Source organism: Nannobrachium achirus, assembly GCF_963921795.1.
Source record: "Nannobrachium achirus genome assembly, chromosome: 9".
Lineage (NCBI taxonomy): Eukaryota > Metazoa > Chordata > Actinopteri > Myctophiformes > Myctophidae > Nannobrachium > Nannobrachium achirus.
Window position 1 is genome coordinate 10,833,501 of NC_137818.1, and position 72,089 is coordinate 10,905,589.

At 40.8% G+C, this 72,089-nt stretch overlaps 2 protein-coding genes and 1 pseudogene across 3 annotated transcripts; all 3 read left to right on the top strand.

Moving 5' to 3' along the window:
- Positions 1-4,732: 4,732 nt before the first annotated feature.
- On the top strand, positions 4,733-6,882 carry LOC308291840 (nuclear factor 7, ovary-like; the record flags this gene model as incomplete). Its single annotated transcript, XM_080733971.1, has 2 exons — positions 4,733-6,142; positions 6,871-6,882. The coding sequence occupies 2 exons, from the start codon at positions 4,733-4,735 to the stop codon at positions 6,880-6,882; spliced, it is 1,422 nt and encodes a 473-aa protein (XP_080590097.1).
- Positions 6,883-17,495: 10,613 nt separating this feature from the next.
- LOC308291841 lies at positions 17,496-31,140 on the top strand (annotated as a pseudogene). The gene is made up of 5 exons: positions 17,496-18,903; positions 23,974-24,139; positions 26,010-26,027; positions 29,792-30,322; positions 30,410-31,140. The product of its transcript is annotated as an uncharacterized misc_RNA (transcript).
- Positions 31,141-40,420: 9,280 nt separating this feature from the next.
- Positions 40,421-57,734, top strand: LOC308291842 (nuclear factor 7, ovary-like; the record flags this gene model as incomplete). Its single annotated transcript, XM_080733972.1, has 2 exons — positions 40,421-41,830; positions 57,612-57,734. The coding sequence occupies 2 exons, from the start codon at positions 40,421-40,423 to the stop codon at positions 57,732-57,734; spliced, it is 1,533 nt and encodes a 510-aa protein (XP_080590098.1).
- Between the last annotated feature and the right edge of the window lie 14,355 nt (positions 57,735-72,089).

The following is a 72,089-nucleotide window of genomic DNA, read 5'->3' on the forward strand; positions in this document are numbered from 1 at the left end:
GGGTGAAGTACAACAATGTGCAGCATGATTAGTGAGCTGCTGTGATAGGAGAAGCATATCAAATGGAACACAATACATTATGCTTTGTAGTTAGTACCCAGAGTATTACAAAATATACACTAATATACACTGTTGTGTCCGTACACGGACAAAATGTGCCCGAGGCAAAGACTTGGCCTGGTCCGTGGCCAATGGTGGAAAAAATGCACTCACGTATTTTACTCAAGTAAAAGCATCAATACCTACTGCAGTATAACATACTTGTTATGTGTTAAAGTATGAAACTGTTGGCACCAAAATGTACTTAAAAGTACCAAAAGTAAAAGTACTAAATGTTTGAAAATAGCAGATCTACGAGCTCACAACCTAGGTATAAAGTCGTTGATGTATGTTTTGTGATATTATAATTTCTGCAAGTAGTAACCAAAGTGTTCAAATAAAAGTAGTGGAGTTAAAAGTACAAATACTTCAAAACTGTGGTAGGCCCACAGTACTTTCCGAGAGGCAGCATTTCTACCACTGTCCGTGGCAAATTTTTGTTTTTCTGTTTCACACACCATTATAATGTACACTAGTGGTGGACAAAACTGTTTATTTCAGTGAACGTCGTGTTCTCAGCAATGATCAGTTCAAATGATTCGTTCACATTCACCATACAGCACATCTCACACTGCCGCCGCAACCACCTGGCGATCCTTTAGCTGTCCATTGTCATCATTATTTCTTTCATAGATGACGGGGCGCTAAGTTCTCTAACTGGCCACCATTGCTGTCCATTGATTAGTGTGAAGGAGGCTGGACACGCGTGTCATGCATCTACTTTATTTATTTCATACTTAAATGTGGCGTGCTAACTCGTCACTACCTGTCTTTTGTCCTAGGAACAACAAACACAATCACATTAACACAACAATAGTTCTTTCTTTCAATTCAAATTGCAAATCACTCACTCTGACTGTCTGAGTGTGCCGTCCCGTGTACGGGGCCTCGAGGAGGCAGAGGTGAGGGGAGGAGTGAACTTCAACATAACAACATAACATTTCAAGGAAATGAACAAATCGGTCATGATTCTTTCTAGTGAACACATCACATCACTAATTTACACACTCAGAGTTACAAACCAGGGTCCACTTGGTTCCATTTGTACAGTCTCATTTGTACAGTCTCAAAGTTATTTGATTTGTATTTATTTATTATTATGTTTTTGGGCTTTTTGCCTTTATTTATTTTAATATAGTTTTTATTGGGGGTAAGTAGCAAAATACAAAACAGGTCAAAAAGTCAGTTTCCCCGTTTACATAGGAAGCACAAGAAAAAACAGACAAAAAGACAAAGACAGACCAAAACAAAAAGACAAAAAAGTCAGCCAAAGAAAGAACAATAAAAGTAAAAGTAGTTGTTGACAGCATCCAGGACGGAAAACCTTAGATAATAATATAAGCGGGATTCAGGGAAATAAAACCCAGACTGTTCTCAGGCATTTGAGGGGACACCCCGATCATGGGCTCTGTCACAGGAGACTGACCACCTATCCAGCAGAGGCTGCCATATTTTCATAAAGAGATCGTCCTTATTAATAATTGAGTACCGAATTCTCTCCATATGGAGCACGTTGCCGCTTTTTGCCTTTAATGATAGTTAACTATGAAAACCGGCAGATCTTGTCCACGTATTGGCGTATCTCTGTAGGTCACGCCTGACACTGCGGTTCCCCTGACACATCACTGATATCACATGTCTATGGGTTTGCTGTGATGTCAGGGGAACAACTCTTAACAGAGCGGGTTTGCCACTCTGACATCACGTTCTGGCTTCAGAATCCCTTAGGCTTTTATGGCCATATATGGAGTTCCCTGATGTCATCAATGTTAAGCCCATATCTAACAAGACTTCATATGTGAATGCCCATATATGGCCACATACCACACTAACAGAATCCATATATGGCCAAGACAGCCCATATCTACCACTCGTATGAACAAACTGCAATTATTGTTTATTGATCAAGAAAAGGTCAAACCATACAAGCACTTCATTTTTTTTAATTATTTCTATGTTATGCTCTGATCCCGATACTGACATAAACACCTTCGCACACACTTTCAATGACACATTCATTCACATGTATGGTGAATGTTGTCCAATAGCAATTTAAATGTAGCTAATCTACACACAACTAATTTACACTTTTTTAGGTGTGTGAGCCTCCACTACCGTGGACTGGAGTAGTGGTTCTACAACTGTGTGTGTGTGTGTGTGTGTGTGTGTGTGTGTGTGTGTGTGTGTGTGTGTGTGTGTGTGTGTGTGTGTGTGTGCGCGCGCGCGTGTGTGTAAAACACCAAATAATGCAGGCAGGGCAGAATTTGCAGGACGATACCCACTCATAATTTAAATACAAAAGAGAGAATACCTAAAAGAAAGTTACCCAGATGAACTCCATAACAAGAGACTCTCACACACTGATAACATCTAGACTAGAGAGATGCCCCCTCAGCCAGCTGGTCCAGGAACTCTGTAGTACTGTACACAAACACAAGCAGAGCCACCAGGAAGACATCTCTCTGGACTAAACCTAATTGTAAAACAAAAGCTACCTGACACAGTGGAACGAAGCAACCCAAAAGCAGAACAAACTAGAATGCTATTTGGCCACTAAACAGAGAACATAAAGTGGCAGAATACCTGAGCACGGTGACCAACCAAAAACAAAGAAAAACCCTTGACAAGGTACACACTCAGTGAGCATAGTCTTGCGAGAAAGGCTGTCATAGGCATACCTGGCTCCCTATAGGAAACAGCACAAAATGAAGTGGAAACTGAGCTACACTTCCTAACCACCTGCCCACTGTACCAAGACATGAGAGACACATACAACCCATAGATCATAACCCCCAGGAGAGTTTGAAAACATGATGAAAAAAAATCCCTTAACTGCTGTGTGAAGAAAAACAATGTGCAAAGTAAACAAACACAGCAGCAAGATTTGTGAGCTGCTGTGATAGAAGGATATCAAATGGAACACAACCACCCTAAAGACTACCATTGTTAATTATCACTGCACTCTGTCTGTATTGAGTAACCTCGATACAAAACTTTTTTACTCCCTTCAATTGTACACATTTTGTTATGATTGTATTGTATTGTATTATGTACACTTCTGCTTTGGCAAAGTAAACTTATGTTTTCTTATGCCTATAAAGCCCATTGAATTGTAATTTGAAAGTGTGTGTGTCTCTATATTGTAACAAAAGGCGAGGAGGTGTTAAAAATTACACTCTTCTACAGCAGGGTTACTCAAACTTTCAAATGTCAAGGTCTCCCCTTAACTCTGACCTTGGTTCCATTTTTACACTGTCCTACAGACTTGTAAGGGTCAATTTAGATCCCCAAAAAGGAACCCAAGGAGTCCCTGGAATCCACTTTGAGAACCACTGTTCTACAGAAACAAGGAGTCTGGTCTCAGCCCCATCAAGACGGTCTCTAAAGCCTGCTCATTATGCTTTGTACTTTGTCAATAGTACCCAGAGCACATCACTGCATTTCATGTTGTGTGATGATGGCCCGTCAATCAGGCTGGCTTTTGTTCTGTTCTGACCTTTCACATTGAAATGAGCCAATGACTGTTTTCTACTGGAGGAGGAGAGGTGTGAGGAGGTGTTTCTCCTCTCCAAGGACAAAGAGAACACTCTGCTGCTCAGACTCAGACCACTACAAATAGGAGTCAGGACACAACACACACACACTGCGACCAGACGCTCACAATGGAGTGACCACCACCGAGCAACTTTCATTTCAGTTCAACTATCAGATCGCTTTTTCAACCTTCTGTTGTGGGGAAACATTCAAGACAAAGTTACAGGTAAGGTTGCCTTTCCTTCTGCCTTCTTGCACAATTGTCATTTATCATACAATATAGTTGTTTGTTCCATTTTAACTTGACTTGATTTTGACTTTATTAGTCATAAATGTAAAACAGCATGTGATTCGGTAAGACGTTGAAGCTTTAAGCTTTATCACACAAAAAAAGGCCTGGGGACTTGTATCTAATCTATTCAACAGTTTCCATTTTTGTTTTGTTTGTTGAGAGAGGGTTGGATACAACAGTAATTTTATTTGTTTTCTTTAGTGTAAGCATTCTCAAGAATAAATGTTACATCATGGGAATTATTTCATCCCTCCTGACAACTAATTATGAATAATTTAAACTTCTTGTATATTTTAATTATGAGGAAGCTCAGGATTGGTTCGGTGGAAACAGATTTGATTCATCAAAGAGTATCCCATATTGATTCCCCTCAACAAATATTTAAATGTGGATACATCAATGACTCATGAGGACTTTGCAGATACTTGGCCAGTGTTGACTTCCACCTCAATAATATTGTTCTTGTCAAATACAGTATATGTAAATTAAGTATCTTAATCCTTTGTGTGCATTACAACAGGTCTGTAGTGGCGTGTCAAAGCTCCATCCCCTGCCAGACTCATCTGAGACGATAAGATTGACCTTCAGATCAAACACAGCTTCCAGTGAGGAGGACAGACGGTCTTTCTACAGCTACAGGAGGGAATACTGACCCAGACCACTGGAACCTGCTGCTGACTCTGGACTTTAACAACAACCACCATTCACAGTGAAAGCAAACTTCAGGGAACATTCTAGAGGAGGAAGTGTTGCCACCACTGACTGACTTCCTGTATTGAGTGTTTGCAGTTCAATCAAAGAGACTAAATGGCTTCCACGTTGTCTCTTCCAGAAGAGGATTACTCCTGTCTTGTGTGTTGTGACATCTTTAAAGATCCTGTTGTCCTGTCATGTAGCCACAGCTTCTGTAATGCTTGTCTGCATCAATGGTGGATTCAGGAGGGAATGAAGCAATGTCCAGTTTGTAAGGAAATACATTCTACAGAACATCTACCCCGTAACCTGGCTCTGAAGAAACTGTGTGAGGCCTTCATACGGGAGAGACAGAGAGCTCAAAAACGTAAGAGGATTTCATCAGGGTCTGAGGATCTCTGCAGTCTGCATGCCGAGAAACTTAAACTGTTCTGCCTGGAATGTCGACAGCCAGTGTGTCTTGTGTGTCGAGATTCTAAAAAACACAACAATCACAGCTTCAGACCCATCGATGAAGCTGCTCTGGATCACAAGGAGGAAGTCCAGAAATTACTGAAGCCTTTACAGGATAAACTGAAGGTCTTTACTGATGTTTTAGAGATTAGTGACAAAACAGCAAAACACATTAAGATCCAGGCTCAGAACACAGAGCTGCAGATCAAGGAACAGTTTAAGAAGATGCATCAGTTTCTACTAGAGGAAGAGGAGGCCAGCATCAGTGCACTGGAGGAGGAAGTGCGGGAGAAGAAGAAGAAGATGAAGAAGAAGATTAAGGGTCTGAACAGAGACATATCAACCCTTTCAGACAACATCAGAGCCATAGAGGAGGAGCTGAGAGCTGAACACCCGCAGAATTACAAGACCATAATGGCCCATGTCACACCGCAGGACCCACCGCTGGTTTCAGGAGCACTGATAGACGTGGCCAAACACCTGGGAAACCTGACTTTCAGGGTCTGGAACAAGATGAAGGACATTGTCTCCTACACTCCTGTCATTCTGGACCCCAACACTGCCATTCCAGAGCTCCACCTGTCTGATGATCTGACCAGTGTCACAGAAGGAAATTTTCAATGGTTATTTCCTGACAATCCAGAGAGGTTTGACGATGATGTCACTGTCCTTGGTTCGGAGGGTTTTAACTCGGGGACTGTGAGATGCTGGGATGTTGAGGTTGGAGACAATGCAGACTGGAGTGTGGGTTTGTTATCAGAGTCTTACCAGAGGAAGGGAGGACGTAGTGGTCAACATTGGGGTATACGATTTTTCGAAGGTAAATACTACGTAAGTGTGGTGTATACACCAGGGCCAACCAAAGTTCTCCGTTTGAAGCAGAAACCTCAGAGAATCCGAGTCAAGCTGGACTGGAATAAAGGAAGGTTGTCATTCTCTGATCCTGATACTAACAAACACATACACACCTTCACACACACTTTCACTGAAACACTCTTTCCATACGTTTCCTTGATGACGTTTCCTGATGATGATGATCTCCCTATGAAGATCTTACCTGGGAAGATCAGTGTAACAGTGGAACAATGCAGTTAGACATGATGATGATGATGATGATGATGCCGATAAGACGTTGAGAGTCTTTTTACTTTTGTAGAATATATACTGGTCAATGACAGTCACGTTAATAAGTGTTTCCTAAAGCAGTGGTTTTGAAGTACAGTTTCATGACAGTAAAGTTCACTGGTATGCGGTCAACTAAAATAACCCACACCTCAAAAAAGCTTTGGGCTTGTTAATTGGGGTTTTAAAATGGGGTTAAATGGGGTTTAATTCAGTGTCTCAAACCTTTTCATGTCAGAACCCCCAAATGGATATTTGGCTGCGGACCCCCACCTGAAAATATGTTGTGCCCCCTGAAGAAAACATATTTGTTCAAAAATCTGAAATAAATCTTGATGTGAACTTTTAATTATTGTCTGATTGTTTCTTTGTTGTACTGTCTGAGTCACTGGACGTTACATAAAGAGTTAACAAAACATATATTTCCAGGGTAGTAGGCCTAGCTGAGCAGCGCACAAGTGTGCATTTACAGCAACACTCTGCGCGCGCGCGCACACACACACACATACACATACACACGCACACACACACACACACACACACGTTACATGGTAAAATCACATTTGTATAAAACTAAGACATTTTTACTTTTTCCCTGCAGTGATTATACAGGAAATGTAACTTTTGATAAAAACATGTCACTGAAACACTCTTTCCATACATTACCAATACTCAAGCTCATCCTGTGAAGATGTTACCTGGGAAGATCAGTGTAACGGTGGAACAATGCAGTTAGATATGAGGATGATGACGACAACAAGACATTGAAAGTCTTTTTACTTTTGAGGAATATATACTGGTCAATGACAGTCACGTTAATAAGTGTTTCCTAAAGCAGTGGTTTTCATTGATTGATTGAAGACTTTATTAGATGTTTGCATAGGAAAGGGTACAGTTTCATGAAAGAACATTTCACTGGCATGCTTGTTCATATTGGGGTCCTTTTTTAACACAGACCCTTTCATGTCAGAACCCCAAAGCGATATTTAGCTGCCGACCCCTATCTGAAAATATTTTGGGCCCCTTGAAGATAAACATGTAAAAGCATATTTTTGTTTAAAAATCTGAACACAAATTTTGTGTGAACTTTTAATTCTTGCCTGATGGTTTCTTTGTTGTCCTGTCTGAGTATAAAGAGTTAACAACACATATGTTCACCATCCACCATATCCCATGTTTTGTTAATTCATAATTCCAGTATAGCATCTATTGTTCAGTCATGACTTATTCATTATCACATTTAGATCTGCCTAGTGACACACAAGAATTTGGTGTCAACTTGGCCACGGGCATAACTTAATAATTTCATCAGCCAAATTATTATGTTAATTATATCCAAATATAAGCCAGTTTAATAGAAATAATAACAACAACAATGATTTAACAACGTTCAAGGGCCAAGGGACTAAACCTTAGTGGTGTCAACACTAGCTGGGCCTTCTGACATATTATGTGAGTCGCGGTGCCATTGGCAACTCAAAAAATATGAATATATTTTAATCAAGAAAGCTTAAAAAAGTGAGGCTGTTGCGACCAGCCTGAAGCGAACGGACACTCCGGATGTAATGGGGACACCAAATCCGAGACCGGCTGGACTGGAATAAAGGAAGGCTGTCATTCTCTGATCTTGATACTAACACACACATACAAACCTTCAAACACACTTTCACAGAAACACTCTTTCCATACATTACCAATACTCAAGCTCATCCTGTGAAGATGTTACCTGGGAAGATCAGTGTAACGGTGGAATCATGCAGTTACATATGATGATGATGACGACAAGACATTGAAAGTCTTTTTACTTTTGAGGAATATATACTGGTCAATGACAGTCACGTTAATAAGTGTTTCCTAAAGCAGTGGTTTTCATTGATTCATTGAAGACTTTATTAGATGTTTGCATAGGAAAGGGTTTCATGAAAGAACATTTCACTGGCATGCTTGTTCATATTGTGGTCCTTTTTTAACTCAGACCTTTTCATGTCAGAACCCCAAAGCGATATTTAGCTGCGGACCCCCATCTGAAAATATTTTGGGCCCCTTGAAGATAAACATGTAAAAGCATATTTTTGTTTAAAAATCTGAATACAAATTTTGTGTGAACTTTTAATTCTTGCCTGATGGTTTCTTTGTTGTCCTGTCTGAGTATAAAGAGTTAACAACACATATGTTCACCATCCACCATAGCCCATGTTTTGTTAATTCATAATTCCAGTATAGCATCTATTGTTCAGTCATGACTTATTCATTATCACATTTTGATCTGCCTAGTGACACACAAGAATTTGGTGTCAACTTGGCCACGGGCATAACTTCATAATTTCATCAGCCAAATTATTATGTTAATTATATCCAAATATAAGCCAGTTTAATAGAAATAATAATAATAACAATGATTTAACAACGTTCAAGGGCCAAGAGACTAAACCTTAGTGGTGTCAACACTAACTGGGCCTTCTGACATATTATGTGAGTCGCGGTGCCATTGGCAACCCAAAAAATATGAATATATTTTAATCAAGAAAGCTTAAAAAAGTGAGGCTGTTGCGACCAGCCTGAAGTGAACGGACACTCCGGATGTAATGGGGACACCAAAAAAAGGCCATCATAGGCATACCTGGCTCCCTAGAGAAAACATATGCACCCACTGCGCATAAACTGAGCTACACTTCCTAACCACCTGCCCACTGTACCTGACAGTGGGCAGATCCACAGATCAAAACCACCCAAGGAGAGGGGCAGACCAAAGACCAGATGGAAGGATTACTGTATATCTCTGACAACCGTTAGCTGTCCATTGTCATCATTATTTCTTTCATAGATGATGGGGCCCTAAGTTCTCTAACTGGCCACCATTACTGTCCATTCACTCCATTGATTAGTGTGAAAGAGGCTGGACACACGTGTGGCACATCTACTTTATTTCTTTACATACTTAAATGAGGCGTGCTAACTCGTCACTACCTGTCTTTTGTCCAGGAACAACAATCACATTAACACAACAGAACAATAGTTCTTTCTTTCAATTCAAATTGCAAATGAATGCATGTCCACAGAGCTCACTGTCTGAGTGTGCCATCCTTTGTACAGGGACTTGAGGAGGCAGAGGTGAGGGGAGGAGTGAACATAAGCGCAAACATAACATTTCTTATGAACGAATCACTCATGAACGACAAATGTACACACTCAGAGTTACACACCTGTAATCTATTTGGTTCCATTTGTACACTCTCAAAGTTACTGAACCATTTGGACAATGTTTTTTAAATAATGTTTTGGACTTTTTGCCTTTATTGGTAGTACAGGTAGACAGGAAACAGGGAGAGAGAGATGCAGCATAGGCCGTCGGGATCGAGACTCAAACCCGCAACACGCTGCGAGGCATCAGGGCCTATGAGATAGGTGTCTGAACTGCTAGGGCCTAGACCTAGAGGTTCTAGAGTTTAGGGGCCCCTCACACTGTCACACCACGATACGACCAATGCTCCACCACTCGTTCTAACAAGCTGTCATTATTATTAATATTATTTACACAGGGTAGTAGGCCTAGCTGAGTAACGCTCTGCGCGCGCACGAGCACACACACACACACACACACATAATGTAAAATAAACATTTTTATAAACTAAGACTAGTGACAGACAAGAATTTGGTGTCAACCTGGCCACAGAAATAACTTCATAATTTCATCAGCCAAATTATTATATTAATATCCAAATATAAGCCAATTAAATAGAAATAATAACAACAACAATGATTTAACAACATTAACAAAGACCAAGGGACTAAACCTTTGTGGTGTCAACACTAACTGGGCCTTCTGACATATTATGTATAGTCGCTGTTTATTGGTCAAGGAAAGGTAAAACAATACAAGCACATTGTTTTTTTTTATGTTTTCTATGTCATTCTCTGATTCCGATACTAACACTGACATTTTTGTCACAACCTGGCTCTTAGGCCATGACAAATCGAGGAGGACACGGGGTAGTGGCTTTTAAAGTATAACAATGATTTATTAACAAATGGATTAAAATGATAATGTACAGGAGTTTGAGGTGTGTTAGTCAGTAATCAGTAGTGTCAGCAATGCATGGATGTGTGGTAAGTGTAGTGTGGGGTGTTGTAAGGTGTATAAACTAAGCATAAGGAGAACTAAACAATAGGTGCTGTCGTCATGAGAGGGAGAGAGAGAATAAGGGTGCCATGCAGGCTGTTAATAAATCATTGTTATACTTTAAAAGCCACTACCCCGTGTCCTCCTCGATTTGTCATGGCCTAAGAGCCAGGTTGTGACAAATTTGTCACGACCTGGCTCTTAGGCCATGACAAACTGAGGAGGACACACGGCAGTGGTATAGATACTAACAATAATTTATTAACATAAAGAATAAATAATATATACAAAGGTTATGAAGTGTGTAAGTCAGTCATCAGTAGTGTCAGCAATGCATGGATGTGTGGTAAGTGTAGTGTGGGGTGTTGTAAAGGGTGAGAACTCAAACAAAGGTGCTGTCGTCTGGAGAGAGAGAGAAAGACTGGCTTGGCACCCAGTCTTATATAGGGCTTCAGGGAGCACTGGCCAGGTGCTCCCAATGCACATAATCATGACACACATAGTCTCTGTGGAGAGAAGCACACATACAGGGAGAACTGCATGGACACCACAGGCCCTGAGGCCAGGCCAAAGGGGCCGTGACACCCTCCCCCTTCAAAATGAGGGACCATAAGGGACCGAGATAGTTTAAATAACTCAAACTTAAGTATACTATCAAATTCAAACTAATCAATACATATCAAATAATGAAGGATCTTGTAGCCTAAATTGTAGGTATGAAAGTGACATGTTTTTTTTTGTCCCTCTAGGCCTGTTCTGTCTGCTCCTGCCTCCTGATCTCCTCCTCAGATGCTCCAGGAATCCATGGTCAATCTTGGTTGCTGAGGAGGGGGCCAGGTGTGCTGGTTTTAGACGGACGGGTTGGACTGGAATTTATTGGGGGGCAAATGGTATTGATATAGTATTTAATGGTAATGGATAGTATTTGATGGTATTTAATGGCATTTATATTCACTAATTAACACATGCGTTTTTTCTTCATTATTCAATATATTATATTATGTTGTACATTAATTGGTTTTTTTTTCTTTAGTTTGAATTTGTTATTACGACTCTAAGGAGTCAGGTATAGTGTTTCGGGCCCTTACGGTCCCTCCTTTTGAAGGGGGAGGGCCAGGTCACGACCTGGCCCGTAGGCAATGACAAATCGAGGAGGACACGTGGTGGTGGTATAAAACATAACAATAATTTATTAACCAAAGAGATAACTAATATTTACAAGGGTATGAAGTGTGTAAGTCAGTCATCAGTAGTGTCTGCAATGCATGGATGTGTGTGGTAAGTGTAGTGTGGGGTGTTGTTAAGTGTGGGAACTCAAACAAAAGGTGCTGTCATCTGGAGAGAGGGAGAGAGAATGAGGGTGCCATGCAGGCTTTTATAGGGCTCCAGGGAGTACTGGCCAGGTGCTCCCAATGCCCCTAATCAGCCACCTCATTGGCCGACACCCACGGATGTTTTGTTAATTCATAATTCCAGTATAGCATCTATTGTTCAGTCATGACTTATTCATTATCACATTTTGATCTGCCTAGTGACACACAAGAATTTGGTGTCAACTTGGCCACGGGCATAACTTAATAATTTCATCAGCCAAATTATTATGTTAATTATATCCAAATATAAGCCAGTTTAATAGAAATAATAATAATAACAATGATTTAACAACGTTCAAGGGCCAAGAGACTAAACCTTAGTGGTGTCAACACTAACTGGGCCTTCTGACATATTATGTGAGTCGCGGTGCCATTGGCAACCCCAAAAATATGAATATATTTGTTTGACACCGAGGACAGCGAAAACGCTACGTCACGTCACCCACCCATATATGTTCCCCTTTTCAAAAAAAAATCAAACCTCGGTTCGAAGTGGAGCGGTGAATTTGAGCAGCTGTACCCTATGTGAGTGAGTGAGTGAGTGTAAACTGTGCCTGTGAGTGAGTGGTGAGTGTGCCTGGCCTGCACAAAACAGCGCCCCTCCTTTAACTAGTGTGTTGTGTGTGGCCACTCAAGGTATTGCCAGGCTACGGACACGGCCACCCAGCCAGCCACCCACCCACATACCCACGGACATACCTGTTCATTGGGAGCGCTTTCACCGCTCCAAAAATATTATATTTTGACACAGTTTACAGTTTACAGTTTAGGCATTTAGCAGACGCTTTTAATCCAAAGCGACTTACAATAAGCAGATAACATCACAATAATAAACAAGATAATATGTCCGTACATCATCAACAATATAACAAATGCAAATGGATATCTATCTAGAAAAAACACAGTATAATCAAAGTTCTAAAAAAACCTGAAAACAAAACACTTGCTTGACCAGCCCTAATTTGAAAGCACAATATTCTTTTAGGTTTTGTTTTTTGAAGGATAATCATTTCCACACCTAGCAGCAGATTGCCGTTGTATCTGACTGCCTTGGATCTGGACCTGCACTCTGTCTTTGGCTCCAGGGACAGGCTGCAGCACAGAGCTGGCCTGGACGCGGTGCCTCAGGGCAGAGGCCACCGCCACGGGGTCCAAACCGTACAGCTCCAGGTTCTTGATGAGGGTCACCTGCAGGAAGATAGATAGCAGAAAGGGGTCATCAATATGTCCGTACACGGACAAAATGTGCCCGAGGCAAAGACTTGGCCTGGTCCGTGGCCAATGGTGGAAAAAATGCACTCACGTATTTTACTCAAGTAAAAGCATCAATACCTACTGCAGTATAACATACTTGTTATGTGTTAAAGTATGAAACTGTTGGCACCAAAATGTACTTAAAAGTACCAAAAGTAAAAGTACTAAATGTTTGAAAATAGCAGATCTACGAGCTCACAACCTAGGTATAAAGTCGTTGATGTATGTTTTGTGATATTATAATTTCTGCAAGTAGTAACCAAAGTGTTCAAATAAAAGTAGTGGAGTTAAAAGTACAAATACTTCAAAACTGTGGTAGGCCCACAGTACTTTCCGAGAGGCAGCATTTCTACCACTGTCCGTGGCAAATTTTTGTTTTTCTGTTTCACACACCATTATAATGTACACTAGTGGTGGACAAAACTGTTTATTTCAGTGAACGTCGTGTTCTCAGCAATGATCAGTTCAAATGATTCGTTCACATTCACCATACAGCACATCTCACACTGCCGCCGCAACCACCTGGCGATCCTTTAGCTGTCCATTGTCATCATTATTTCTTTCATAGATGACGGGGTGCTAAGTTCTCTAACTGGCCACCATTACTGTCCATTGATTAGTGTGAAGGAGGCTGGACACGCGTGTCATGCATCTACTTTATTTCTTTCATACTTAAATGTGGCATGCTAACTCGTCACTACCTGTCTTTTGTCCTAGGAACAACAAACACAATCACATTAACACAACAATAGTTCTTTCTTTCAATTCAAATTGCAAATCACTCACTCTGACTGTCTGAGTGTGCCGTCCCGTGTACGGGGCCTCGAGGAGGCAGAGGTGAGGGGAGGAGTGAACTACAACATAACAACATAACATTTCAAGGAAATGAACAAATCGGTCATGATTCTTTCTAGTGAACACATCACATCACTAATTTACACACTCAGAGTTACAAACCAGGGTCCATTTGGTTCCATTTGTACAGTCTCATTTGTACAGTCTCAAAGTTATTTGATTTGTATTTATTTATTATTATGTTTTTGGGCTTTTTGCCTTTATTTATTTTAATATAGTTTTTATTGGGGGTAAGTAGCAAAATACAAAACAGGTCAAAAAGTCAGTTTCCCCGTTTACATAGGAAGCACAAGAAAAAACAGACAAAAAGACAAAGACAGACCAAAACAAAAAGACAAAAAAGTCAGCCAAAGAAAGAACAATAAAAGTAAAAGTAGTTGTTGACAGCATCCAGGACGGAAAACCTTAGATAATAATATAAGCGGGATTCAGGGAAATAAAACCCAGACTGTTCTCAGGCATTTGAGGGGACACCCCGATCATGGGCTCTGTCACAGGAGACTGACCACCTATCCAGCAGAGGCTGCCATATTTTCATAAAGAGATCGTCCTTATTAATAATTGAGTACCGAATTCTCTCCATATGGAGCACGTTGCCGCTTTTTGCCTTTAATGATAGTTAACTATGAAAACCGGCAGATCTTGTCCACGTATTGGCGTATCTCTGTAGGTCACGCCTGACACTGCGGTTCCCCTGACACATCACTGATATCACATGTCTATGGGTTTGCTGTGATGTCAGGGGAACAACTCTTAACAGAGCGGGTTTGCCACTCTGACATCACGTTCTGGCTTCAGAATCCCTTAGGCTTTTATGGCCATATATGGAGTTCCCTGATGTCATCAATGTTAAGCCCATATCTAACAAGACTTCATATGTGAATGCCCATATATGGCCACATACCACACTAACAGAATCCATATATGGCCAAGACAGCCCATATCTACCACTCGTATGAACAAACTGCAATTATTGTTTATTGATCAAGAAAAGGTCAAACCATACAAGCACTTCATTTTTTTTAATTATTTCTATGTTATGCTCTGATCCCGATACTGACATAAACACCTTCGCACACACTTTCAATGACACATTCATTCACATGTATGGTGAATGTTGTCCAATAGCAATTTAAATGTAGCTAATCTACACACAACTAATTTACACTTTTTTAGGTGTGTGAGCCTCCACTACCGTGGACTGGAGTAGTGGTTCTACAACTGTGTGTGTGTGTGTGTGTGTGTGTGTGTGTGTGTGTGTGTGTGTGTGTGTGCGCGCGCGCGCGTGTGTGTGTAAAACACCAAATAATGCAGGCAGGGCAGAATTTGCAGGACGATACCCACTCATCATTTAAATACAAAAGAGAGAATACCTAAAAGAAAGTTACCCAGATGAACTCCATAACAAGAGACTCTCACACACTGATAACATCTAGACTAGAGAGATGCCCCCTCAGCCAGCTGGTCCAGGAACTCTGTAGTACTGTACACAAACACAAGCAGAGCCACCAGGAAGACATCTCTCTGGACTAAACCTAATTGTAAAACAAAAGCTACCTGACACAGTGGAACGAAGCAACCCAAAAGCAGAACAAACTAGAATGCTATTTGGCCACTAAACAGAGAACATAAAGTGGCAGAATACCTGAGCACGGTGACCAACCAAAAACAAAGAAAAACCCTTGACAAGGTACACACTCAGTGAGCATAGTCTTGCGAGAAAGGCTGTCATAGGCATACCTGGCTCCCTATAGGAAACAGCACAAAATGAAGTGGAAACTGAGCTACACTTCCTAACCACCTGCCCACTGTACCAAGACATGAGAGACACATACAACCCATAGATCATAACCCCCAGGAGAGTTTGAAAACATGATGAAAAAAAATCCCTTAACTGCTGTGTGAAGAAAAACAATGTGCAAAGTAAACAAACACAGCAGCAAGATTTGTGAGCTGCTGTGATAGAAGGATATCAAATGGAACACAACCACCCTAAAGACTACCATTGTTAATTATCACTGCACTCTGTCTGTATTGAGTAACCTCGATACAAAACTTTTTTACTCCCTTCAATTGTACACATTTTGTTATGATTGTATTGTATTGTATTATGTACACTTCTGCTTTGGCAAAGTAAACTTATGTTTTCTTATGCCTATAAAGCCCATTGAATTGTAATTTGAAAGTGTGTGTGTCTCTATATTGTAACAAAAGGCGAGGAGGTGTTAAAAATTACACTCTTCTACAGCAGGGTTACTCAAACTTTCAAATGTCAAGGTCTCCCCTTAACTCTGACCTTGGTTCCATTTTTACACTGTCCTACAGACTTGTAAGGGTCAATTTAGACCCCCAAAAAGGAACCCAAGGAGTCCCTGGAATCCACTTTGAGAACCACTGTTCTACAGAAACAAGGAGTCTGGTCTCAGCCCCATCAAGACGGTCTCTAAAGCCTGCTCATTATGCTTTGTACTTTGTCAATAGTACCCAGAGCACATCACTGCATTTCATGTTGTGTGATGATGGCCCGTCAATCAGGCTGGCTTTTGTTCTGTTCTGACCTTTCACATTGAAATGAGCCAATGACTGTTTTCTACTGGAGGAGGAGAGGTGTGAGGAGGTGTTTCTCCTCTCCAAGGACAAAGAGAACACTCTGCTGCTCAGACTCAGACCACTACAAATAGGAGTCAGGACACAACACACACACACACACACTGCGACCAGACGCTCACAATGGAGTGACCACCACCGAGCAACTTTCATTTCAGTTCAACTATCAGATCGCTTTTTCAACCTTCTGTTGTGGGGAAACATTCAAGACAAAGTTACAGGTAAGGTTGCCTTTCCTTCTGCCTTCTTCACAATTGCCATTTCTCATACAATATAGTTGTTTGTTCCATTTTAACTTGACTTGATTTTGACTTTATTAGTCATAAATGTAAAACAGCATGTGATTCGGTAAGACGTTGAAGCTTTAAGCTTTATCACACAAAAAAAGGCCTGGGGACTTGTATCTAATCTATTCAACAGTTTCCATTTTTGTTTTGTTTGTTGAGAGAGGGTTGGATACAACAGTAATTTTATTTGTTTTATTTAGTGTAAGCATTCTCAAGAATAAATGTTACATCATGGGAATTATTTCATCCCTCCTGACAACTAATTATGAATAATTTAAACTTCTTGTATATTTTAATTATGAGGAAGCTCAGGATTGGTTCGGTGGAAACAGATTTGATTCATCAAAGAGTATCCCATAGTGATTCCCCTCAACAAATATTTAAATGTAGATACATCAATGACTCATGAGGACTTTGCAGATACTTGGCCAGTGTTGACTTCCACCTCAATAATATTGTTCTTGTCAAATACAGTATATGTAAATTAAGTATCTTAATCCTTTGTGTGCATTACAACAGGTCTGTAGTGGCGTGTCAAAGCTCCATCCCCTGCCAGACTCATCTGAGACGATAAGATTGACCTTCAGATCAAACACAGCTTCCAGTGAGGAGGACAGACGGTCTTTCTACAGCTACAGGAGGGAATACTGACCCAGACCACTGGAACCTGCTGCTGACTCTGGACTTTAACAACAACCACCATTCACAGTGAAAGCAAACTTCAGGGAACATTCTAGAGGAGGAAGTGTTGCCACCACTGACTGACTTCCTGTATTGAGTGTTTGCAGTTCAATCAAAGAGACTAAATGGCTTCCACGTCGTCTCTTCCAGAAGAGGATTACTCCTGTCTTGTGTGTTGACATCTTTAAAGATCCTGTTGTCCTGTCATGTAGCCACAGCTTCTGTAATGCTTGTCTGCATCAATGGTGGATTCAGGAGGGAATGAAGCAATGTCCAGTTTGTAAGGAAATACATTCTACAGAACATCTACCCCGTAACCTGGCTCTGAAGAAACTGTGTGAGGCCTTCATACGGGAGAGACAGAGAGCTCAAAAACGTAAGAGGATTTCATCAGGGTCTGAGGATCTCTGCAGTCTGCATGCCGAGAAACTTAAACTGTTCTGCCTGGAATGTCGACAGCCAGTGTGTCTTGTGTGTCGAGATTCTAAAAAACACAACAATCACAGCTTCAGACCCATCGATGAAGCTGCTCTGGATCACAAGGAGGAAGTCCAGAAATTACTGAAGCCTTTACAGGATAAACTGAAGGTCTTTACTGATGTTTTAGAGATTAGTGACAAAACAGCAAAACACATTAAGATCCAGGCTCAGAACACAGAGCTGCAGATCAAGGAACAGTTTAAGAAGATGCATCAGTTTCTACTAGAGGAAGAGGAGGCCAGCATCAGTGCACTGGAGGAGGAAGTGCGGGAGAAGAAGAAGAAGATGAAGAAGAAGATTAAGGGTCTGAACAGAGACATATCAACCCTTTCAGACAACATCAGAGCCATAGAGGAGGAGCTGAGAGCTGAACACCCGCAGAATTACAAGACCATAATGGCCCATGTCACACCGCAGGACCCACCGCTGGTTTCAGGAGCACTGATAGACGTGGCCAAACACCTGGGAAACCTGACCTTCAGGGTCTGGAACAAGATGAAGGACATTGTCTCCTACACTCCTGTCATTCTGGACCCCAACACTGCCATTCCAGAGCTCCACCTGTCTGATGATCTGACCAGTGTGAGAGAAGGAAATTTTCAATGGTTATTTCCTGACAATCCAGAGAGGTTTGACGATGATGTCACTGTCCTTGGTTCGGAGGGTTTTAACTCGGGGACTGTGAGATGCTGGGATGTTGAGGTTGGAGACAATGCAGACTGGAGTGTGGGTTTGTTATCAGAGTCTTACCAGAGGAAGGGAGGACGTAGTGGTCAACATTGGGGTATAAGATTTTTCGAAGGTAAATACTACGTAAGTGTGGTGTATACACCAGGGCCAACCAAAGTTCTCCGTTTGAAGCAGAAACCTCAGAGAATCCGAGTCAAGCTGGACTGGAATAAAGGAAGGTTGTCATTCTCTGATCCTGATACTAACAAACACATACACACCTTCACACACACTTTCACTGAAACACTCTTTCCATACGTTTCCTTGATGACGTTTCCTGATGATGATGATCTCCCTATGAAGATCTTACCTGGGAAGATCAGTGTAACAGTGGAACAATGCAGTTAGACATGATGATGATGATGATGCCGATAAGACGTTGAGAGTCTTTTTACTTTTGTAGAATATATACTGGTCAATGACAGTCACGTTAATAAGTGTTTCCTAAAGCAGTGGTTTTGAAGTACAGTTTCATGACAGTAAAGTTCACTGGTATGCGGTCAACTAAAATAACCCACACCTCAAAAAAGCTTTGGGCTTGTTAATTGGGGTTTTAAAATGGGGTTAAATGGGGTTTAATTCAGTGTCTCAAACCTTTTCATGTCAGAACCCCCAAATGGATATTTGGCTGCGGACCCCCACCTGAAAATATGTTGTGCCCCCTGAAGAAAACATATTTGTTCAAAAATCTGAAATAAATCTTGATGTGAACTTTTAATTATTGTCTGATTGTTTCTTTGTTGTACTGTCTGAGTCACTGGACGTTACATAAAGAGTTAACAAAACATATATTTCCAGGGTAGTAGGCCTAGCTGAGCAGCGCACAAGTGTGCATTTACAGCAACACTCTGCGCGCGCGCGCGCACACACACACACACACATACACATACACACGCACACACACACACACACACGTTACATGGTAAAATCACATTTGTATAAAACTAAGACATTTTTACTTTTTCCCTGCAGTGATTATACAGGAAATGTAACTTTTGATAAAAACATGTCACTGAAACACTCTTTCCATACATTACCAATACTCAAGCTCATCCTGTGAAGATGTTACCTGGGAAGATCAGTGTAACGGTGGAACAATGCAGTTAGATATGAGGATGATGACGACAACAAGACATTGAAAGTCTTTTTACTTTTGAGGAATATATACTGGTCAATGACAGTCACGTTAATAAGTGTTTCCTAAAGCAGTGGTTTTCATTGATTGATTGAAGACTTTATTAGATGTTTGCATAGGAAAGGGTACAGTTTCATGAAAGAACATTTCACTGGCATGCTTGTTCATATTGGGGTCCTTTTTTAACACAGACCCTTTCATGTCAGAACCCCAAAGCGATATTTAGCTGCCGACCCCTATCTGAAAATATTTTGGGCCCCTTGAAGATAAACATGTAAAAGCATATTTTTGTTTAAAAATCTGAATACAAATTTTGTGTGAACTTTTAATTCTTGCCTGATGGTTTCTTTGTTGTCCTGTCTGAGTATAAAGAGTTAACAACACATATGTTCACCATCCACCATAGCCCATGTTTTGTTAATTCATAATTCCAGTATAGCATCTATTGTTCAGTCATGACTTATTCATTATCACATTTAGATCTGCCATAGTGACACACAAGAATTTGGTGTCAACTTGGCCACGGGCATAACTTAATAATTTCATCAGCCAAATTATTATGTTAATTATATGCAAATATAAGCCAGTTTAATAGAAATAATAACAACAACAATGATTTAACAACGTTCAAGGGCCAAGGGACTAAACCTTAGTGGTGTCAACACTAACTGGGCCTTCTGACATATTATGTGAGTCGCGGTGCCATTGGCAACCCAAAAAATATGAATATATTTTAATCAAGAAAGCTTAAAAAAGTGAGGCTGTTGCGACCAGCCTGAAGCGAACGGACACTCCGGATGTAATGGGGACACCAAAAAAAGGCCATCATAGGCATACCTGGCTCCCTAGAGAAAACATATGCACCCACTGCGCATACACTGAGCTACACTTCCTAACCACCTGCCCACTGTACCTGACAGTGGGCAGATCCACAGATCAAAACCACCCAAGGAGAGGGGCAGACCAAAGACCAGATGGAAGGATTACTGTATATCTCTGACAACCGTTAGCTGTCCATTGTCATCATTATTTCTTTCATAGATGATGGGGCCCTAAGTTCTCTAACTGGCCACCATTACTGTCCATTCACTCCATTGATTAGTGTGAAAGAGGCTGGACACACGTGTGGCACATCTACTTTATTTCTTTACATACTTAAATGAGGCGTGCTAACTCGTCACTACCTGTCTTTTGTCCAGGAACAACAATCACATTAACACAACAGAACAATAGTTCTTTCTTTCAATTCAAATTGCAAATGAATGCATGTCCACAGAGCTCACTGTCTGAGTGTGCCATCCTTTGTACGGGGACTCGAGGAGGCAGAGGTGAGGGGAGGAGTGAACATAAGCGCAAACATAACATTTCTTATGAACGAATCACTCATGAACGACAAATGTACACACTCAGAGTTACACACCTGTAATCTATTTGGTTCCATGTGTACACTCTCAAAGTTACTGAACCATTTGGACAATGTTTTTTAAATAATGTTTTGGACTTTTTGCCTTTATTGGTAGTACAGGTAGACAGGAAACAGGGAGAGAGAGATGCAGCATAGGCCGTCGGGATCGAGACTCAAACCCGCAACACGCTGCGAGGCATCAGGGCCTATGAGATAGGTGTCTGAACGGCTAGGGCCTAGACCTAGAGGTTCTAGAGTTTAGGGGCCCCTCACACTGTCACACCACGATACGACCAATGCTCCACCACTCGTTCTAACAAGCTGTCATTATTATTAATATTATTTACACAGGGTAGTAGGCCTAGCTGAGTAATGCTCTGCGCGCGCACGAGCACACACACACACACATAATGTAAAATAAACATTTTTATAAACTAAGACTAGTGACAGACAAGAATTTGGTGTCAACCTGGCCACAGAAATAACTTCATAATTTCATCAGCCAAATTATTATATTAATATCCAAATATAAGCCAATTAAATAGAAATAATAACAACAACAATGATTTAACAACATTAACAAAGACCAAGGGACTAAACCTTCGTGGTGTCAACACTAACTGGGCCTTCTGACATATTATGTATAGTCGCTGTTTATTGGTCAAGGAAAGGTAAAACAATACAAGCACATTGTTTTTTTTTATGTTTTCTATGTCATTCTCTGATTCCGATACTAACACTGACATTTTTGTCACAACCTGGCTCTTAGGCCATGACAAATCGAGGAGGACACGGGGTAGTGGCTTTTAAAGTATAACAATGATTTATTAACAAATGGATTAAAATGATAATGTACAGGAGTTTGAGGTGTGTTAGTCAGTAATCAGTAGTGTCAGCAATGCATGGATGTGTGGTAAGTGTAGTGTGGGGTGTTGTAAGGTGTATAAACTAAGCATAAGGAGAACTAAACAATAGGTGCTGTCGTCATGAGAGGGAGAGAGAGAATGAGGGTGCCATGCAGGCTGTTAATAAATCATTGTTATACTTTAAAAGCCACTACCCCGTGTCCTCCTCGATTTGTCATGGCCTAAGAGCCAGGTTGTGACAAATTTGTCACGACCTGGCTCTTAGGCCATGACAAACTGAGGAGGACACACGGCAGTGGTATAGATACTAACAATAATTTATTAACATAAAGAATAAATAATATATACAAAGGTTATGAAGTGTGTAAGTCAGTCATCAGTAGTGTCAGCAATGCATGGATGTGTGGTAAGTGTAGTGTGGGGTGTTGTAAAGGGTGAGAACTCAAACAAAGGTGCTGTCGTCTGGAGAGAGAGAGAAAGACTGGCTTGGCACCCAGTCTTATATAGGGCTTCAGGGAGCACTGGCCAGGTGCTCCCAATGCACATAATCATGGGCCGACACACATAGTCTCTGTGGAGAGAAGCACACATACAGGGAGAACTGCATGGACACCACAGGCCGTGACACCCTCCCCCTTCAAAATGAGGGACCATAAGGGACCGAGATAGTTTAAATAACTCAAACTTAAGTATACTATCAAATTCAAACTAATCAATACATATCAAATAATGAAGGATCTTGTAGCCTAAATTGTAGGTATGAAAGTGACATGTTTTTTTTTGTCCCTCTAGGCCTGTTCTGTCTGCTCCTGCCTCCTGATCTCCTCCTCAGATGCTCCAGGAATCCATGGTCAATCTTGGTTGCTGAGGAGGGGGCCGGGTGTGCTGGTTTTAGACGGACGGGTTGGACTGGAATTTATTGGGGGGGCAAATGGTATTGATATAGTATTTAATGGTAATGGATAGTATTTGATGGTATTTAATGGCATTTATATTCACTAATTAACACATGCGTTTTTTCTTCATTATTCAATATATTATATTATGCAGTACATTAATTGTTTTTTTTTTCTTTAGTTTGAATTTGTTATTACGACTCTAAGGAGTCAGGTATAGTGTTTCGGGCCCTTACGGTCCCTCCTTTTGAAGGGGGAGGGCCAGGTCACGACCTGGCCCGTAGGCAATGACAAATCGAGGAGGACACGTGGTGGTGGTATAAAACATAACAATAATTTATTAACCAAAGAGATAACTAATATTTACAAGGGTATGAAGTGTGTAAGTCAGTCATCAGTAGTGTCTGCAATGCATGGATGTGTGTGGTAAGTGTAGTGTGGGGTGTTGTTAAGTGTGGGAACTCAAACGAAAGGTGCTGTCATCTGGAGAGAGGGAGAGAGAATGAGGGTGCCATGCAGGCTTTTATAGGGCTCCAGGGAGTACTGGCCAGGTGCTCCCAATGCCCCTAATCAGCCACCTCATTGGCCGACACCCATGGCTCTGTGGGGAGAAGCACAAGCACAGGATCCACCATACACATGCTACACAGACCCTACCGGCAAGGCCAAGGGGCCGTGACACCCTCCCCCTTCAAAATGAGGGACCATAAGGGACCGAGACAGTCTAGTCTAAATAACTAACATAAATAACATTACCACATTCAAACTAATCAGTCAACAATAATATATGTTCCCCTTTTCAAAAAAAAATATTATATTTTGACACAGTTTACAGTTTAGGCATTTAGCAGACGCTTTTAATCCAAAGCGACTTACAATAAGCAGATAACATCACAATAATAAACAAGATAATATGTCCGTACATCATCAACAATATAACAAATGCAAATGGATATCTATCTAGAAAAAACACAGTATAATCAAAGTTCTAAAAAAACCTGAAAACAAAACACTTGCTTGACCAGCCCTAATTTGAAAGCACAATATTCTTTTAGGTTTTGTTTTTTGAAGGATAATCATTTCCACACCTAGCAGCAGATTGCCGACTTGTTGTATCTGACTGCCTTGGATGTTGACCTGCACTCTATCCTTGGCTCCAGGGACAGGCTGCAGCTCAGAGCTGGCCTGGACGCGGTGCCTCAGGGCAGAGGCCACCGCCACAGGGTCCAAACCGTACAGCTCCAGGTTCTTGATGAGGGTCACCTGCAGGAAGATAGATAGCAGAAAGGGGTCATCAATATGTCCGTACACAGACAAAATGTGCCCGAGGCAAAGACTTGGTCTGGTCCGTGGCCAATGGTGGAAAAAATGCACTCACGTATTTTACTCAAGTAAAAGCATCAATACCTACTGCAGTATAACATACTTGTTATGTGTTAAAGTATGAAACTGTTGGCACCAAAATGTACTTAAAAGTACCAAAAGTAAAAGTACTAAATGTTTGAAAATAGCAGATCTACGAGCTCACAACCTAGGTATAAAGTCGTTGATGTATGTTTTGTGATATTATAATTTCTGCAAGTAGTAACCAAAGTGTTCAAATAAAAGTAGTGGAGTTAAAAGTACAAATACTTCAAAACTGTGGTAGGCCCACAGTACTTTCCGAGAGGCAGCATTTCTACCACTGTCCGTGGCAAATTTTTGTTTTTCTGTTTCACACACCATTATAATGTACACTAGTGGTGGACAAAACTGTTTATTTCAGTGAACGTCGTGTTCTCAGCAATGATCAGTTCAAATGATTCGTTCACATTCACCATACAGCACATCTCACACTGCCGCCGCAACCACCTGGCGATCCTTTAGCTGTCCATTGTCATCATTATTTCTTTCACGGTGGGACTACACCAAGCCGTTTCGCGCGCGTCAGTGCGTATGCGTGCGTATGCGGGGCGCGCGCGCGTATGTGCGTTTTGGATAGATCCAATGTATATCAATTCAGCCGGCTACACCAGGCGTACGGATAGCGCGAACCACGGATACGCATTCCCTAAAAATAGGATCGGTTCTATTTTTTAAGCACGCCTATGCGTTTTGTACATAGACTATCTGGTCTTCCTCACATATACTCCCTCCTTGGTGTAGCCTGGAGCGTTTACGCATACGCGAGCCTCTTCACGGACAGTACGCGCGTATGTGCACATTTCTTGGTGTAGTCCCACCGTCATAGATGACGGGGCGCTAAGTTCTCTAACTGGCCACCATTCGGTCGGACTACACCAGAAAACGCGCGCGGATGCGTGCGCTGTCTGTGCGTGCGCTGTCTGTGCGTGCGCTGTGCGTGTGCGAAAAGCCCCTGGCTACACCAAGGAGGGGGTATATGTGCGGGAGACCAGATAGTCTGTATACAAAACGCATAGGCGTCCTACGGTTCTATTTTTTAAGCACTCCTATGCGTTTTGTACACAGACTATCTGGTCTTCCTCACATAAACTCCCTCCTTGGTGTAGCCTGGAGCGTTTACGCATACGCGAGCGTCTTCACGGACAGTACGCGCGTATGTGCGCGTTTTCTGGTGTAGTCCGGCCGTACTGTCCATTGATTAGTGTGAAGGAGGCTGGACACGCGTGTCATGCATCTACTTTATTTATTTCATACTTAACGGTGGGACTACACCAAAAAATGTGCACATACGCGCGTACTGTCCGTGAAGAGGCTTGCGTATGCGTAAACGCTCCAGGCTACACCAAGGAGGGAGTATATGTGAGGAAGACCAGATAGTCTGTGTACAAAACGCATAGGCGTGCTTAAAAAATAGAACCGATCCTATTTTTAGGGAATGCGTATCCGTGGTTCGCGCTATCCGTACGCCTGGTGTAGCCAGCTGAATTGATATATATTGGATCTATCCAAAACGCGCATACGCGCGCGCGCCCCGCATACGCACTGACGCGCGCGAAACGGCTTGGTGTAGTCCCACCGTTAATGTGGCGTGCTAACTCGTCACTACCTGTCTTTTGTCCTAGGAACAACAAACACAATCACATTAACACAACAATAGTTCTTTCTTTCAATTCAAATTGCAAATCACTCACTCTGACTGTCTGAGTGTGCCGTCCCGTGTACAGGGCCTCGAGGAGGCAGAGGTGAGGGGAGGAGTGAACTACAACATAACAACATAACATTTCAAGGAAATGAACAAATCGGTCATGATTCTTTCTAGTGAACACATCACATCACTAATTTACACACTCAGAGTTACAAACCAGGGTCCATTTGGTTCCATTTGTACAGTCTCATTTGTACAGTCTCAAAGTTATTTGATTTGTATTTATTTATTATTATGTTTTTGGGCTTTTTGCCTTTATTTATTTTAATATAGTTTTTATTGGGGGTAAGTAGCAAAATACAAAACAGGTCAAAAAGTCAGTTTCCCCGTTTACATAGGAAGCACAAGAAAAAACAGACAAAAAGACAAAGACAGACCAAAACAAAAAGACAAAAAAGTCAGCCAAAGAAAGAACAATAAAAGTAAAAGTAGTTGTTGACAGCATCCAGGACGGAAAACCTTAGATAATAATATAAGCGGGATTCAGGGATATAAAACCCAGACTGTTCTCAGGCATTTGAGGGGACACCCCGATCATGGGCTCTGTCACAGGAGACTGACCACCTATCCAGCAGAGGCTGCCATATTTTCATAAAGAGATCGTCCTTCTTAATAATTGAGTACCGAATTCTCTCCATATGGAGCACGTTGCCGCTTTTTGCCTTTAATGATAGTTAACTATGAAAACCGGCAGATCTTGTCCACGTATTGGCGTATCTCTGTAGGTCACGCCTGACACTGCGGTTCCCCTGACACATCACTGATATCACATGTCTATGGGTTTGCTGTGATGTCAGGGGAACAACTCTTAACAGAGCGGGTTTGCCACTCTGACATCACGTTCTGGCTTCAGAATCCCTTAGGCTTTTATGGCCATATATGGAGTTCCCTGATGTCATCAATGTTAAGCCCATATCTAACAAGACTTCATATGTGAATGCCCATATATGGCCACATACCACACTAACAGAATCCATATATGGCCAAGACAGCCCATATCTACCACTCGTATGAACAAACTGCAATTATTGTTTATTGATCAAGAAAAGGTCAAACCATACAAGCACTTCATTTTTTTTAATTATTTCTATGTTATGCTCTGATCCCGATACTGACATAAACACCTTCGCACACACTTTCAATGACACATTCATTCACATGTATGGTGAATGTTGTCCAATAGCAATTTAAATGTAGCTAATCTACACACAACTAATTTACACTTTTTTAGGTGTGTGAGCCTCCACTACCGTGGACTGGAGTAGTGGTTCTACAACTGTGTGTGTGTGTGTGTGTGTGTGTGTGTGTGTGTGTGTGTGTGTGTGTGTGTGTGTGTGTGTGTGTGTGTGTGTGCGCGCGCGCGTGTGTGTGTAAAACACCAAATAATGCAGGCAGGGCAGAATTTGCAGGACGATACCCACTCATAATTTAAATACAAAAGAGAGAATACCTAAAAGAAAGTTACCCAGATGAACTCCATAACAAGAGACTCTCACACACTGATAACATCTAGACTAGAGAGATGCCCCCTCAGCCAGCTGGTCCAGGAACTCTGTAGTACTGTACACAAACACAAGCAGAGCCACCAGGAAGACATCTCTCTGGACTAAACCTAATTGTAAAACAAAAGCTACCTGACACAGTGGAACGAAGCAACCCAAAAGCAGAACAAACTAGAATGCTATTTGGCCACTAAACAGAGAACATAAAGTGGCAGAATACCTGAGCACGGTGACCAACCAAAAACAAAGAAAAACCCTTGACAAGGTACACACTCAGTGAGCATAGTCTTGCGAGAAAGGCTGTCATAGGCATACCTGGCTCCCTATAGGAAACAGCACAAAATGAAGTGGAAACTGAGCTACACTTCCTAACCACCTGCCCACTGTACCAAGACATGAGAGACACATACAACCCATAGATCATAACCCCCAGGAGAGTTTGAAAACATGATCCCTTAACTGCTGTGTGAAGAAAAACAATGTGCAAAGTAAACAAACACAGCAGCAAGATTTGTGAGCTGCTGTGATAGAAGGATATCAAATGGAACACAACCACCCTAAAGACTACCATTGTTAATTATCACTGCACTCTGTCTGTATTGAGTAACCTCGATACAAAACTTTTTTACTCCCTTCAATTGTACACATTTTGTTATGATTGTATTGTATTGTATTATGTACACTTCTGCTTTGGCAAAGTAAACTTATGTTTTCTTATGCCTATAAAGCCCATTGAATTGTAATTTGAAAGTGTGTGTGTCTCTATATTGTAACAAAAGGCGAGGAGGTGTTAAAAATTACACTCTTCTACAGCAGTGTTTCTCAAACTTTCAAATGTCAAGGTCTCCCCTTAACTCTGACCTTGGTTCCATTTTTACACTGTCCTACAGACTTGTAAGGGTCAATTTAGACCCCCAAAAAGGAACCCAAGGAGTCCCTGGAATCCACTTTGAGAACCACTGTTCTACAGAAACAAGGAGTCTGGTCTCAGCCCCATCAAGACGGTCTCTAAAGCCTGCTCATTATGCTTTGTACTTTGTCAATAGTACCCAGAGCACATCACTGCATTTCATGTTGTGTGATGATGGCCCGTCAATCAGGCTGGCTTTTGTTCTGTTCTGACCTTTCACATTGAAATGAGCCAATGACTGGAGGAGGAGAGGTGTGAGGAGGTGTTTCTCCTCTCCAAGGACAAAGAGAACACTCTGCTGCTCAGACTCAGACCACTACAAATAGGAGTCAGGACACAACACACACACACTGCGACCAGACACTCACCATGGAGTGACCACCACCGAGCAACTATCATTTCAGTTCAACTATCAGATCGCTTTTTCAACCTTCTGTTGTGGGGAAACATTCAAGACAAAGTTACAGGTAAGGTTGCCTTTCCTTCTGCCTTCTTACACAATTACCATTTCTCATACAATATATTTGTTTGTTCCATTTTAACTTGACTTGATTTTGACTTAAATGTAAAACAGCATGTGATTCGGTAAGACGTTGAAGCTTTAAGGATATCACACAAAAAAAGTCCTGGGGACTTGTATCTAATCTATTCAACAGTTTCCATTTTTGTTTTGTTTGTTGAGAGTGGGTTGGATAAAACAAATTGTATTTGTTTTCTTTAGTGTAAGCATTCTCAAGAATAAATGTTACATCATGGGAATTATTGCATCCCTCCTGACCGCTAATTATGAATAATTTAAACTTCCTGTAGATTTTAATTATGAGGAATTACAGGATTGGTTCTGATTTGTCAAAGAGTATCCCATAGTGATTCCCCTCAAAAAAATATTTCCTTTAAATGTAGATACATGACTGATGAGGACTTTGCAGATACTTGGCCAGTGTTGACTTCCACCTCAATAATATTGTTCTAGTCAAATACAGTATATGTAAATGAAGTATCTTAATTGCCTGTGTGTGTACTTTGCATTACAACAGGTCTGTAGTGGCGTGTCAAAGCTCCATCCCCTGCCAGACTCATCTGAGACGATAAGATTGACCTTCAGATCAAACACAGCTTCCAGTGAGGAGGACAGACAGTCTTTCTACAGCTACAGGAGGGAATACTGACCCAGACCACTGGAACCTGCTGCTGACTCTGGACTTTAACAACAACCACCATTCACAGTGAAAGCAAACCTCAGGGAACATTCTAGAGGAGGTGTTACTACCACTGACTAACTTCTGTATTGAGTTTTTTGTAGCTTCACTCAAAGAGACTAAATGGCTTCCACGTCGTCTCTTCCAGAAGAGGATTACTCCTGTCTTGTGTGTTGTGACATCTTTAAAGATCCTGTTATCCTGTCGTGTAGCCACAGCTTCTGTAATGCTTGTCTGCAGCAATGGTGGAGACAGAAGGGAATGAAGCAATGTCCAGTTTGTAAGGAAATACATTCTACAGATCATCTACCCCGTAACCTGGCTCTGAAGAACCTATGTGAGGCCTTCGTACGGGAGAGACAGAGAGCTCCAAAACGTAAGAGAACTTTATCAGGGTCTGAGGATCTCTGCAGTCTGCATGCCAAGAAACTTAAACTGTTCTGCGTGGACTGTCGACAGCTGGCGTGTCTTGTGTGTCGAGATTCTATAAAACACACCGACCACAGTTTCAGACGCAGAGATGCTCTGGATCACAAGGAGGAAGTCTTTACATTACTGAAGCCTTTAAAGGAGAAACTAAAGGTATTTACTGATGTTTTAAAGATTAGTGACCAAACAGCGAAACACAATGAGATCCAGGCACAGAACACAGATATGCAGATCAAGGAACAGTTTAAGAAGCTTCGTCAGTTTCTACTAGAGGAAGAGGAGGCCAGCATCAGTGCACTGGAGGAGGAAGTGCGGAAGAAGAAGAAGAAGATGAAGAAGAAGATTAAGGGTCTGAACAGAGACATATCAACCCTTTCAGACAACATCAGAGACATAGAGGAGGAGCTGAGAGCTGAACACCCGCAGAAATACAAGACCATAATGGAAGGAGCCCAGGTCACACTGCAGGACCCATCACTGGTCTCAGGAGCACTGATAGACGTGGCCAAACACCTGGGAAACCTGACCTTCAGGGTCTGGAACAAGATGAAGGACATTGTCTCCTACACTCCTGTCATTCTGGACCCCAACACTGCCTGTCCATATCTCATCCTGTCTGATGATCTGACCAGTGTGAGAGAAGCAGAGAGAAGGCAGCAGCTTCCTGACAACCCAGAGAGGTTTGACCATCGTGTCAATGTCCTTGGTTCTGAGGGTTTTAACTCAGGGACTGTGGGATGCTGGGATGTTGAGGTTGGAGACAATGCACACTGGGATGTGGGTTTGTTAGCAGAGTCTTACCCGAGGAAGGGTATATTTGCGTTTGTTCAACGCTGGAGTATGTCACTTTTTAAAGGTGAATACAGAGCATTCACAACAGGGAAAGTCAACACTGTTCTCTCATTGAAGCAGAAACCTCAGAGGATCCGAGTCCAGTTGGACTGGAATGAAGGAAGGCTGTCATTCTCTGATCCTGATACTAACACACACATACACACCTTTACAGACACTTTCACTGACACACTCTTTCCATACGTTTCCTCTGATGATGATCTCCCTCTGAAGATGTTACCTGGGAAGATCAGCGTAATGGTGGAACAATGCTGTTAGATATGATGATGATAAAACATTGAGAGTATTTAAGGGGAAATATTATAGAATATATACTGGTGAATGACGGTCATGTTAATAGGGGTTTCCTAAAGCAGTGGTTTTGATTGATTGAAGACTTTATTAGACGTTTGCATAGGAAAGGGTACAGTTTCATGACAGTACATTTCACTGGTACACTTTTTTTCATTGGGATCCTTTCTTAACTCATGGTTTTTGTGGGTCCTGACCTTTTTCATGTCAGGACCCACAAATGGATATTTGGCTGCGGACCCCCATTTGAAAATATCTTGTGCCCTTTAAAGAGAACATTAAACATGTTAAAACATTTTTGTTCAAAAATCTGAAATAAATCTTGATGTGAACTTTTAATTCTTGCCTGATTGTTTCTTTGTTGTCCTGTCTGAGTCACTGAATGTTACATAAAGAGTTAACAACACATATATCCAGGGTAGTAGGCCTAGCTGAGCAGTGCACAAGTGTGCATTTACAGCAACACTGCACACACACACACACACACACACACACACACACACACACACACACACAAAACATACAATTAGTATCACTGGACTAAACCTAATTGTATGTTTTGTTAATTCATAATTCCAGTACAGCTATTGTTCAGCTATGACTTATTCACATATTCATTCTCTCGTTCTGATCAGCCTATAGTGACAGACAAGAATTTGGTTCATCAGCCAAATTATTACATGAATTATAGCCAAGTATTAGCCATTTAAATAGAATTAATAACAACGATTTAACAACATTCAGTCAAGGGCCAAGGGACTAAACCTTAGTGGTGTCAACACTAACTGGGCCTTCTGACATTATGTGAGTCTCGTGTGGTTGAGTATATCTGACAGCTTGACCTATGAGCATGCCGACTCCGTCCGTCTGGACGTGTACACTTTTTTCCCCCGCTCTGACACCATGCTCTGACATCATGCTCTGACATTACTGTGATGTCAGGGGAACCACTTTTAACAGAATGGGTTTGCCTAGTGACAAAACAAGAATTTGGTATCAACTTGGCCACTGGCATAACTTCATAATTTCATTAGCCAAATTATTGTATTAATTGTAGCCAAATGTTAGCGAATTAAATAGAAATAATAACAATAACAATTATTTAATCAACATTCAGTCAAGGGCCAGGAGACCTTAGTGGTGTCAACACTAACTGGGCCTTCTGACACATGTGAGTCTCATGTGGTCTATAACATAATACATCTATGATGAATAAAACCTAGCCCGAGGTTGCTTTTCACCCTTAAGGTGTCTTACTGGTAATACTGTATATAATATTATATAGGATATAATTCTAAATAAAATATGTTGTTCAGTATATCTGACTGCTTGTATTGACCTATGAAACGTGCCATTTTGTGCAGTAATATTGATGCCATCATAGGCATACCTTGCTCCCTAGAGAAAACATATGCAACCACTGCGCATGAAATGAAGTGGAAACTGAGCTACACTTCCTAACCGCCTGTCCAGTGTCCACTGTACAAAGACATGAGAGATCCACAGATCAAAACCACCCATATATGCACACTCACACAGTCATGTTTATCAACAGCTGCAGAAGAGCCTAGAGTAAAAGCCAATGCTTTTGGCTTAGTCAACAGTGCCACCTAGGGGTCAAAAATGATAATCTGTCAAGGTACATCAATGGCCTTGTGGGCTTACATAAGAAACCTGTCAAGATATGTCCATTGTCCATGGCAAAACTTTTATGACAACAGCGTTGTCATAACAGCAACAATTATAACATTATCCGTCTGTAATCATGAGGATCTCTTGTCAGCTATCTGCTCCTCTCTCGAATAGTATGTGCGTTCAGCAGGTTCATTAGGCAGGAAAGCACCTGAACGCACAGAGGCATAAAGCGGTTATTATTTTGTACAGTATACCTGGCTGGCATGCAGGCGAGTAGGCCTACAGGCGATGGCCCCATGTACTGTAGGCAAAGCCATACATTTGCATTTCTGCACTTCCACTTCAGTGAATGGACTTGGTGGTGAACTGATGATGGCTGTGTGACGCCAATGGCTCGCGGCGTGGTAGCCTAAGTATCTATTGTTCTCAGGGGAGGGAGGGTGTTGCTTTCAGGTGGTTTCAGGTGGCCATTTCTATCTGCATACTAAAGTGCCGGGGAACACTGGTTGATGTAGACTGATGCCAGGTCATTTGTAGACATACTGTAGGCCTATAGTGTGTATAGTTTCAATGTGCAGACTGATTTTTGTTTGATACGGTTAGACGGTTAGACTGATGATAGAATTTTGGTTTACCTACTGTATGAGCCTACAGTAGATTACTATGAATTTCATGTATTACCATGTGTTTTCTTTGCTAGTCGCTCTGGATTAACTCATTCTGTGCCAGATGCCAAAATGCCTCCAAGGTAGCTGTGCCACGGTTTTGTATGTTTTTCTTTACTATGCAATGAAAAAAAATGATTTTTTTTTTAATAATTTTTTTTCCCCACGAATTTTGTCAATCGGACAAATGGTTCCAGAGATAGAGCTGTTTGAATGAAAAAAAGTGTCCATCCACTAGAATGGACACACATGAACACACATTTTCTCAATCAGCTAAACAAGGGAGCGAACACACAAACAGAGAAAAGCATTTTTTTCTATGTAAAAAACACAAAAACACAGGCACAGAATGAGAGCATCTGCTAAATGTCTAAATTGTAAATAAGACACATACTGCAGCTTACCTGCAGTGAAACAGAGACTGGCTATAGTGAGGTTACTGCTTACCTAACTGACTGAACTGGGGAGGTGCCTGCCTGGCCTGTCTGTCTGAACGAATGCACACAGCAACTTCACACTGAAGAGAATAAAGAACAGAAAAAGCCACAGCCGTTTTTAACAGTAACTCACTCAGCTCACACAAGATTCAAGTTGAAATAGACTTTATTGTGAATGATATAGCGTCATGTTTCACATACAGTGGCTCTACAGAGCGGATATAGGTACACTACATGGCTGTGTTATTTCTTCTTGCCACCCTTGGGAGGTTTGTCCAGGCCCTGGATGAACTTGCGAGGGATTTTGTAGTGATCTGTTGAAGAAACGAAACAACGTCAGTGGTGAGAAAAGTACTTGCCCCCCCCCTCCTCCAAGTATCAATACTGCAATGTAGAAACACTGTTAAGGCCCATTATATCACAGATAAAAGAAATATCTGTGACAGATATTGTTTCTGTATCTACCATCCACTTCAATGGAAAAATATCTGGAGAAAGGGATTTTTTTTATCTGTTATCTGGCCCAGTGGGAATGGGCCTTTACAAGTACAAGTCCGGAATTCAAAATGTACTTCGAGTACAGACAGTAGAAATAACTCATTATAACTCATTACTTTTTGACCCAAAGCAAAAGATTGCTGCTATTTGTTTGAAAAAAGCTTTATACCCTGTATAATATAACATGTATATAACGACCAAATGTGACATAGCTCTGTTTACCCAATGCTGCACCCCCTCCAACTGTATATATTATGTTCCCCTTTTCAAAACATTTTATTATATTTTGACACTTGCTTGACCAGCCCTATTTGAGTTTTTTTAGGTTTTGTTTTTGAAGGATAATCATTTCCACACCTAGCAGCAGATTGCCGACGTGTTGTATCTGACTGCCTTGGGTCTGGACCTGCATTCTGTCCTTGGCTCCAGGGACAGGCTGCAGCACAGAGCTGGCCTGGACGCGGTGCCTCAGGGCAGAGGCCACCGCCACGGGGTCCAAACCGTACAGCTCCAGGTTCTTGATGAGGGTCACCTGCAGGAAGATAGATAGCAAAAAGGGGTCATCAATATGTCCGTACACGGACAAAATGTGCCCGAGGCAAAGACTTGGCCTGGTCCGTGGCTCACATATTTTACTCAAGTAAAAGTTTCAATAGCCTACTGCAGTATAAAATACTTGTTATGTACTTGCGTTAAAGTATCAAAGTGTTGGCACCAAAATGTACTTAAAGTACCAAAAGTAAATGTACTAAATGTTTGAAAATAGCATATCTACAAGTTCACAACCTAGGTATAAACTAGACCAGGTCAACCTGGTTGTGCCAGACCCCCTGTCTGTCATCATCATTTATGACATCATGCCTTTTGTAGGCATGTCATCATCATGTCATCATCATATATACCCTTTATATAGAAAACCCGGACAGACCGACATTTGCTTATGTAGGCCTACCCATTTCATGGGTCTGGCAAATAGGTATAAAGTCGTTGATGTATGTTCTGTGGTGTTATAATTTATAGCTGCAAGTAGGCCTAGTAACCAAAGTGTTCAAATAAATGCAGTGGAGTAAAAGTACAATATTTGGATCCCAGATATAGTGGAGTAAAGTACAAATACTTCAAAACTGTACAGTACTTAGGCTAGTTACTTTCCGAGAGGCAGCATTTCTACTACTGTCCGTGGCAAATTCTGGATTTTCTGTTTCACACACCATTATAATGTACACTAGTGGTGGACAAAACCGTTTATTTCAGTGAACGTCGTGTTCTCAGCAATGATCAGTTCAAATGATTCGTTCACGTTCACCATACAGCACATCTCACACTGCCGCCGCAACCACCTGGCGATCCTTTAGCTGTCCATTGTCATCATTATTTCTTTCATAGATGACGGGGCGCTAAGTTCTCTAACTGGCCACCATTACTGTCCATTGATTAGTGTGAAGGAGGCTGGACACGTGTGTCATGCATCTACTTTATTTATTTCATACTTAAATGTGGCGTGCTAACTCGTCACTACCTGTCTTTTGTCCTAGGAACAACAAACACAATCACATTAACACAACAATAGTTCTTTCTTTCAATTCAAATTGCAAATCACTCACTCTGACTGTCTGAGTGTGCCGTCCCGTGTACGGGGCCTCGAGGAGGCAGAGGTGAGGGGAGGAGTGAACTACAACATAACCAGTAAGACTCCCTAATCGGGAGATAAGCGACCGTTGGTCGCTTATCTCCACAAATAGGCCAAAAGTTTGTTTTACCAATTATTACACTCTATGTGAACATTTACATCAACAAATCCCAAGTACAGGGCATCATCTGGGATACAATCCCTTTTATGCCCATATATGGAGATCCCTAACATAATCCCTTTCATGCCCATATATGGAGATCCCTAACAGAATCCCTTTTATGCCCATATATGGAGATCCCTAACAGCATCCCTTTTATGCCCATATATGGAGATCACTAACAGCTAACAGAATCCCTTTTATGCCCATATATGGAGATCCCTAACAGAATCCCTTTTATGCCCATATATGGAGATCCCTAACAGAATCCCTTTATGCCCATATATGGAGATCCCTAACAGAATCCCTTTTATGCCCAGTTGGTTGCTAGGGTAAAAAAACATGGTTGCTATGGTAAACAGTTGGTTGCTAGGGTAAACAGTTGGTTGCTAGGGTAAAACCATGGTTGCTAAGGTGGTTGCTAACGTACACTAACAGACCAGCAACAACAGACTGTTGCCACAGCAACGTACACAAAGGTTTGTGTACACATGTGGTGTGATGTCATACTGAAGATATATGACATCACACCGTACACAAACAAAGGTGTGACGTGTGACGTGTGACGGACGGACGGACGGACGGACGGCCGGTGGAGGTTTTCATAGTAAACTGCTCCCTGATGGTCGCAACAACATAACATTTCAAGGAAATGAACAAATCGGTCATGATTCTTTCTAGTGAACACGTCACATCACTAATGTACACACTCAGAGTTACAAACCAGGGTCCATTTGGTTCCATTTGTACAGTATTTATTTATTTTAATACAGTTTTTATTGGGGGTAAGTAGCAAAATACAAAACAGGTCAAAAAGTCAGTTTCCCCTTTTACATAGGAAGCACAAGAAAAAACAGACAAAAAGACAAAGACAGACCAAAACAAAAAGACAAAAAAGTCAGCCAAAGAAAGAACAATAAAAGTAAAAGTAGTTGTTGACAGCATCCAGGACGGAAAACCTTAGATAATAATATAAGCGGGATTCAGGGAAATAAAACCCAGACTGTTCTCAGGCATTTGAGGGGACACCCCGATCACGGGCTCTGTCACAGGAGACTGACCACCTATCCAGCAGAGGCTGCCATATTTTCATAAAGAGATCGTCCTTCTTAATAATTGAGTACCGAATTCTCTCCATATGGAGCACGTTGCCGCTTTTTGCCTTCAATGATAGTTAACTATGAAAACCGGCAGATCTTGTCCACGTATTCGCATATCTCTGTAGGTCACGCCTGCCACTGCGGTTCCCCTGACACATCACTGATATCACATGTCTATGGGTTTGCTGTGATGTCAGGGGAACAACTCTTAACAGAGCGGGTTCTCTGACATCACGTTCTGGCTTCAGAATCCCTTAGGCTTTTATGGCCATATATGGAGTTCCCTGATGTCATCAATGTTAAGCCCATATCTAACAAGACTTCATATGTGAATGCCCATATATGGCCACATACCACACTAACAGAATCCATATATGGCCAAGACAGCCCATATCTACCACTTGTATGAACAAACTGCAATTATTGTTTATTAATCAAGAAAAGGTCAAACCATACAAGCACTTAAACACCAAACACCATACTGACATAAACACCTTCGCACACACTTTCAATGACACATTCATTCACATGTATGGTGAATGTTGTCTAATAGCAATTTAAATGTAGCTAATCTACACACAACTAATTTACACTTTTTTAGGTGTGTGAGCCTCCACCACCGTGGACTGGAGTAGTGGTTCTACAACTGTGTGTGTGTGTGTGTGTGTGTGTGTGTGTGTGTGTGTGTGTGTGTGTGTGTGTGTGTGTGTGTGTGCGCGCGCGCGCGTGTGTGTAAAACACCAAATAATGCATGCAGGGCAGAACTTGCAGGACGATACCCACTCATAATTTAATTACAAAAGAGAGCATTCGAATCTTATAACCACCTAAAAGAAAGTTACCCAGATGAACTCCATAACAAGAGACTCTCACACACTGATAACATCTAGACTAGAGAGATGCCCCCTCAGCCAGCTGGTCCAGGAACTCTGTAGTACTGTACACAAACACAAGCAGAGCCACCAGGAAGACATCTCTCTGGACTAAACCTAATTGTAAAACAAAAGCTACCTGACACAGTGGAACGAAGCAACCCAAAAGCAGAACAAACTAGAATGCTATTTGGCCACTAAACAGAGAACATAAAGTGGCAGAATACCTGAGCACGGTGACCAACCAAAAACAAAGAAAAACCCTTGACAAGGTACACACTCAGTGAGCATAGTCTTGCGAGAAAGGCTGTCATAGGCATACCTGGCTCCCTATAGGAAACAGACTGCGCACAAAATGAAGTGGAAACTGAGCTACACTTCCTAACCACCTGCTCACTGTACCAAGACATGAGAGACACATACAACCCATAGATCATAACCCCCAAGGAGAGTTTGAAAACATGATAAAAAACTCCATTAACTGCTGTGTGAAGAAAAACAATGTGCAAAGTAAACAAACACAGCAGCAAGATTTGTGAGCTGCTGTGATAGAAGGATATCAAATGGAACACAACCACCCTAAAGACTACCATTGTTAATTATCACTGCACTCTGTCTGTATTGAGTAACCTCGATACAAAACTTTTTTACTCCCTTCAATTGTACACATTTTGTTATGATTGTATTGTATTGTATTATGTACACTTCTGCTTTGGCAAAGTAAACTTATGTTTTCTTATGCCTATAAAGCCCATTGAATTGTAATTTGAAAGTGTGTGTGTCTCTATATTGTAACAAAAGGCGAGGAGGTGTTAAAAATTACACTCTTCTACAGCAGTGTTTCTCAAACTTTCAAATGTCAAGGTCTCCCCTTAACTCTGACCTTGGTTCCATTTTTACACTGTCCTACAGACTTGTAAGGGTCAATTTAGACCCCCAAAAAGGAACCCAAGGAGTCCCTGGAATCCACTTTGAGAACCACTGTTCTACAGAAACAAGGAGTCTGGTCTCAGCCCCATCAAGACGGTCTCTAAAGCCTGCTCATTATGCTTTGTACTTTGTCAATAGTACCCAGAGCACATCACTGCATTTCATGTTGTGTGATGATGGCCCGTCAATCAGGCTGGCTTTTGTTCTGTTCTGACCTTTCACATTGAAATGAGCCAATGACTGGAGGAGGAGAGGTGTGAGGAGGTGTTTCTCCTCTCCAAGGACAAAGAGAACACTCTGCTGCTCAGACTCAGACCACTACAAATAGGAGTCAGGACACAACACACACACACTGCGACCAGACACTCACCATGGAGTGACCAACACCGAGCAACTATCATATCACTTTTTCAACCTTCTGTTGTGGGGAAACATTCAAGACAAAGTTACAGGTAAGGTTGCCTTTCCTTCTGCCTTCTTACACAATTACCATTTCTCATACAATATATTTGTTTGTTCCATTTTAACTTGACTTGATTTTGACTTAAATGTAAAACAGCATGTGATTCGGTAAGACGTTGAAGCTTTAAGCTTTATCACACAAAAAAAGGCCTGGGGACTTGTATCTAATCTATTCAACAGTTTCCATTTTTGTTTTGTTTGTTGAGAGAGGGTTGGATACAACAGTAATTTTATTTGTTTTCTTTAGTGTAAGCATTCTCAAGAATAAATGTTACATCATGGGAATTATTTCATCCCTCCTGACAACTAATTATGAATAATTTAAACTTCTTGTATATTTTAATTATGAGGAAGCTCAGGATTGGTTCTGTGGAAACAGATTTGATTCATCAAAGAGTATCCCATATTGATTCCCCTCAACAAATATTTAAATGTGGATACATCAATGACTCATGAGGACTTTGCAGATACTTGGCCAGTGTTGACTTCCATCTCAATAATATTGTTCTTGTCAAATACAGTATATGTAAACAACCATTCAAGTATCTTAATCCTTTGTGTGCATTACAACAGGTCTGTAGTGGCGTGTCAAAGCTCCATCCCCTGCCAGACTCATCTGAGACGATAAGATTGACCTTCAGATCAAACACAGCTTCCAGTGAGGAGGACAGACGGTCTTTCTACAGCTACAGGAGGGAATACAGACCCAGACCACTGGAACCTGCTGCTGACTGTGGAACAACAACAACCACCATTCACAGTGAAAGCAAACTTCAGGGAACATTCTAGAGGAGGAAGTGTTGCCACCACTGACTGACTTCCTGTATTGAGTGTTTGCAGTTCAATCAAAGAGACTAAATGGCTTCCACGTCGTCTCTTCCAGAAGAGGATTACTCCTGTCTTGTGTGTTGTGACATCTTTAAAGATCCTGTTGTCCTGTCATGTAGCCACAGCTTCTGTAATGCTTGTCTGCATCAATGGTGGATTCAGGAGGGAATGAAGCAATGTCCAGTTTGTAAGGAAATACATTCTACAGAACATCTACCCCGTAACCTGGCTCTGAAGAAACTGTGTGAGGCCTTCATACGGGAGAGACAGAGAGCTCAAAAACGTAAGAGGATTTCATCAGGGTCTGAGGATCTCTGCAGTCTGCATGCCGAGAAACGTAAACTGTTCTGCCTGGAATGTCGACAGCCAGTGTGTCTTGTGTGTCGAGATTCTAAAAAACACAACAATCACAGCTTCAGACCCATCGATGAAGCTGCTCTGGATCACAAGGAGGAAGTCCAGAAATTACTGAAGCCTTTACAGGATAAACTGAAGGTCTTTACTGATGTTTTAGAGATTAGTGACAAAACAGCAAAACACATTAAGATCCAGGCTCAGAACACAGAGCTGCAGATCAAGGAACAGTTTAAGAAGATGCATCAGTTTCTACTAGAGGAAGAGGAGGCCAGCATCAGTGCACTGGAGGAGGAAGTGCGGGAGAAGAAGAAGAAGATGAAGAAGAAGATTAAGGGTCTGAACAGAGACATATCAACCCTTTCAGACAACATCAGAGCCATAGAGGAGGAGCTGAGAGCTGAACACCCGCAGAATTACAAGACCATAATGGCCCATGTCACACCGCAGGACCCACCGCTGGTTTCAGGAGCACTGATAGACGTGGCCAAACACCTGGGAAACCTGACCTTCAGGGTCTGGAACAAGATGAAGGACATTGTCTCCTACACTCCTGTCATTCTGGACCCCAACACTGCCATTCCAGAGCTCCACCTGTCTGATGATCTGACCAGTGTGAGAGAAGGAAATTTTCAATGGTTATTTCCTGACAATCCAGAGAGGTTTGACGATGATGTCACTGTCCTTGGTTCGGAGGGTTTTAACTCGGGGACTGTGAGATGCTGGGATGTTGAGGTTGGAGACAATGCAGACTGGAGTGTGGGTTTGTTATCAGAGTCTTACCAGAGGAAGGGAGGACGTAGTGGTCAACACTGGGGTATAAGATTTTTCGAAGGTAAATACTACGTAAGTGTGGTGTATACACCAGGGCCAACCAAAGTTCTCCGTTTGAAGCAGAAACCTCAGAGAATCCGAGTCAAGCTGGACTGGAATAAAGGAAGGTTGTCATTCTCTGATCCTGATACTAACAAACACATACACACCTTCACACACACTTTCACTGAAACACTCTTTCCATACGTTTCCTTGATGACGTTTCCTGATGATGATGATCTCCCTATGAAGATCTTACCTGGGAAGATCAGTGTAACAGTGGAACAATGCAGTTAGACATGATGATGATGATGCCAATAAGACGTTGAGAGTCTTTTTACTTTTGTAGAGTATATACTGGTCAATGACAGTCACGTTAATAAGTGTTTCCTAAAGCAGTGGTTTTGAAGTACAGTTTCATGACAGTAAAGTTCACTGGTATGCGGTCAACTAAAATAACCCACACCTCAAAAAAGCTTTGGGCTTGTTAATTGGGGTTTTAAAATGGGGTTAAATGGGGTTTAATTCAGTGTCTCAAACCTTTTCATGTCAGAACCCCCAAATGGATATTTGGCTGTGGACCCCCACCTGAAAATATGTTGTGCCCCCTGAAGAAAACATATTTGTTCAAAAATCTGAAATAAATCTTGATGTGAACTTTTAATTATTGTCTGATTGTTTCTTTGTTGTACTGTCTGAGTCACTGGACGTTACATAAAGAGTTAACAAAACATATATTTCCAGGGTAGAAGGCCTAGCTGAGCAGCGCACAAGTGTGCATTTACAGCAACACTCTGCGCGCGTGCGCACACACACACACACACACACATACACACACACACACACACACGTTACATGGTAAAATCACATTTGTATAAAACTAAGACATTTTTACTTTTTCCCTGCAGTGATTATACAGGAAATGTAACTTTTGATAAAAACATGTCACTGAAACACTCTTTCCATACATTACCAATACTCAAGCTCATCCTGTGAAGATGTTACCTGGGAAGATCAGTGTAACGGTGGAACAATGCAGTTAGATATGAGGATGATGACGACAACAAGACATTGAAAGTCTTTTTACTTTTGAGGAATATATACTGGTCAATGACAGTCACGTTAATAAGTGTTTCCTAAAGCAGTGGTTTTCATTGATTGATTGAAGACTTTATTAGGTGTTTGCATAGGAAAGGGTACAGTTTCATGAAAGAACATTTCACTGGCATGCTTGTTCATATTGGGGTCCTTTTTTAACACAGACCCTTTCATGTCAGAACCCCAAAGCGATATTTAGCTGCCGACCCCTATCTGAAAATATTTTGGGCCCCTTGAAGATAAACATGTAAAAGCATATTTTTGTTTAAAAATCTGAATAAAAATTTTGTGTGAACTTTTAATTCTTGCCTGATGGTTTCTTTGTTGTCCTGTCTGAGTATAAAGAGTTAACAACACATATGTTCACCATCCACCATAGCCCATGTTTTGTTAATTCATAATTCCAGTATAGCATCTATTGTTCAGTCATGACTTATTCATTATCACATTTTGATCTGCCTAGTGACAGACAAGAATTTGGTGTCAACTTGGCCACGGGCATAACTTCATAATTATTATGTTAATTATATCCAAATATAAGCCAGTTAAATAGAAATAATAACAACAACAATGATTTAACAACGTTCAAGGGCCAAGGGACTAAACCGTAGTGGTGTCAACACTAACTGGGCCTTCTGACATATTATGTGAGTCGCGGTGCCATTGGCAACCCAAAAAATATTAATATATTTGAATCAAGAAAGCTTAAAAAAGTGAGGCTGTTGCGACCAGCCTGAAGCGAACGGACACTCCGGGTGTGATGGGGACACCAAAAAAAGGCCATCATAGGCATACCTGGCTCCCTAGAGAAAACTGTGCATAAAATAAAGTGGAAACTGAGCTACACTTCCTAACCACCTGCCCACTGTACAAAAACCTGACAGATCCAAAGATCAAAACCACCCAAGGAGAGTGGCAGACCAAAGACCAGATGGAAGGATTATATCTCTGACAACCCATAGCTGTCCATTGTCATCATTATTTCTTTCATAGATGATGGGGAGCTAAGTTCTTTAACTGGCCACCATTACTGTCCATTCACTCCATTGATTAGTGTGAAAGAGGCTGGACACACGTTTGGCACATCTTCATTTCTTTCATACTTAAATGAGGCGTGCTAACTCGTCACTACCTGTCTTTTGTCCAGGAACAACAATCACATTAACACAACAGAACAATAGTTTTTTCTTTCAATTCAAATGGAAAATGAATGCATGTCCGCAGAGCTCACTGTCTGAGTGTGCCTTCATGTGTACTGGGACTCGAGGAGGCAGAGGGGAGGAGAGGAGTGAACATAAGCGCGAACATAACATTTATTAGGAACAAATCCCTCATGAACGACAAATTTACACACTCAGAGTTACAAAACCTGTTTTTTCACATTAGAAAATATTAAAACACTAACTATATTTTCTAACAAAATGTACTTTTGATCGGACCATATCAAGGAAAAAAAACAAGTGGGAACAAATTAATAGGTCCCCACAAGCTGTGCAGGGGTTAGGTTAAGGGTTAGGGTTAAAAATGAATGGAATGTAGACTATGTGTAATGTCCCCACAAAGTAGCAATTGCAAACCTGTGTGTGTGTGTGTGTGTTGACTCTAAAGTCTGCACATTATGCTTTGTACTTAGTCAATAGTAGCCAGAGCATTACAATACAGTTAGGCTACTATACTGTTAAAAATGACTATAATAATGTGTATATGTTCCATTATGCTTCTGTTTCAGACATTTGAACAATAAAAAGGGTGGCATGGGAGGTCAGTGTATTGTCAAAGTCCAACAAACACATCTGTTTAAATAAACACTTTGTCAAAGTCCAACAAACACATCTGTTTAAATAAACACTTTAGTTTGTATTCACACCATTACATGTTTCATGTTGTTTAAATAAGAAGCTTTAGTCTTTATTTTATGATGTGACACTTGCGTAACATTTACTGTTCTCTTGACACTATATTTTGGGGGGGTTTTTTACGCTTACGAATGCATTGTATTGTATTGTTTTTTTGTTTGTTTTTAGTTTTACTTTTTTTCCCGCTGCACACAACAGTACTTCTTAGTAACTTTGTAAACTTAACTGCTCTGCTGCCTCTGGGCGACTGATTTTCCCTTTTGGGATAATAAAGGTATCTATCTATCTTTATTCACATACCACCACATGATTCAAGTTGTTTGAATGAAAAGTAAAGTTTTATTCAAACCACTACATTTCATGTTGTGTGATGATGGCCCGTCAATAAGGCTGGCTTTTGTTCTGGGCCTTCAGGCCTTTCACATGGAAATGGACAAATGTTTTCTAAACTGGATGAGGAGAGGTGGGAGGAGGTGGGAGGAGGTGTTTCTCCTCTCGAAGGACAAAGAGAACACACTGCTGAGTCAGACTACCACTAGACAGTAAACTCACTGGATTAAACCAAATTATAAAACAGCAAAAAGAAAGCTACCTGACACATTGGAAAGAACCAACCCAAAAGCAGAGCAAACCAGAATGCTATTTAGTCACTAAAGAGAGAATACGTGGCCGAATTTCTGAACAAGGTGACCGACCGAAAAAAAAAAGCTACATGCTTAGTGAGCAGTCTTGTGATAGAAAAAGAACGTCATAGGGCATACCTGTCTCCCAAGAGAAAACAGACTATGCACCCATTGCACACGAACTGAGCTTTACTTCCTAACCACCTGTCCACTGTACTAAGACATCAGGAACACATACTACCCATAGATCATAACCCCCAAGGAGTTTGAAAACACGATAAAAAAAAACATATCTGCTGTGTGAAGAACAACAATGAGCAAACAAACTACAGCAGCAAGATTTGTGAGCTGAAGGATATGTCATATGCATTTGTTTAAACCATTTCACTATGGGTGAAATGGCAATGAAATGGTAATTTATGTGACTTAAGATGTCACGAGATCACCATGAAATATAAAAACAGAACAGTGCTCCTACCAATAGGGCACATGTGCTTTTTATTATGCTTTAATCTACACTGTATGTTCTTTAGGATTGCATACTCCTGCTTTGGATTGCTACTGACTGCTGTTTTTTATATTGACATGTGCTTCTATATTACTCAGATACTCATTGTTTAATCCTGTTGACACTGTACATTTATTTACGTTACCTTTTAGTTTAACTTTATGCCCATGATAGATTGAGATATGATATTATTACAGAATAAGAATTCTTCAAATATAGATTATTTTATTATCACTTTATTTGTTGAAGGTTGCATGGAGCATGTCTGGGGGGAGAAGGGAGGGCGGAACACAGTGTGTTAGATCGTGATTGGTGGAGAGATGGTCCTATTGTTCTCTTTGGCCAATCATTCAAAGCAGTTTGTGGCTCCACCCCAAGCTCTCTAGTATAAGAAGAGTTGGTCTGTGTCAATTATCCACAAGTCTTCCAGGATATCAATCATTTCTGATCAGATCTGACTGTTGACTCCAGACTTCAGGTGAAGATGAACTCTCTCGACCCCACCAGGGACATTTCTGCTGAACAGGAGGAACCCAAAGACCATGGTATGTTACTTAACTCTACTTCCTTGCTTTATTTCCTCAACATTCTCAAGATCATCTCTATTCTTAAACTTATGTGTTTCATTGTAATTTGTAGTTTTACTATCCATTCGAGGACATCAATTATTTTGTGCACCACAGTTCACCAATAGAATAGTCACTAAAAGTTATTTTAGTATAAACTATTAAGACGCCTCATGGCGACATGCCATCTGGCCAGTGATGTATATCGGACCAGTTACCCATGGAGACCCCTGGTACCCATATGGAGACCCCTGGTACCCATATAAGGAGACCCCTTGTACCCATATATGGAGATCCATGTACTGCATATGGAGAGCCCAAACATGCTTACTCAGTTATTTGTTATGGGAAGGTCCCCAGATGTCTATGACATCTGACATCATACCTTTGTATGCCTATACGGCTGTAGTTAAACCCAACCTTGACCCGTCCGTGCTGGATAATTATCGACCCATCTCTAATTTGCCTTTTCTGGGCAAGGTCCTAGAAAAAATTATCTTTCATCAATTGGATGTGTTTCTGCAGAACAATAAGGTGCACAACAAATTCCAATCCGGCTTCAGGAAAGGACACAGCACAGAAACTGCACTTTTAAAAGTTATTAATGATCTTAGGGTGGCTGCTGATAACAAAGATGTGTCCGTTCTCCTACTGCTGGACCAATCGGCGGCTTTTGACACAATTGACCATACAATTCTAATACAACGTCTCGAACACTGGGTAGGACTGTCAGGTACAGCTCTGTCCTGGTTTTGCTCTTATCTGACAGGCAGAAGCTACTCTGTTAATCTAGCTGACTTCGAGTCAAACAAACACAACATCTGCTCTGGTATTCCACAGGGCTCGATTCTTGGTCCTTTATTATTCTCCCTCTATATACTGCCGCTGGGAGAACTTATTTCCGCTCACGGTGTGAATTTCCATTTCTATGCTGATGACACCCAGTTGTACCTTTCGGTGGCTACGGACGACCCCTGTGCTCTAGACCCATTGCTGACGTGCGTGTCCAGCATAAAATGCTGGATGAGTGAGAACTTTCTCAAGCTAAATGAGGACAAGACAGAAGTTCTCATAATAGGTTCTACTGCCCAGAGAGAATCAATAATAAATAGACTTGGTAACCTGGCTAAAGAAAATAACACCTCTGTTAAGAACCTGGGGGTGATCATTGATGCTGAATTAAATTTTAATACACACATTAATCATGTCACGAAGATTGCCTTCTTTCACCTTAGAAATATTGCGCGAATTAGAGCCTATCTGTCGCTGAACGATGCAAAAACGCTGATCCACGCTTTTGTTTTCTCTCGGCTTGATTACTGCAACGCACTTCTCTCTGGTCTGCCAAAGAAAACAACTGACAGATTACAACTTGTTCAAAATGCAGCAGCCAGAGTTTTAACAAAAACTAAGATAAGAGAACATATTACTCCAGTTTTAGCGTCGCTACACTGGCTCCCGGTTGTTTTTAGGATTGATTTTAAAATTCTTTTACTTGTTTATAAAGCTCTAAATGGTCTGGCACCTTCGTACCTCTATAACTGCCTGCATAGATATGTTCCAACCCGCCCACTCAGGTCCTCTAGTGCAGACCTACTTGAGGTGCCAACAATGACATATAAAAAATATGGTGAAGCAGCTTTCTGCTTCTATGGACCGACAGCTTGGAATAAACTACCACTACACCTAAGACAGGCAGCCTCGGTGGATAGCTTTAAAGCACAGCTCAAGACCTATTTCTTTACTCTTGCTTTTAGCTAAATTTTTTAATCCCTATGCTGCTATTGACGTCCGCACGGCTCTGAAATTGTTCTTCAATGTTCTATGCTTTTATTTTTTCTTGCTTTATTGTAATCATTTTACTTATCTCTTTTTTATGTATTTTTTATTTCTATTTTACTTTTTCTCTGTTAAGCACGTGTGCTTCATTTTATGCTCTGTAAAGCACTTTGAGCTGCATTTCATGTCATGAAAGGTGCTATACAAATAAAGTTTTATTATTATTATTATTACATGGAGAACCCTGTCTGTAGAAACAGCCACACAGATATGGGCTTTGCCATATATGGTTTCTGTTAGTGTGGTATGTGGCTTCGCAATTAAGTCTTAATTTGCCACCTAATAACTATGTTTTCATAGACTAAATGTTTGATGATTTGTGATTATATTTATTCATACAATGCACACCAAAGTTAACATTCCATTAAGTAGTGTCTTACTCAACAATCTATCCCCTTTCTTTGTTTCCATTCCAGTGTTGCATCATCAGTCTGGCTTCCCGGTCCTACCAGAGGTGAATGAAGAAAGACAGTTGGCTAAGCAAAAACAACACTGCTGTGATCAGTGTGGAAAACACTTCCCTGGCATCTCCAAACTTAAACGACACCAGAGAATTCACACTGGAGAGAAACCCTATGGATGTGATCAGTGTGGAAAACACTTTTCTGAAAAGTCCAGTCTTAAAAAACACCAAAGGATTCACTCTGGAGAGATATCATTTGGATGTGATCAGTGTGGCAAACACTTCTCTCAAATGTCCAGCCTAAAAGTTCACCAGAGAATTCACACAGGAGAGAAACCCTATGGATGTCATCATTGTGGACAACACTTTTCTCAAATGTCCAGTCTTAAAAAACACCAAAGGATTCACACTGGAGAGAAATCATTTGGATGTGATCAGTGTGGCCAACACTTCTCTCAAATGTCCAGCCTAAAAGTTCACCAGAAAATTCACACAGGAGAGAAACCCTATGGATGTGATCATTGTGGACAACACTTTTCGGAAATGTCCAGCCTAAAAACACACCAGAGAATTCACACTGGAGAGAAACCCTATGGATGTCATCATTGTGGACAACACTTTTCTCAAATGTCCAGTCTTAAAAAACACCAAAGGATTCACACTGGAGAGAAACCCTATGGATGTGATCAGTGTGGACAACACTTTTCTCTAATACACCATCTTAAAAGGCACCAGAGAATTCACACTGGAGAGAAACCCTATGGATGTGATCAATGTGGACAATACTTCTCTCAAATGTCCAAACTAAAAGTTCACCAGAGAATTCACACAGGAGAGAAACCCTATGGATGTGATCATTGTGGACAACACTTTTCTGAAAAGTCCATCCTAAAAAACACCAGAGAATTCACACTGGAGAGAAACCCTATGGATGTGATCATTGTGGACAACACTTTTCTGAAATGTCCATCCTAAAAAAACACCAGAGAATTCACACTGGAGAGAAACCCTATGGATGTGACCAGTGTGGACAACACTTTTCTCGAGTGGACAATCTTGAAAGCCACCAGAGAATTCACACTGGAGAGAAACCCTATGGATGTGTTCAGTGTGGCCAACAATTCTCTCAAAAGTCCAACCTAAAAGTTCACCAGAGAATTCACACGGGAGAGAAACCCTATGGATGTGATCATTGTGGACAACACTTTTCTGAAATGTCCATCCTAAAAAAACACCAGAGAATTCATACTGGAGACAAACCCTATGGATGTGATCAATGTGGACAATACTTCTCTCAAATGTCCAACCTAAAAGTTCACCAGAGAATTCACACGGGAGAGAAACCCTATGGATGTGATCAGTGTGGACAACACTTCTCTCAAATGTCCAGCCTTAAAAGACACCAGAGAATTCACACTAGGGACAACATTTAATTGTGATGTGTGTTGAGAAGCTTTCAGACAATTAATACACACTGGATTTAATTTTATACTGTTTCCTGTGGTCAGTGTGGAAACTACAAGTAGCTGAAAATGCCATGAGCGTACATATGAAAGATGCATCAGAATATTGTGAATAGTATGAAAGTAGAGGACGAGAAACATCAGTGTGACTTATTCATTATCACATTTTGATCTGCCTAGTGACAGACGAAAATTTGGCCACGGACATAACTTAATAATTTCGCTTGTTTTCATTGGGGTCCTTTCTTAACTCATGGTTCTCAAACCTTTTTCATGTCAGGACCCACAAATGGATATTTGGCTGCGGACACCCATTTGAAAATATCTTGTGCCCCTTGAAGAGAAAATTAAACATGTAAAAACATTTTTGTTCAAAAATCAGAAATAAATCTTGATGTGAACTTTTAATTCTTGCCTGATTGTTTCTTTGTTGTCCTGTCTGAGTCACTGGACGTTACATGAAGAGTTAACAACACATATATTTCCAGGGTAGTAGGCCTAGCTGAGCAGTGCACAAGTGTGCATTTACAGCAACACTGCACAAGCACACACACACACACACACACACACACACACACACACACACACACACACACACACACACACGCACGCACACACACACACACACACACACACACACGTAACATCACATTTTTATAAAACTAAGACATTTCTACTCATTTCCCTGCAGTGATTATACAGGAAATGTAACTTTTGATAAATACATGTTTTGTTAATTCACAATTCCAGTATATCTATTGTTCAGCTATGACTTATTCACGTATTCATTATCACGTTCTGATCAGCCTATAGTGACAGACAAGAATTTGGTTCATCAGCCAAATTGTTACATGAATTATAGCCAGCCAATTATTAGCCATTTAAATAGAATTAATAACAATGATTTAACAACATTCAGTCAAGGGCCAAGGGACTAAACCTTAGTGGTGTCAACACTAACTGGGCCTTCTGACAACATGTGAGTCTCATGTGGTTGAGTATATCTGACTGCTTGTATTGACCTATGAAACATGTGCCATTTTGTGCAGTAATATTGATGCCATCATATAGGCATACCTTGCTCCCTAGAGAAAACATATGCAACCACTGTTTATAAAATGAAGTGGAAACTGAGCTACACTTCCTAACCGCCTGTCCAGTGTCCACTGTACAAAGACATGAGGGATCCACAGATCAAAACCACCCATATATGCTGGATGAAGTAAAACAATGTGCAAACACAGCAGCATGATTAGTGAGCTGCTGTGATAGGAGAAGCATATCAAATGGAACACAATACATTATGCTTTGTACTTAGTACCCAGAGTATTACAAAATATACTGTATATGTCGATACAGTTAGGCTACTATACACTAATATACACTCTTGGGAAGAAATTAAGAGTTAAGCCAGAAGGCAAAGCTCTCTGTCTACCGAGAAATCTTCGTTCCTACTCTCACCTATGGTCATGAAGTGTGGGTCTAAACCGTCTAAACCGATCTTTTATTTTGGTATCGGTTCGATACTGATAATGCATTTTTATGGACGATATTGCAGATACCGATATGATGGTCCGATTAATCGTTCATCCCTAATTCAAATGTTAAAACCACCTAAAAGAAAGCGACCCAGAGGCACTCCATAACAAGACACTCACACACTGATAAACTCTAGAGAGATGCCCCCTCAGCCAGCTGGTCTGGGAACTCTATGTTGAGGTTGAGCCAAATTATTATATTAATTATATCCAAATATTAGCCAATTAAATAGAAATAATAATAATAACAATGATTTAACAACGTTCAAGGGCCAAGGGACTAAACCTTGGTGGTGTCAACACTAACTGGGCCTTCTGACATTATGTGAGTCTACTATGGGTCCAGACCCAAAGTGGGGTCGTGTTAAGGTGCCATTGGCAACCAAAAAATTATAAATATATTTAACGCTTGAAAAAAAAGTGTGGTTGTTGCGACCAGCCTGAAGCGAACGGACACTCTGGATGTGATGTGGACGCCAAAAAAAGGCCATCATAGGCATACCTGGATCGCTAGAGAAAACATATGCACCCACACTACACTTCCTAACCGCCTGCCCACTGTACAAAGACCTGACAAATCCACAGATCAAAACCACCCAAGGAGAGTGGCAGACCAAAGACCAGATGGAAGGATTATATCTCTGATAACCCTTAGCTGTCCATTGTCATCATTATTTATTTCATAGATGATGGGGCGCTAAGTTCTCTAACTGGCCACCATTACTGTCCATTCACTCCATTGATTAGTGTGAAAGAGGCTGGACACATGTGTGGCACATCTACTTTATTTCTTTCATACTTAAATGAGGCGTGCTAACTCGTCACTACCTGTTTTTTGTCCAGGAACAACAATCACATTAACACAACAGAACAATAGTTCTTTCTTTCAATTCAAATGGAAAATGAATGCATGTCCGCAGAGCTCACTGTCTTAGTGTGCATCATGTGTACGGGGACTCGAGGAGGCAGAGGGGAGGAGAGGAGTGAACATAAGCACGAACATAACATTTATTAGGAACAAGTCACTCATGAACGACAAATTTACACACTCAGAGTTACAAAACCTGTTTTTTCACATTAGAAAATATTAAAACACTAACTATATTTTCTAACAAAATGTACTTTTGATCGGACCATATCAAGGAACAAATTAATAGGTCCCCACAAGCTGTGCAGGGGTTAGGTTAAGGGTTAGGGTTAAAAATGAATGGAATGTAGACTATGTGTAATGTCCCCACAAAGTAGCAATTGCAAACCTGTGTGTGTGTCTGTGTGTTGACTCTAAAGTCTGCACATGCTTAGTACTTTGTCAATAGTAGCCAGAGCATTACAATAGCCTTAAAAGACACCAGAGAATTCACACTAGGGACAGCATTTAATTGTGATGTGTGTTGAGAAGTTTTTAGACAATTAATACACACTGGATTTAAACTGTTTCCTGTGGTCAGTGTGGGAAATATATGCATGTCACATGCATGTGAACTGAATATGTGGATTCTAGAACAATAAGATGGGGATGCATTTAATGTTAATTTGTTGATTCATTGCAGGTAAAATTAGCCCTCTCTTTATTACCTTATTTCTGGATCACGGATCACAGCTGACATTTTTATTATTACATTAATATAATTTTTATACTGTAATGTCCCACCTACATTTTATTGTAGATGGAGATACACACGTCTCAATATTCCCTTTCTGTGAGTTTTTTTTCTCATAAATGTTATATAGAATACAATGTTAGTGTTATTCAATGACCTAAACGACCTATATATTTAGTCATACAATGTATATTGAAAATTGTCATTATGATTGTTTTCCTTGTCCAAAAGGGACTTTTCTTATCATAATAGAAAATGAAACGTGATCTACGTGGTGACACATTGAGTGTATCACATTGTTACATGTAAATAATGGTTCAGGGCCTATATCTCACATATCTCGCCTGAACTGCTAGGGCCTAGACCTAGAGGTTCTAGAGTTTCTGGGCCACTATGCGCCCCTACACTTGTCGCACCACCGACCAATGCTCCACCACTCGTACTAACAAGCTGTGATTATTGTTTATTGGTCAAGGAAAGGTAAAACAACACAAGCACTTTATTTATTTTTTTAATGTTTTCTATGTCATTCTCTGATCTCAATACTAACACACATGCACATACACACCTTCACACACACTTTCAATGACACACTGTTTATAACTTTATATTCATTCACATGTATGTTGATTTTTGTCAAATTTGCATTTTAAATCTAACTAGTCTACACATTTCTGTGATTTGATTGTTCCCCAGTCAGCTGCCAAAGAGACTCTACACATCACACAATAATAATATTGTGTGATGTCATCAAGTTGTACTTTACAATACAAACCCCAAAATCAATCCTCCAGTTCTAGGCAACACAGAAGGGGGGGAACTTTTTTCTATTTCCACACAACTCCTCTAAGGTATATTAATGACATATTTCAATATTGAAAATGGGTGGTCTTCCCCTTTAAACATAGGGCACATATATTATGCTTTAATCTTGTATGTTCTTTAGGATTGCATACTCCTGTTTTATATTGATATGTGCTTCTATATTACTCTTATTATTATTATTATTCACATATAGATTATTTTATTATCACTTTATTTGTTGAAGGTTGCATGGAGCATGTCTGGGGGGAGAAGGGAGGGCGGAACACATTGTGTTAGATCGTGATTGGTGGAGAGATGGTCCTATTGTTCTCTTTGGCCAATCATTCAAAGCAGTTTGTGGCTCCACCCCAAGCTCTCTAGTATAAGAAGAGTTGGTCTGTGTCATTTCTCCACAAGTCTTCCAGGATATCAATCATTTCTGATCACATCTGACTGTTGACTCCAGACTTCAGGTGAAGATGAACTCTCTCGACCCCACCAGGGACATTTCTGCTGAACAGGAGGAACCCAAAGACCATGGTATGTTACTTAACTCTACTTCCCTGCTTTATTTCCTCAACATTCTCAAGATCATCTCTATTTATTAAACTTAAAATGTGTTTCATTGTAATTTGGAGTTTTGCTATCCATTCGATGGACATCATTTATTTTGTGCACCACAGTTATTTTAGTATTAACCAGTTACCCATATATGGAGACCCCTGGTACCCATATATGGAGACCCCTGGTACCCATATATGGAGATGCATGTACTGCATATGGAGATATGCTGTGAGAGCCCAAACATGCTTACTCAGTTATTTGTTATGTGAAGGTCCCCAGATGTCTATGACATCTGACATCATACCGTTGTATGCCTATACATGGAGAACCCTGTCTGTAGAAACAGCCACACAGATATGGGCTGTCTTTGCCATATATGGTTTCTGTTAGTGTGGTAATTAGCCTTGCATATTAAGTCTTAATTTGCCACCTAATAACTATGTTTTCATAGACGAAATGTTTGATGATTTGTAATTATATTTATTCATACAATGCACAACAAAGTTAACATTCCATTAAGTATTGTCATACTCAACAATCTATCCCCTTTCTTTGTTTCCATTCCAGTGTTGCATCATCAGTCTGGCTTCCTGGTCCTACCAGAGGTGAATGAAGAAAGACAGTTGGCTAAGCAAAAACAACACTGCTGTGACCAGTGTGGAAAACACTTCTCTTGCATCTCTAAACTTAAACTACACAAGAGAATTCACACAGGAGAGAAACCCTATGGATGTGATCAGTGTGGCCAACACTTCTCTCAAATGTCCAGCCTTAAAAAACACCAGAGGATTCACACTGGAGAGAAACCCCATGCATGTGATCAGTGTGGACAAAAGTTCTATAAAATTTCCAACCTTAAAACACACCAGAAAAGTCACACTGGAGAGAAACCCTATGGATGTGGTCAGTGTGGCCAACACTTCTCTCGCATGTCCAACCTAAAAGTTCACCAGAGAATTCACACTGGAGAGAAACCCTATGGATGTGATCAGTGTGGCCAACACTTTTCTCAAATGTCCAGCCTAAAAAAACACCAGAGAATTCACACTGGAGAGAAATCCTATGGATGTGGTCAGTGTGGCCAACACTTCTCTCAAATGTCCCACCTAAAAAGCCACCAGATAATTCACACTGGAGAGAAACCCTATGGATGTGGTCAGTGTGGACAACACTTCTCTTGCATCTCCAAACTTAAACAACACCAGAGAATTCACACTGGAGAGAAACCCTATGGATGTGATAATTGTGGACAACACTTTTCTCGAATGACAAACCTTAAAACACACCAGAGAATTCACACAGGGGAGAAACCCTATGGATGTGATCAGTGTGGCCAACACTTTTCTGAAATGTCCAGCCTAAAAAAACACCAGAGAATTCACACAGGAGAGAAACCCTATGGATGTGGTCAGTGTGGCCAACACTTCTCTCGCATGTCCAACCTAAAAGTTCACAAGAGAATTCACACTGGAGAGAAACCCTATGGATGTGATCAGTGTGGCCAACACTTTTCTCAAATGTCCAGCCTAAAAAACCACCAGAGAATTCACACTGGAGAGAAATCATTTGGATGTGATCAGTGTGGCCAACACTTCTCTCAAATGTCCCACCTAAAAAGCCACCAGAGAATTCACACTGGAGAGAAACCCTATGGATGTGATCAGTGTGGCCAACGCTTTTCTCAAATGTCCCACCTAAAAAGCCACCAGAGAATTCACACTGGAGAGAAACCCTATGGATGTGATCATTGTGGACAACACTTTTCTGAAATGTCCATTCTAAAAAAACACCAGAGAATTCACACTGGAGAGAAACCCTATGGGTGTGATCATTGTGGACAACACTTTTCCCTAATGTCCAACCTAAAAGTTCACCAGAGAATTCACACTGGAGAGAAACCCTATGGATGTGATCAGTGTGGACAATACTTCTCTCAAATGTCCAGCCTTAAAACACACCAGAGAATTCACACTAGGGACAACATTTAATTGTGATGTTGTGAAGCTTTTAGAAAATTAATACACACTGGATTTAAACTGTTTCCTGTGGTCAATGTGGAAACTACAAGCAGCTGAAAATTCCATGAGCGTATACACATGAAAGATGCATCAGAATTGTTGTTAAGACGGCTAAACTGTTATATGCACGTTACATGCATGTGAAGTGAATATGTGGATTCTAGAACAATAGGATGAGGAATGGGGATGCATTTAATGTTAATTTGTTGATTAATTGCAGATAAAATTTGCCCTCTCTTTATTACCTTATTTCTGGATCACGACTGACATTTTTATTATTATATTTAGATATTTTTATACTGTAATGTCTCACCTACATTGTTGTAGATGGAGACACACGTCTCAATATTCTCTTTCTGTGAGTTTAGGCAAAGTTTTATATAGAATACAATGTTAGTGTTATTCAATGACAAAAAAAACTACCTATATATTTAGTCATACAATGTATATTGAAAATTGTCATTATGATAGTTTTCCTTGTCCAAAAGGGACTTTTCTTATCATAATAGAAAATGAAACGTGATCTATGTGGTGACACATTATTGAGTGTATCACATTGTTAAATGTAAATAATGGTTGGTACGGGTTGTGCAGTCACAAATAAAGGTACACATTCAAAGTCAAGATGTGTGTTTTAGATTTGTTTGTAGTGTTGTTGTTAGTAGTGGGTGGTGGTAATGTGTGCGTGCCATGTTCAGTCAACCACATACAAATACCCTTTGGATGGTAATAACACACCTTAATTTGTTCAATGTACATTAAGATGGTGTTGTGAACAATCACACAGCTTACTATAAACATATAACAAACAGCTGTTCCTCCAGCAAAGCAGATTCTACCTGATGTTGTGGCTCTGAACAGATTTGGAGCAATCAGGCGCAAATTAGGTTTCTATGGGGACTTGATGGTCCAATCTATCTTAATGGGTCTGCATCAATAGCAATAGGGAGGTGAGAGACTCATCCATATGAGGACATTAACATAATATTGTTTTGTTCTGAAGGAATTTGGAGTAATCCGGCACAAATCAAGTTTATATGGGAACTTGAATGGCCACAAATGTGTCTTAATGATTCTGCTTGAATAACAAGACAGAGGTGACACACAGGAGAAGCTGAAGGTCTTTACAGATGTTTTAAAGATTAGTGACCAGCAAAACACAATGAGATCCAGGCACAGAACACAGAGATGCAGACCAAGGAACAGTTTAGGAAGCTTTGTCAGTTTCTACTGGAGGAAGAGGAGGCCAGCATCAGTGCACTGGAGGTAGGAAGTGCAGGAGAAGAAGATGATTAAGGGTCTAAACAGAGACATATCAACCCTTTCAAACAACGTCAGAGCCATAGAGGAGGAGCTGAGAGCTGAACACATCTCATTCCTGCAGAACCCGCCCACGGTGCAGTCGACCGTCAATACTGGAGTATAATGCTTTTTAATGGTGAATACACAGCAAGAGTCTTCTCAACAGGGCCAGGCACTGTTTTCTCATTGAAGCAGAAACCTTGTTTCCAGTTGGACTGGAATGAAGGAAGGCTGTCATTCTCTGATCACACCTTTACACACCACTTTCACTGAAACACTCTTTCCATACGTTTCCTTTGATGATGATCTCCCTCTGAATATGTTACCTGGGAAGATCAGTGTAACAGTGTAACAATGAACCCTGTGGCACCCACAGAATTGGCGCCTATGCAGTTACACATGATGATGATGATGACGATAAAACATTGAGAGTCTTTACTTTTGTAGAATATATACTGGTCAATGACAGTCACGTTAATAAGTGTTTCCTAAAGCAGTGGTTTTGATGTACAGTTACATGAGAGTAAAGTTCAATGGTATGCGGTCAACTAAAATAACCCACACCTCAAAAAAGCTTTGGGCTTCTTAATTGGGGTCCTTTTTTAATTCAGTGTCTCAAACCTTTTCATGTCAGAACACCCAAATGGACATTTGGCTGTGGACCCCCATCTGAAAATATTTTGTGCCCCTTGAAAAGAACACCAAACATGTAAAATGTAAACACATGTATTTTTGTTCAATAATCTGAATTAAATCTTGATGTTAACTTTTAATTCTTGCCTCATTGTTTCTTTGTTGTACTGTCAATCACTCAACATTACATAAAGGGTTAACAACAAATATGTTAACTATCCAGGTAAAATATGTTTTATTGTAAGATATTAAATCACAAGTCAAACTAATTCATTTGATATATCCCTCTAATTTTTTATTATTATGATTATTATTTACACAGGGTAGTAGGCCTAGCTGAGCAAGTGTGCATTTACAGCAACGCTCTGTGCTCGCACAGGCACACACACACACACACACACACACACACACACACACACACACACACACACACACACATACATAATGGTAACATCAACATTTGATTTTTTATAATACTAAGACTAGTGACAGACAAGAATTTGGTGTCAACCTGGCCACAGACATAACCTCATAATTTCATCGGCCAAATTATTATATTAATATCCAAATATATATATATTTTTTTTTTTGGGGGGGGGGGGGGGGGGTGGCGCAGTTCAGGCCAAATGTGGTACTGCAGCTGAAAATGCTCTGAGAGCCATTCAAGAATGAGAGGCTCTCTATTCAGGAATGGTAATTTAGCCTCAAACCTTTTTGGGACATAAACAATATGACATAAATACTTTTTAAATGCATGGTGTATCACCTTTAAGTCATGGTTCTCAAACCTTTTTCATGTCAGGACACACAAATTGATATTTGGCTGCGGAACCCCATTTGAAAATATCTTGTGCCCCTTGAAGAGAACATTAAACATGTAAAAACATTTTTGTTCAAACATCTGAAATAAATCTTGATGTGAACTTTTAATTCTTGCCTGATTGTTTCTTTGTTGTCCTGTCTGAGTCACTGGACGTTTCATAAAGAGTTAACAACACGTATATTTCCCTCTCTTTTTTATTATTATTATTATTATTTGCACAGGGTAGTAGGCCTAGCTGAGCAGTGCACAAGTGTGCATTTACAGCAACACTGCACGCGCGCGCGCACACACACACACACACACACACACACACACACACACACACACACTGGTAACATCACATGTTTTATAAAACTAAGACATTTTTACTTTTTCCCTGCAGTGATTATACAGGAAATGTAACTTTTGATAAATACATGTTTTTTTTATTCATAATTCCAGTACAGCTATATTGTTCAGCTATGACTTATTCACTTATTCATTATCACGTTCTGATCAGCCTATAGTGACAGACAAGAATTTGGTTCATCAGCCAAATTATTACATGAATTATCGCCAAGTATTAGCCATTTAAATAGAACTAATAACAATGATTTAACAACATTCAGTCAAGGGCCAAGGGACTAAACCTTAGTGGTGTCAACACTAACTGGGCCTTCTGACATATTATGTGAGTCTCATGTGGTTGAGTATATCTGACAGCTTATATTGACCTATGAGCATGCCGACTCTGTCTGTCTGAACGTGTACACTTTTTTCCCCGCTCTGACATCATGCTCTGACATTACTGTGATGTCAGGGCAACCACGTTTAACAGAATAGGTTTGCCTAGTGACAAGACCAGAGTTTGGTGTCAACTTGGCCACTGGCATAACTTCATAATTTCATTAGCCAAATTATTGTATTAATTGTAGCCAAATGTTAGCGAATTAAATAGAAATAATAACAATAACAATTATTTAATCAACCTTCAGTCAAGGGCCAAGAGACTAAACCTTATTGGTGTCAACACTAACTGGGCCTTCTGACATATGTGAGTCACATGTGGTCTATAACATAATACATCTATGATGAATAAAACCTAGGCCGAGGTTGCTTTTCGCCCTTAAGGTGTCTTACTGGTAATACTGTATATGATATTATATTGAATATAATTCTAAATAAAATATGTTGTTCAGTATATCTGACTGCTTGTATTGACCTATGAAAAATGTGTCATTTTGTGCAGTAATATTGATGCCATCATAGGCATACCTTGCTCCCTAGAGAAAACATATGCAACAACTGCGCATGAAATGAAGTGGAAACTGAGCTACACTTCCTAACCGCCTGTTCAGTGTCCACTGTACAAAGACATGAGAGATCCACAGATCAAAACCACCCATATATGCTGGGTGAAGTACAACAATGTGCAAACACAGCAGCAAGATTAGTGAGCTGCTGTGATAGGAGAAGCATATCAAATGGAACACAATACATTATGCTTTGTACTTAGTACCCAGAGTATTACAAAATATACTGTATATGTCGATACAGTTAGGCTACTATACACTAATATACACTGTTGTGAAGAAATTAAGAGTTAAGCCAGAAGGCAAAGCTCTCTGTCTACCGAGAAATCTTCATTCCTACTCTCACCTATGGTCATGAAGTGTGGGTCTAAACCGTCTAAACCGATCTTTTATTTTGATATCGGTTCGATACTGATAAATTAATGCATTTTATGGACGATATTGCCGATACCGATATCATGGTCCGATTAATCGTTCATCCCCAATTGAAATGTTAAAACCACCTAAAAGAAAGCGACCCAGATGCACTCTATAACAAGACACTCATACACTGATAAACTCTAGAGAGATGCCCCCTCAGCCAGCTGGCCTGGGAACTCTATGTTGAGGTTGAGCAAAATTATTATATTAATTATATCCAAATATTAGCCAATTAAATAGAAATAATAATAACAATTAAAGCTGCAAGCAGCGATGACCGGGCCCTCGCAGCTCTACCCACGTCACAAGGCCAGCAGCCAATCAGAAACCAAACAGGAAGTCAGCCATTTCGACTAATTAGTGGCGTTTTGGCGCATTTTTGGCCGTTATCACGGGTCGCACTCTAACGATAGTTTAAAGTTTTTCTCAAAAAAAATGTTTTGAGAAAAAAAAAATTTGAGAAAAAAAATTTTTGAGAAAAAAAGAATTTGAGAAAAAAAACATTTTTGAGAAAAAAAATTTGAGAAAAAAAATTTGAGAAAAAAAAAATTTTTTAGAAAAAAAAATTGAGAAAAAAAAATTTGAGAAAAAAAAATTTTTTGAGAAAAAAAAATTTTGAGAAAAAAAAAATTGAGAAAAAAAAATGTTGAGAAAAAAAAAATTATGACACCAGCCGCGAGGCTGTACGACAAACGGTTCATGAGTTATAGAGGCACTTCCTGTTTGGTGAAGGGCACTTCCTGTTTGGCGAAGGAAGCGTCAATTAAGGTTAAGGACTCTTAATCAAGTCATATGATACCAGCCACAACTCTGTACGATAAACGGTTGATGAGTAACAGCCAAAAAAGGAACAATCAAGTTTCGGCCAATCAGAAGAGGGGGCGGGGCTTAGTTAAACCAATTAAGGTGAAGGACACTTAGTCAAGTCATATGATACCAGCCACAACTCTGTACGATAAACGGTTGATGAGTAACAGCCAAAAAAAGGAACAATCAAGTATGGACCAATCAGAAGAGGGGGCACTTCCTGTTTGGTGAAGGAAGTTTGACCCTTCGCCACGGGCACGCCGTTTTACGAAAACTCACGATTCGCACAACTTTTCATCGTTAAGGTGTCTTGAGTATGCCGAGCGAACTTGAAGGTGATCCGATTAACCCCCTAGGAGGAGTTCGTTAAAGTGCGACGCGTGAAAACGGCCAAAAATACACCAAAACGCCACTAATTAGTCAAAATGGCTGACTTCCTGTTTGGTTTCGGAAGTGGCGCCAAGAGACTTTTTTGTGAGTCCGGACATGATACAGGTGTGTAGCGATTTTCGTACGTGTAGGTGAAACCGTATGGTGGGGCCTGAGGCACGAAGTTTTGTAGGGGGCGCTATTGAGCCATTAGGCCACGCCCCCTTTTGATTTTTTTGATGTGTGTGCAAAGTTGCGCAACTTTTGGAGTACGTTTTGCGGCTCAAAAACACGATTCATTCGGCGGAAGAATAATAATCTTTGCAAATACAATAGGGTCCTCACACACTGTGTGTGCTCGGGCCCTAATGATTTAACAATGTTCAAGGGCCAATGGACTAAACCTTGGTGGTGTCAACACTAACTGGGCCTTCTGACATTATGTGAGTCTACTATGGGTCCAGACCCAAAGTTGGGTCGTGTTAAGGTGCCATTGGCAACCAAAAAATTATGAATATATTTAACGCTTGAAAAAAAAAGTGTGGTTGTTGTGACCAGCCTGAAGCGAACGGACACTCTGGAAGTGATGTGGACGCCAAAAAAAGGCTATCATAGGCATACCTGGATCTCTAGAGAAAACATATGCACCCACACTACACTTCCTAACCGCCTGCCCACTGCACAAAGACCTGACAGATCCAAAGATCAAAACCACCCAAGGAGAGTGGCAGACCAAAGACCAGACGGAAGGATTATATCTCTGACAACCGTTAGCTGTCCATTGTCATCATTATTTCTTTCATAGATGATGAGGCGCTAAGTTCTCTAACTGGCCACCATTACTGTCCATTCACTCCATTGATTAGTGTGAAAGAGGCTGGACACACGTGTGGCACATCTTCTTCATTTCTTTCATACTTAAATGTGGTCTGCTAACTCGTCACAACCTGTCTTTTGTCCAGGAACAACAATCACATTAACACAACAGTAGTTGTTTCAATTCAAATTGCAAATGAATGCATGTCCACAGAGTTTCTCCAAGTGTCATCATGTCTGCCAAACACGTAAATGTTTGTCTGGTCACGCTGAGATACACCATGTTGGTTCAGTGCAGAGGCAGTATTAGCTTCTTTTTTTTAGATCGATGGTCTCAAACATGCCCATGGATGCCATGAAATCAGGGAGGGGGGGGGTCGCCCGGCTTCGACATCCCCACGCAACGCTAGATCGTTTTGAATGAAGGCTGTTTTAAAGAAGGTTTACAATTGGAGAGAATGAGAGCTCACATACAAACACATTCACATACCCAAACACACTCACACTGTCATGTTTATCAACAGCTGCAGAAGAGCCTAGAGTCAAAGCCAATGCCTTTGGCTTAGTCAACAGTGCCACCTAGGGGTCAAAAATGTTATTCTGTCAAGGTACATCTATGGCCTTGTGGGCTTACATAAGAAACCTGTCAAGATATGTCCATGGCAAAACTTTAACAATTATGACAACAGCGTTTTAATGTAACATTATCCGTCTGTAATCATGAGAATCTCTTGTCAGCTATCTGCTTCTCTCTCGAACAGTACGTGCGTTCAGCAGAAGCTTTAGCTCCGCTTTAGTTGATCTGCAAGGCATTAGGCAGGAACGCAACGGAACGCACAGAGGCATAAAGCGGTTATTATTTGGTACAGTATACCTGGCTGGCATGCAGGCGAGTACAGGTGATGGCCCCATGTACTGTAGGCAAAGCCATACATTTGCATTTCTACACTTCAGTGAATGGACTTGGTGGTGAACTGATGATGGCTGTGTGACGCAAGCCATTCGATGAGCCAATGGCTCACGGCGTGGTAGCCTAAAGCCCGTATCAGAGTGTACGGTGGAGAGCTATCCACCGCAAATTTGAGGTGGAAAGCTTTCCACCTCAAGTCAGAAAATAAGTGCAGGCCATCATAGTCACGGCCCACGGTGAAGTCCTTTACCCCGTTTAGAGCGGTTCAGGTCGACCAATCAGTGAACGGGGTGTAGAGCCTGCCTGTCTGATAGTAAAAACAGAGAGATGTGTTGGGACTCACGGTGGAAAGCTCTCCACCGTGAGGAATGATGTAAAGTTGTAGTTTCATGACTCAAAAAGACTCGAAAAGACTACACCGCGGTGTAAAGCCTTCCACCGCGGACCCGACTATGATACGGGCTTTAGTCTATTGTTCTCGGGGGAGGGAGGGTGTTGCTTTCAGGTGGCCATTTCTATCTGCATACAAAAGTGCCGGGGAACACTGATTGATAGAATGATGCCAGGTCGTTTGTAGACATAGGCCTATAGTGTGTATAGTTTCAATGTGCAGACTGATTTTTGTTTGATATGGTTAGACGGTTAGACTGATGATAGAATCTTGGTTTACCTACTGTATGAGCCTACAGTAGATTACTATGAATTTCATGTATTACCATGTGTTTTCCTTGCTAGTCGCTCTGGATTAAGAGCATCTGCTAAATGCCTAAATTGTAAATAAGACACATACTGCAGCTTACCTGCAGTGAAACGGAGACTGGCTATAGTGAGGTTTGTGGTGGACACTAGGTGGAGGTATCTCACCTCAGAATGGACACTGGTTGGGTGGTATGGGCGGAGATACGAGGTTACTTGAGGGAGGGGTGAACCTGCCTGTGTAACTTGAATTGTTTGGAAGTAAAGATCAGAGACTCCCATACTCCGTCTGCTCGTCTCATTTCACTCACTTCCACAGTGGTGACCTTGACGCTTAGTTTAAGAACATGAACGGAGAGAACGTTGCTCCTGTCGTTGCTCCTGCAGTGTATGCGGCGACAATCAAGTTGCCTGAGTTTTGGCAACATGATCCTGCCCTGTGGTTTCAACATATTGAAGCACAGTTTCACCTCCGTGGAATCACGGTGGATGACACCAAGTATTACCATGTCGTCGCCGCGTTGGATTCCTCAACCACCCGCCGCGTCATGGGTTTCCTGAGGGAGCCGCCAGCAGACGGAAAATACAACGCTCTGAAAGAGCAGCTGCTGCGTCTGTTCCAGCTATCCGATGAGGAGCGCGCAGATCGCCTTCTGTCACTCAACGGATTGGGAGACAGTAAACCTACTGAACTAATGGAGAACATGCTGGCACTTTTGGGTTCAGGTGACACTACGTTTCTCTTTATACAACTGTTCCTGCGGCAACTCCCGACTCCAGTGCGCACGGTTCTGGCCACCTCTCCTCTCGTGCGCACCAAGGATTTCCGTGGATTAGCGGAGGAAGCGGACAGGATACTGCTGGCCTCTCGCCAGTACGTTGCGGCTGCTGTCTCGGATCCAGCGGTGGCTGCTGTGTCGGAGCGCAGGGAACAGACGCGGAGGGATGATGACAGCGGACTGTGTTATTATCATCGCCGTTTTGGCACCAAGGCGAAGCGCTGTGTTCCACCATGCTGTTTTGGTAACCAGGGAAACGCCAGAGCCGGCGCTCGTTAGCGGCTATGAGCTCTGGCGTTATCAATGAGCTGCTGTTTATTGAGGACACGTTTTCGGGTCGGCGCCTGCTGGTGGATTCGGGCGCGCAGAGGAGCATCCTGCCTGCATCTGCCGCGGCAGCCGATCCCCGTGTTATCCTCCCTTGGGATGGGTCTGTTATCACCCCTGTCATGCCTTGGCCAAGGCTCAGTAGTCAGACTACCAACTACCAGGAGCTGGTAGTTCCGATATCACCCATAGACTTGTCATTGCAATGCGCATGCGCCAACGCACGTTCTCTGGAATAACGTACTGGTGGCTCCCTGTGAGAATCGAACCCGGGTCTGAGTTTTACTAGTCCCATGCTCTACCAACTGAGCTAACGAGACGGTTGGAAATCACTCGTTCTTTTGTCTGCTCTTATTTTTGACAACGTGGATACTCCTTTATTTGAGCAGTCCCCTGGTCAAAATTTACTATTCTGTCCATAACGGCACATAATTCGGTAACGCCGCTGAGTCGGCTCAGGCGCCGTTCGCACCGCTCGTCGCGGCGACTCGGCTTCGCTATCGCTCGCCTCGGCGGCTCCTCACGGGGCTCATCGGCGCCTGAGACGGCGCGGCTCCGTCGTCTATAGTGGCGTGAACGGTAGCGTCGGGTGGCTGATGTCACTGGGCGCGGTATCGAATCTCGCTTCGGGAGCAACTTTTTTTTTCTTTCTTCTCGGCTGATATTAAGGTTGATATTGGGACTACCCAGCTACTGGTAGCTGGTAGTCTGACTACTGAGCCTTCTCTAAGGTATGACAATTTTGATAACAGTCCCATAGCAAGGATATGATAACACGTGTATCAGGTGGCCGCGGACACGTTGGGAAACGCACATGGACCACCGCTGGATGCGGCTAATGGGACTGCCATCCGTACGTTTTGTACTAGGGTTGTGACTGTGTGTTTCAATGGGCATCAGTTTAGCTGGGACTTTATTGTTGCTTCTGTGTCCGTGCCAATACTGGGGGCTGATTTTTTGTGTGCTCATAGACTGTTAGTTGACGTTGCAAACCGGCGGCTCATTGACTCTGTGTCATTTGGCACATACCCGTGCACACTGGGGGGGCCCGGGCCGCCTGCCCTGGCCAATATGCTCGCCACAGGGGATTTGTACCAGCGCCTACTTGCCGAGTTCCCGGCTCTGACAGTCCCCACCTTCTCTGCCGCTGTCGCCAAGCATGGCGTGGAACATTATATCCCCACTGTGGGGCCACCAGTTTTCGCACGATCGCGCCGCTTGGACGCTGCTAAGCTGGCAATAGCCAGGGAGGAGTTCGCCACAATGGAGCGGCTCGGCATTGTGCGCCGATCCAAAAGTCCCTGGGCATCTCCTCTCCACATGGTCCCCAAGGCGGATGGGAAGTGGCGCCCGTGTGGCGACTTCCGTCGACTAAATAACATCACTACACCTGACCGGTACCCGGTTCCGCATATCCAGGATTTCTCCGTCCACCTGTCGGGGGCCACCATCTTCTCTAAGATAGATTTGGTGCGGGGTTACCACCAGGTGCCGGTCCACCCGCCCGATGTGCCCAAGACTGCTGTCATCACCCCGTTTGGACTGTTTGAGTTCTTGCGGATGCCATTTGGTCTTAAAGGTGCAGCGCAGACTTTCCAGCGGCTTATGGACTCTGTGCTGCGTGGCATGTCATTCTTGTTCGTTTATCTCGATGACATCCTAGTGGCCAGCACATCTGCAGTAGAGCATCGGGGACATCTACGACAGCTGTTCCAGCGGCTCAACGAGCATGGACTTATTGTGAACCCGGCCAAATGTCAGTTTGGCCTGCCGGCCATTCCCTTACCAAAAAGTAGTATACTTACGTATACTCTGAGTATACTTGTTATGAACTAAGTATACTTTGTCTAAACTAATACTTTGGTAAGTATACTTTTCTGTTTACTTAAAATGTACTATCAGGAATATACTTAACAAAAGTATACTTAGTTTATACTGACGAGTACACAGCAAAAGTTTAAGTATACTTTTCCTTCATTTCAAGTGCAGCCTATATTCTATAGTACTGTGTTCTTATACAGTATCTGGCTTGTGGGTGTATACTTGTATATTTCTCACACTGGCTGCTTGAGGTAGTTGCCCTACACTGTGCACCTGTAGTGCTTATGCTTGAGGTATACTAGATTTATACTTGAACTGCACTATTTTCATACATGAAGTATACCATTTATATACTCCAAACATACTATGCGTGAACGTAATGTACACTACTCTTTTACTTGCAGTGTACTTGAATTGCACTTTTCTTATACTTGAGGGGTACCATATTTATTTACACAAAATGTATATACTACAAACATACTATGCGTGAACTTAATGTACACTACTCTTTTATTTGCAGTGTACTTGAATTGCACTTTTCTTATACTTGAGGTATACTATGGTCATACTTAAACTGCACTACTTTTAAACTTGCACCATACCGGTTATATACTCTAAACATACTGTGCGTGAACTTAATGGACACTACTCTTTTACCTGCAGTGTACTTGAATTGGACTTTTCTTATACTTGAAGAATACCAGTTATAGACACAAACCATACTGTGCGTGAACTTAATGGACACTACTCTTTTACTTGCAGTGTACTTGAATTGCACTTTTCTTATACTTGAGGTGTACCATGTATTTTCACAAAACATACTATGTGTGAACGTAATGTACACTACTCTTTTACTTGCAGGGTACTTGAATTGCACTTTAATTATGCATGACGTATACTACGATTGTACTTGAAATGCACTTTTATATACTCCAAACATACTATGCGTGAACTTAATGTACACTTGCAGTGTAATTGAATTGCACTTTTATTATACTAGAGGTATACCATTTATACACAAAACATATTATGTGTGAACTTAATGTACACTACTCTTTTACTTACAGGGTACTTAAATTGCACTTTTCTTATACTTGACGTATACTACATTTATACTTGAATTTCACTACTTTTAAACTTGAATTGCACTTTTCTTATACATGAGGTATACTATGGTCATACTTCAACTGCACTACTTTTAAACTTGCAACATACCAGTTATATACTCTAAACATACTGTGCGTGAACTTAATGGACACTACTCTTTTAACTGCAGTGTACTTGAATTGCACTTTTCTTATACTTGAAGAATACCAGTTATATACTCAAACCATACTGTGCGTGAACTTAATGGACACTACTCTTTTACTTGCATTGTACTTGAATTGCACGTTTCTTATACTTGACGTATACTACGTTTATATTTGAACTGCACTATTTTCATACTTGAGGTATACCATTTATATACTACAAACATACTATGCTTGAACTTAATGTACACTACTCTTGTATTTGCAGTGTACTTGAATTGCACTTTTCTTATACGTGAGGTATACTATGGTCATACTTCAACTGCACTACTTTTAAACTTGCAACATACCAGTTATATACTCTAAACATACTGTGGGTGAACTTAATGGACACTACTCTTTTACCTGCAGTGTACTTGAATTGCACTTTTCTTATACTTGAAGAATATCAGTTATATACTCAAACCATACTGTGCGTGAACTTAATGGACACTACTCTTTTACTTGCATTGTACTTGAATTGCACGTTTCTTATACTTGACGTATACTACGTTTATATTTGAACTGCACTATTTTCATACTTGAGGTATACCATTTATATACTACAAACATACTATGCTTGAACTTAATGTACACTACTCTTGTATTTGCAGTGTACTTGAATTGCACTTTTCTTATAATTGAAGTATACTATGGTCATACTTCAACTGCACTACTTTTAAACTTTCACCATACCGGTTATATACTCTAAACATACTGTGCGTGAACTTACTGGACACTACTCTTTTACCTGCAGTGTACTTGAATTGCACTTTTCTTATACTTAAAGAATACCAGTTATATACTCAAACCATACTGTGCGTGAACTTAATGGACACTACTCTTTTACTTGCATTGTACTTGAATTGCACGTTTCTTATACTTGACGTATACTACGTTTATATTTGAACTGCACTATTTTCAGACTTGAGGTATACCATTTATATACTCCAAACATACTATGCGTGAGCTTAATGTACACTACTCTTTTATTTGCAGTGTACTTGAATTGCATTTTTCTTATACTTGACGTATACTACATTTATACTTGAATTTCACTACTTTTAAACTTGAATTGCACTTTTCTTATACGTGAGGTATACTATGGTCATACTTCAACTGCACTACCTTTAAACTTGCACCATACCAGTTATATACTCTAAACATACTGTGTGTGAACTTAATGGACACTACTCTTTTACCTGCAGTGTACTTGAATTGCACTTTTCTTATACTTGAAGAATAGCAGTTATATACTCAAACCATACTGTGCGTGAACTTAATGGACACTACTCTTTTACTTGCATTGTACTTGAATTGCACGTTTCTTATACTTGACGTATACTAAGTTTATATTTGAACTGCACTATTTTCATACTTGAGGTATACCATTTATATACTACAAACATACTATGTGTGAACTTAATGGACACTACTCTTTTACTTGCATTGTACTTGAATTGCACGTTTCTTATACTTGACGTATACTACGTTTATATTTGAACTGCACTATTTTCAGACTTGAGGTATACCATTTATATACTCCAAACATACCATGCGTGAACTTAATGTACACTACTCTTTTATTTGCAGTGTACTTGAATTGCACTTTTCTTATACTTGAAGAATACCAGTTATATACTCAAACCATACTGTGCGTGAACTTAATGGACACTACTCTTTTACTTGCATTGTACTTGAATTGCACGTTTCTTATACTTGTTGTATACTACGTTTATATTTGAACTGCACTATTTTCAGACTTGAGGTATACCATTTATATACTCCAAACATACTATGCATGAACTTAATGTACACTAGTCTTTTACTAGCAGTGTACTTGAATTGCACTTTTCTTATACTTGAGGTATACTACGTTTATACTTGAACTGTACTATTTTCTTACTTGAAGTATACCATTTAAATACTCCTAACATACTCTACGTTAACTTACTGTACAGAACTCTTTTACTTGCAGTGCACTTGAATTGCACTTTTCTTATACTTGAAGTATACCATTTATATACTCAAAACATACTGTGCGTGAACTTAATGTACACTACTCTTTTACTTGCAGGGTACTTGAATTGCACTTTTCTTATACTTGACGTATACTACGTTTATACTTGACCTGCACTATTATATACTCCAAACATACTATTCGTGAACTTAATGTACACTACTCTTTTACTTGCAGTGTACTTGAATTGCACTTTTCTTATACTTTAGGTATACCATTTATATACACAAAACACACTATGTGTGAACTTAATGTACACTACTCTCTTACTTGCAGTGTACTTGAATTGCATGTTTTTTATAGTTGACGTATACTATGTTTATACTTGAACTGCCCTATTTTCATACTTGAAGTATAGCATTTATATACTGAAAATATACTATGTGTGAACGTAATGTACACTACTCTTTTACTTTGAATGTACTTAAATTGCACTTTTATTATACTTGAGGTATACTACGTTTATACTTTAACGTACTATGCGTGAACTTAATGGACACTAATGTACACTACTCTCTTACTTGCAGTGTACTTGAATTGCATGTTTTTTATAGTTGACGTATACTATGTTTATACTTGAACTGCCCTATTTTCATACTTGAAGTATAGCATTCATATACTGAAAATATACTATGTGTGAACGTAATGTACACTACTCTTTTACTTTGAATGTACTTAAATTGCACTTTTATTATACTTGAGGTATACTACGTTTATACTTTAACGTACTATGCGTGAACTTAATGGACACTACTCTTTTACTTGAATTGCACTTTTCTTATACATGACGTATACTACGTTTATATTTGAATTGCACTACTTTTAACCTTGAAGTATACCATTTATATACTCAAACTATACTATGCATCAACTTAATGTGCACTACTCATTTACCTCTAGTGTACTTGAATTGCACTTTTCTTATACATGAGGTATACTACGTTTATATTTGAGCGGCACTTTTTTCATACTTGAAGTATAGCATTTATATGCTCGGAACATACTATGCATGAACTTGATGGACACTACTCTTTTACTTGAATTGCACTATTCTTATACTTGACGTATACTACGTTTATATTTGAATTGCATTAATTTTAAACTTGAAGTATACCATTTATATACTCAAAACATACTATGCGTGAATTTAATGTACACTACTCTTTTACTTGCAGTGCACTTGAATTGCACTCTTCTTTTACTTGAGGTATACTATGGTCATACTTGAACTGCACTACTTTTAAACTTGAACCATACCAGTTATATACTCAAAACATACTATGCGTCAACTTAATGGTCACTACTCTTTTACTTGCAGTGTACTTGAATTGCACTTTTCTTATACAT